At 41.0% G+C, this 72,089-nt stretch overlaps 1 long non-coding RNA gene across 1 annotated transcript; it reads left to right on the top strand.

Annotated features, from left to right (window-relative positions):
* The first annotated feature begins 3,891 nt into the window (after positions 1 to 3,891).
* LOC120406802 lies at positions 3,892 to 36,193 on the top strand. The gene is made up of 3 exons (XR_005599595.1): positions 3,892 to 4,029; positions 20,313 to 20,426; positions 35,744 to 36,193. It is a non-coding gene; the product is annotated as an uncharacterized LOC120406802 (long non-coding RNA).
* Positions 36,194 to 72,089: the final 35,896 nt, after the last annotated feature.

Raw genomic sequence — 72,089 nt, forward strand, 5'->3', positions numbered from 1 at the left:
ACCCTGAGACTAAATGGAACGTCTTTGAAAAGAAGCAAGTTTTAAAAGTAATAATGGGACAGATCCCGGCCCTTGATTCAGCTGCTTTGTGTTGCTCTGAAGGAGCTGTGAAACTGGAGAATCTGGCTCCCTGACTATTCCCTGTGTGTGTTCCTAAACCACTCCACTCCTTGTCCTAGAGATAGGGATAGGTGGGAGAAAGCCAATGGGGCCAAAGTGTTCCTGATTACTGATTGCTGTGCAATCGGGGCCAATGGGCATAAATCTGAGCATCCTTTTGAGGCTGCTTTAATTTTAGCCAGTGAGCAACCCAGTCTCCAGCCAGCAGGATCCAGAAGTAGTTGTCAAAATGCCCATTTGACTCTTGTCTGAGTAGGAGGGACTACAGTAACAGAACCTCTAATTTTGTACCTCATATTTTTCTGAAGGGTCTCAATATGCATTACTGGCTGAATATCTTGGTGTCAGTCAGCTACTGTATGCTACTATCACTGCAGTAGAACACAGCTACCATTCTGTACCATCAACTCTGTAGGCTTTTAGAGGAGAAAGTGACTAAAGACTAACAACCATGAATGAAAATACAGAGAGAATTTTAGGAAATAACAAAGATTGAAATTTATTCTAGGCTTCAGGATAAGTACATAGAATCATAGAAATGTAAGACTGGACCTCATTAGGTAATCTAGTCACTCAAAGCAGGACTACATAATAACTAGAATATCCCTGATGGGTGATTGTCTCACCTGTTCTTGAAAATCTCCAATGACTGAAATTCCACAACCTCTCTGTTCCAGTGCTGAACTACCTGACAGTAGTTAATTTTTTCCTAATGTCCAACCTAAAGCTCCCTTGCTTCAGTTTAAGCCCTTTGCTTCTTGTCCCATTCTCAAAGGTTAACAAGAATAATTTTTCACCCTCCTTGTAAAAGCCTTTCAGATAGTTGAAAACTGTTATGTCCTCCCTCAGTCTTCTCTTCTCCAGACAAAACAAACCCAGTGCTTTCTCTCTTTCCTCACAGGTTATGTTTTCTAAACCTTTAATCATTTTTGTTACTCTTCTCTGGACTTTTTGCAATTCCTCCACCTCTTTCCTGAAATGTGACACTCAGAACTGGACACAATACTCCAGTTGAGGCCTTATCAATGTGGAGTAGAGTAGAAGAATTGCTTTTCTCATGTCTTGCTTACAACACTCCTGTAGATACATTCCTGAATGATGTTCCCTTTTTTGCATCAGTGTTACACTGTTGACTCATATTTAGCTTGTGATCCACTGCAACCCACTCCCTTCCCCCTGATCCCCTTCCTAGGCAGTAGTTTTCCATTTTGTATGTGTGCAATTTATTGTTCTTTCCTAAGTGGAGTACTTTGCATTTATCCTTATAGAATTTCATCCTATTTACTTCAGACCATTCCTCCAGTTTGTCCAGATCATTTTGAATTTTAATCCTGACTTTAATCTTTTTTTATCATAAAGCTGCAGAGATGTGCCCCTACACAACACTGCACATTAATGGATCTTTGGAATCTTGGCTGTAATTACAGAACTCATAAAATAAAACAATATATACAATGTGTGTGATATATATATATATATATATATATATATATATATATATATTGTATCCATTGCTCACCTGTCAGATGTTGCTTCTCTTAGGTTGTAAATTATCTGGACAGAAGCTGAGTCCTTCTTTGTGCAGTGCCTCAAACAGTAGGGCCCCAATCCTGTTCCAATCTAACTGCTTAATCACAATGACTGATGTGTCTTAAAATGTTACATAATTTAGGTCTTAATGTTTTACTTTATTTCTTATTCCACTGTATAATTATCAACCATTTATAATTTGTAAAAACAAAACAAACAAATCATCACCCTGTTAAACTTTATCAAATTTTGCTCCTGGAAAAGACTCGCTATAATAAAGAAAAATAATTCTGTCCATCAGGAAATTGATTTTCTCAGATAATCTCTGAGATTTGAGAAGTATGTGTAGCCAGATGAGCTGAATTATTTAATGAAGACTGTCAAGCAACTACCACAATGATCACTAGTTGCTTTTTGGACTCCAAGCACATTCTTTGCTAGTGTCCAGAAATTCTGCAGATATTATCTTTAACATTAAATACTTTCCCCTTAAATCAAAGAAAATGTAATCAGTCTTATTCATCACACAATCTTCAGGACTGTTCTCTCCTCTGACAAATGGAACTGTAGAGCTAATTTGGTTTTGAGACCTACATAGGTGTAGTCACATAAAGGAACAAGACTGAGTAAACCTTGAAAATCTAGCTGTTAGAGTTGGTAAAAAAAAAAATCATGATTTAAAAAAGTAGACAAATTGCTTTTTTGGCCCTAAAATAAAATTATGAAAAATGGAAAACAAAAATTAGTCTTAGTTTGGTTCATTGTTCTTCCTGTTCCCCCCTTTTGCCCCTTCAATCTTCCACACCAATATTTTTCAAAATCAGTTTTTTTGACAAACATTTTTGTAGAAAATTCCAAATAAATAAAAAAATTATCCTTTTTCAAAACCTGGGAAATGAAAATGATTAAAATTTGACATGATTTCCTCTCCGTCCATTTTCAGCCAACTCTATTTATCCTATACTGTTGGGCCAAAAGCCTCTCCACAGGGGAGTCATGAATGCACGTTCTGTGAGGGCCTTAGAGCGCATCCCTCTTCCATCCACCAAAAGTAGAAGACTGGTCTTTGGTAAAGTAGAGATGATGCACCTAAGCAAACCAATGTAGGCATAGACTGGTTCATATCATTCTGATTGCCCAACAGAGGGCAAAATATTCCATCTTGAGATGCACATGTATACATTTCCATGCTGTGGGTGACTGAATTATTTTAGGAACCATGGTCCAAATTCGCTTCTCATTTCAATTGGTGCACCTCAGTTGGAATCAGTGGGGCTGCACTGGTGTAACTGAAAAAGGATAACTTGGATGTAGATGCATTTGGACATAGTTAACAAGTTACATTTATTTATACTTGAGTGTCTAGTATAAATGCTTATAGGATGTAAATTTAAAAATCACTTTCTATGCATATTTGAGCATACAAGCAAGTGTAAGGCTGACAGAAGGTGGGATTGAACCTGGGACCTCTGGAGCTTAGTAGATGAGCCGCTATGGCATGAGCTAAAAGACAACTGCCTGTTAGTTAAGGCTGTAGAACAGACTCATTAAAACCTCTCTTTCTCTTTCCCCACCCCACTGCTAGATGGGACAGAACACCACACCCAGAAGGTGTGTGGATTACACAAGCATTAATTAATTAATGCTAGTAAAATCCTGAGCCCATGAATATCTGTGAATATTATACATGAGGGGTGCAAATATGGTCTGAATGAATGAATGTATACTTTCAAATGAGAATTTGTGGTAAATCTATTGCAGTATTTTCCCCAGCTCTATTAAGAATGAATGTATTGTTCTTTTACTGTTTGCTGTTTTAGCCTGTGCTCATCATAATGAATTCTGTTGTAATTATGTTATGAGGAACAAGGGCCTGATCTTTCACCCACTGAAGACAATTGAATAGGTTATTGACTGTGCAACCTTAATTCAGCCCCCTTGTGCCTATGCATTATGATACAATCTTTAATTACATGAACAAATACTATTTTTTCCACCGGACCTCTGCTGCATTCACTGAATGAGTATTCATTTTTATATCCTCCTGTCTAGGGCTGGCTGGCCCTTTTAAGGGGACTTCGGGCTCAATCTATCCCTGACAGGCTTCTTTTAGGAAAATGATCCCATCTTTGCTTACCTGAAAGTAATTGACTGCATGGGTATTTGGTTTGGAAGCTAATTGGCTAACAAGCACCTAGACTTGCTAAAAAGGCTATCAGAGCTCAGCTGGAGCTGGCTGCTGAGGAAAGGAATGCAGGAACCATATAGGACTCTGCAATAGCCACAAACAGGCAGAAAGTGGTACTATTTGTCAAAAACTCCATTGGAAAAAGCACTGAAAGGAGTTGCTCTGTTAAAGGGGCCTGGAGGCAGATGAAGGTAGGGAGTAGCCTGGGGAAACAGTTGTGAGTCTGAATAAGTTGACTTTACTTGCTTGTTACAGGGTCCCTATCTGGAACCCAGAGTAGAGGGAGTGTCTGGTTTCCCTGACTGACTGTCAAGCACAAGAATGTAAAAGCTTCCTGATGAAAAAGGCGGGAGGAGACCTAGGATTATTAATTTAAGACCAGGGTGGTGAAGCCCTGGAATAAGGTCACTAGACTTCTGTTTTGGTAGACTCTTTATTACCCTAGAAGGGGTTGGGACTATAAAATGACCTGCCTGGAGGGCTGAGTTGTGAGAGGGAGGAAAACCACCCCAGGCTTAGAGCTAGAGTTGGAGAGGCAGCACCATGTCTAGCCATGAGGAGGTACACTGGTTGGTGAATGACCCCTCTACTTTCCCCATTCAATATGCAGCCATAGGTCTAATTTGCTGCCTACCAACAAAACCTTACCCTGAACACAAAATTATTCATTTTTTCTCCTGGAGTTTTCTGTGATGATCTCACCATAGTGGCTAAGTGCTTCACAAACATTAATGAGTTCTTTGTTAGAATGGGGGACATTATTATTTCCATTTCACAACTGGGGAATGGGCATAGAGATTAAGGCCAGACTTGTCAAGTGTTCACTAATTTTGGTTATCCAGTTGGAGACACCTAGGGCTAGTTTTTTCGGACTACTTGGCATATTTTATACCTCTTCATATATTCCAAGCCCAGCTCCAATCAGTTTCAGTTGCAGGTGATGATCTGGCCCTAGATGTCTCAGGCCAGGCATTCAGAAAATGAGGAACACATTATGATGCCTCTGCATTATTTTCCCTTTTAAGTGATGTGCTTGGCATCTTGTAGGAACTCTGTGGCAGAGGCAAGGATAGAGTCCAACTCTCCTAGGCAGTATTCAACTGCCTTAGCCATGAGAATGTCCTTTCTTTTCCTGTAGACCCCTGTCTCCTTCATTACATACCTTCCAACTTCTGCAACAAATGAGGCAGGAATCCTACAGATAATAATAGTCTCCTTTTCTAGACAAGATTGATTCAGTTCAAGAGCACTATGTAGCCTAACTTTAGAGTGCTTGACTTTGCAACCTTAATATTATTTTAATGTATTTTATGTAACTTCTATTTTTGTGTATTTAATAAAACCCCAAACTGTTCTGTGGCATCATAATGACCTCAAATTTGGGTCATCTGCAGGATTCACAGCACAGACCTCTACCTCTTGAGCACAGGGAGAAATTGGTAGCAGTAGTAGGGCCTGGTCCTCTAGGTCAGTGGTTCTCAAACTTAGTTGATCGTGCCCTACTTCTTTGTGTCTGTAGTAGTTTATACCCCCTCCTCTCCCTGCCACACAAGTACATATGCTGATATGAGGCAGCTGTGCTTCACTTGAATCAGTTTCGGCTTCTTTGTTTTTCACTTTTTTTTTCTGTTGCACAAATGAGGCAACGATCCATTGAAATAAGAACTAAAGCAAAACCGTGATTGTCGTCCATGCTTATAATTAAATATGCACACCATGTCATAGCAAACAGATTAATACACAGATTGCAACAACTTTGTATAACGCCATGCAAGCTTAACAGAAATCCATCAAAATGCACAGTGCCATCTGAGGACCTGATATATCTGTAGGAATCAGCTTTCCCCTTCAGTTATTCATTGCTGTGGATAAAATGTGCCCAGTAACCTACTTTTTTTTTTTCCTTACAGCATCTCATGTTCCCCTCTCCCTTCTCCCTGGAATACATTCTGTGCCCACCTCCCCCCACCTCCAGTTTGAGAACCTCTGCTCTAGATGGACCAGATGCTAGAAGGGAAATAGACATGCATATTGTTAATGGATTTCACTGCTTTTTGCTGACAATAGTGGAATATAGAAATATGGGACTCCTGGATTCAGTTCCAGGTTCTGTAGGACAGTGGTTCTCAACCAGGGGTATGTGTACCCCGGGGGATACTTAGAGATCTTCCAGGGGGCACATCAACTCATCTAGATAGTTGCCTAGTTTTACAACCAGTTGCATAAAAAGCACTAGCAAAGTCAGTACAAACTAAAATTTTGTACAGGCAATTACTTATTTATACTGCTCTGTAAAGTAGGTACTGAAATGTAAGTACAATATTTAAAATAAATCAATTGGAATATATAATTATATGGTAAACATGAGAACATAAGCAATTTTTTAGTAATACTGTGGCTTGCACGTTTGTATTTTTGTCTGATTTCGTAAGCAATTAGTTTTTAAATGTGGTGAAACTTTGGGTATGCAAGACAAATCACATTCTTGCAAGGGGTACAGTACTGGGGAAAAGTTGAGAACCATTGCTGTAGGAGAACATGTTCTAGTTGTTTATAGACCCAGCTGGTTCTGCCAGATCCTGACTCCAAACCCATCTTCTCCCATTCCTCACCTTCCTTCCTCTCTGCTCCTATATATGAATGACTTTTGCTGAGGCTTTCCAAAACAATTCAGTTTGAGCCAGAAACCCAACATGGGAAACTTCAGCCTGAATGGTTAAAGTTTGGCAAAGTTATAAGCAACTGAAAACAGGGTCTTATAACTGGAAATGTTGGGCAACCCTAACTCTAGGTGCTGCTCTCAGCTCCACTTATATCAGGGGTAGGCAACTAGGGGTGGCTCTAGGGATTTTGCCACCCCAAGCACGGGAGGTCCACCAAAGCCACGGGACCAGCGGACCCTCCTCAGGTAAGCCGTGGAAGGCAGCCTGCCTGCCGCCCTCGCGGCGCCGGCAGAGCGCCCCCCGTGGCTTGCTGCACCAAGCACGCGCTTGGTGTGCTGGGCCCTGGAGCCGCCCCTGTAGGCAACCTATGGCACGAGTGCCAAAGGCAGCACGTGAGCTGATTTTCAGTGGCACTCACACTGCCCGGGTCCTGGCCACCGGTCAGGGGGCTCTGCACTTTAATTTAATTTTATATGAAGCTTCTTAAACATTTTAAAAATCTTATTTACTTAACTAACCTATTGTTGTATGTAATGTATTATAGACTTCTAAAAATGTTAAAATGTATTACTGGCACATGAAACCTTAAATTAGAGTGAGTAAATGAAGACTCGGCACACCACTTCTGAAAGGTTGCCGACCCCTGACCTATATTATACATGAAGAACGTGAAGCTTTATTAATAAACTTGCAAGACAGAAATGACCAAATCTGACAGAAATTACAGAATCTTTGTGCAAAGCTTCATCTGGACTTCAGAATAACCGAGAGAGCAATGCAGTGTGTGTATATGTGATTTCCTCCCCTCCCTCCAAATTCTTGGAAGTAACTGCATTTATTTATGCTCAGGAAGTAACTTTTAACTGAAGTTCTTATTAAATAACATCACCTTCCTCAAAATGTGGCCATCTGTTCCCTGGGGTGGAATCCCAATTTGTGTGGTGTATTCATTCTGACACTGGAGATAGCAAAGTCCTCTGACTTCCCTACATACTGTTCTAAAACTGACAGAAAAGTAACATTTTTAGATAAAAGCTTCTAATGCTAACCTTGAAGACGTCTATTTTAAATGGAAGCATTGTCAATGTTTGCCTCTTTACATCTACAACTAACTTGATGGAACATCTGCAGTAGATCCTATGTGGTTATTGTCTCTGCAGTCTGCACAGGACTCTACAAAAAACGTATGGATTTTATACATCTCAGAGAATCAGGAGTGATTATTTTGTGATCACCAATATATTGGTAGAAACCAGTATATGATCAACTTTCAGAAGTATAAGACACCCCCACCCCCACCCCAATAGCCCTACTTAAAGTTTTAGAAGCTTAATCCCAGGTTCAGTTTTAAAATGTCTTTGTGTAGTATTCTGTGATACATGAGCTATATCCAAGCACAGTTTTTATGGCCATATATAAAACCTATAGCATCATATGCCTTCAGATAAATCCTTTTTTAAATTTTTATGGGGTGGTTTATCCTTACCATTGTAATGAATAAATAGACATTAGGTCAGACTCATGCTTACATGGCTCAGAAAAAAATAAAAATAAAAATAAAGCCCTGGATTTATATAGTGCGATGGGTGAACTGATTGATAAGTGATTCAATATGTTCGCTTTTTTGTTTTTACTCTGAAACATGAAAGGAAATGTTCAAGTCAGCCAAAGGCTCTAGAAGTCTTGTTGCAGTACTGCTTGCAATAGTTGTTCAGACAGACACACATCATTAAAACTATAAATTAATAAGGGATCATCATCATTATGTTCCCATTATGTCTGACGTTTAGGGCAGCAATGAAGCTCCTCCACTCCTGTCGGTTTCTGGCAAGTCTTTTAATGGTTCCCAGCTGTGCCCAAGGTTTTTTAGCTTGGCTTCCACAGCTCTTCGCCATGTTGTTTTCGGGTAGCCTCATTTTCGCTTGCCTTCAGGTGTCCATCTTCTTGCCACTCTGGTGTGAAAGTTCAAAATCCCAGAGACAGGAAAGATTTCTTCAGCTTTGCTTTTTTTTTTTTTAATTAAATGACATTTTGGCTGTGGCGATTGTAGGGGTAATTTTGCCCTTTGAGCTCCTTTTTAAAGACCCAAATAATAAACTTATTTATCATTATTCATGACCTAAAATGTACTCCCATTCATTCAAATTTCATAACTCCCAATTTTTAAAAATAAAAAGTAAATTTATTTTAACTTCCTAAAATGAAATAGGTAGAAGGCTAAACCCAAACAAAAACAAACCAAAAATTTTGAATCAGAACTCATTTTGTGCACTATTTAGCCTATGATACCATTCTTATTAGTGATACCTTTTGTCCTTTCTTTCTATTCTCTCTCCTATTGGGTTATTTATTTATTTACAAAAAAACCCACAATTTTTTGCATCTTATCATATAGGTAATTATACACTCTGAATGTACACTGTCTTTTAACCTACGCATATATAATGGCTAGCACAAGGTGACCCTAATTCAATTTGAGGCCTTTAATGGTGATTGTAATACTAGTAATAAATAATACTAGTATTCATAAAAAAATAGTTCTAGGTACTGAGAGAGATGATCACTTGATCAGTTCCAACAGTAATCTAGATTTAGAAATTGTGTCAAATTCTCTGCTAGTGTAACTGCATTGATTTCAAATGGCATTACTGCAGTAGAGAATTGGAACCTCCCTCCCCCAGATAATAGGCCAAACTCATGGTGGCAAAGTTTACAGATGATAAAAATAATATTTAAATCCAAAGCAGACTGTGAAGAGTTACAAAGGGATTTCACAAAACTGGGTGACTAGGCAACAAAATGGCAGATGAAATTCAATGTTGATAAAGGCAAAGTAATGTGTATTGGAAAACATAATCCCAAGTATACATACAAAATGATGGGGTCTAAATTAGCTGTTACCACTCTAGAAAGAGATCTTGGAGTCACTGTGGATAGTTCTCTGAAAACAGAGGCTCAGTGCGCAGCGACACTTAAAAATGCTAACTGTGTTAGGAACCATGAGAGAAAGTAGAGATAATAGGGCAGAAAATATCATAATGCCACTATATAAATCCATGGTATGCCCACACCTGGCATGCCGTTCTGGTCCTTCCCCACCCCCATATCAAAACAATATGCTAGAACTGGAAAAGATGCAAAGAAGGGCAATAAAACTGATTGGGGTATGGAACAGCTTCCATATGAGGATGGATTAAAAAGACTGGGACTGTTCAACTTGGCAAAGAGATAAATAAGGGGGAATCAGATAGTCCTCCTCCTCCTCCAGTCCAGTCTGTCTTGAAGCAGTTCCTCAGAAACTCCACAGCTAATCAAATCCTTCGGTATGCCATCCATCCATCCATCCAGTTGTGTGCCTTCAAACCTTTCTCCTACCCTCAAAACTTATTGTTTCCTATATATTCTTCTGCTCTTCATTTCACTTGGCCATACCGGTGCTTAATTTGTGCCGGGGCTTACCAGGGCTGAGCCCCAGTACCTCTAGGCTTGGCAGTTCATAGCTTCAGCACCTCTGGGCTTGCTGCGTCAGTTATGAAAGGTTTAAAAAATATTGCTCGAGCCCTGGCACCTCTTTCATTACAAATTAAGCAGTGGGCCAAACCAGCTAAGCTTGGATTCCCTCAGTTTTTCTATAATTATCACCTTCATGCTTCCCCTAATTCATTCATTCTGAACATGGTTCATCCTTGTAACTCTGATCATCTATCTTAACATTTTCATTTCCCCTCTATTCAAGTTCTGCTTCTATCTCTTTCTCAGTATCCAGCATTCAGAGCCATACAAAAGTGCAGGCCTAATTATCATCTTGTAGATCTTACTTTTCAATTTAATAGGCATTCTTCCCTCACAGATCACATTGCTCACTTCTCTCCATTTAGATAAGTGCCTCTTCTGTTCTGCTTATAAGTTTATCATTGAATTCACCATAACCCTGTTCTATTGAACCTAGGCACTTGAACATCTGTATCTTTAGTAGTGGCCAATTTTTTTCCCTCCTCCCCACAAGTTTAATCTCATTGTCGTCTTGTAAGGTATCATCAAATATACAGACCATATATTCTGTTTTATTTCTGCTGATTTTCATACCATTTCTTTCAAGTATCATCTCAATCTCTCTCTAAATCTTCTTCCACTTCCTTTTTTATTCTCCCCTTCATGCACTACATCATCTGCAAAAAGCATGTGATGTTTTCTGTAAATGCATTAAGCATCAATGTGAACACAAAGGGGCTTAGTGCTGAACCTTGATCGACTCCGACTCTTACTAGAAACTATTCCATTTCTCCACATGGCCTTTGAAGTGGTAACAGCACCCTTGTATGTGTCCAGGATGAGTCTGAGACTAGCCTTTAACTTCATTCTCATGCATCAGTGGATGTTTGTTTTAATACAAATTTTAAACAGAAAGTTCTATTTTTCTATCTATTGCATAGTCCTAAATATAGGATAAGCAATCAGGTGAGAAGCTAAATAGACCTTTATTGTAATGAACTGAAACTTACAGTAGTAGCTTCTCCTGCTGTCTCCTTAACTTTCCCAGGCATGGTGCTCCTTCCTTTACAGAGTTCTTCTGAATCTTCATTTGCACTGAACTCTGTTTCACTGGGCTTGTGATAGTCCCATAGTTAATTCATTTAAGGGGAAATGTTCCCCAGTCCATTGAAAGGCCAACTCACCTCTCCACACTCTCACAATGTCCTGTATCTCACTCATTCTTTTTTCCTCTCAGGTTTGTGTGCCCCATCGCGCTCGTACTTCGTAGAGTGCATTATTGGTCTGCCATAGGAGAGCCACCACGCCTGGCCATCCACAATGATCCAGTTTGGAATTATGCCTTCCATTTTAACTGTCCCTTTAAAAAAACATTAAATTTAATCCTTGATTTAAACTTGGCACTTTGCTATGAATGTCCCTATATTCTGCACTAAGGACCACCTCCTCAGTTGTATATTGCTGTAGCTCCATTGACTTTAATAGAGCTCTGATAGTTTACACCAGCTGGTGTAATGGACCTAAGACTCAAAATATGTCTTTATTCTTCTATGCTACCTGAATCATTAGATTTCACAAAACTGATATCTAGCTATATTTGGGCAGAAACTTCCCTCAACAGGATAGCATTGTGCAATCAAGAAAGGGTATTGTTTGAGAAGGAGGGAGATTTGATGGCCTTCCTTAGAAGCATCTGGCATCAGCCATTTTCAGAGCCAGAATATAAGACTATTGGTGTACCTCACTCCGGAGCACAATTATTGTCCTTGCCCTTTGCGTTCACAAGCCTGAAGGGACATGTAGAGATCCGGTGCTGTGGGAAGAGGGCCAGGTTACATTTGGTGATGAGTGCTCTAAGAATACCTCTTGATAGGTAGAAAGACTGAAGCACTCTTCTCCTCCCATTTACTCCAAATGGCCAATGGGGAAAACCAGTGGGAAGAGCAATTTTTTTTTTGCCTGTGGGAAGGGACAGGAACAGAAGGAGGTGGAATCCAGCACGATGGGACAAGGCAGGAGCACAGAGGAAGAAAGGGGCAAAGAAAGTTGCCAAATCTTCATAACCTCATTAAACAGTGCAACTGCTGCCCAGAAAATGGAGGATCCAGGAGGTTGCTCCTTCACATAAGCCTTCCCAGTTGCTGCCCCTTCCACACCCCTGTTCTTCTGCTCCTATTCCTACTTGTATAGCCAGCTGCTTGTCCTCTCCATTGTCTTTTCCTAGGAGCATCTATAGATCAGGGGAGCAGCTGCCACAAGGCCCATTTCCTTGGGCATGCTGCATCTCCAGGTAGCCACCAGAGTGCCAAGTAACTTTGAGGATGGAATAAGATCCCACAAGAATGGAGGTGAGGGAAAAGAAGGTTGTGTGGAGAAGGCTAAGGAACAATTAGCACCCCAAAAAGGAATTTGAAGAGATTTCTTCAGAGCCCAGTGTCTTCAGAGCCCCATCTACAATTTTTCCTAATACAATTATAGCAATGTAGTATCGCAGGACAAATATCCCGCCTGCTCTTCTATTGATTTTCATATTTATTTATTGTTTTGAATGCAGTAAGAGAAACAACCCGATAAAACAAAGTTGCTTTTACTACTGTGGTAATTACATTTAATACTGCACAGAAGGGAGAGGGTCACTCACCACTGAAATGCCACCACCTCTGGAGTGGCCTTTTTGTGCCAACACTGCTACACAACAATATAGTAGAAGAAATGGGAAGAATATCTTCTCCAGTTGCTCATCTAATCACATTAGACAGATTAGATAGACTTCATTTAAGACACATAACTGAATCTTTTGTGCAGCAAGACACAGTCCTATATTGGGAAGTGGTGCAAGTGGGTATGAGTGTGGAGATTTACAGCTAAAAACCGGAAGGCATTTTGTCTCAAGGAAGCTGAATGTTTCCATGAGTTTCTGCACATGTATAAAGAGCACACACACTGCTATGTGCCTTGTGGGTTGTAGCTTACTTTCTCAGGTAGGGAGACAGAGCCTATCTCCTCCCTGCTCCATGAGTTTAACTACAGTTGTTCCTTACCATAATATGTGACACATAATATAGAAAGCTCTTTATGCCCACACCTGCATTTCTGTTGAGGGCTAGCCACAGTCCAAAACAATGTGTATACAATTTATGGAAAGTGAAGCTATATTACTACTTATAAGAATCTAATCTTTCAGAAGGAACTAGCTTATTGCCAATTTCTTAATCCAGTGCTTGAGGCTCCTAAATAGACGGTGTTGCCTTCCTGCTAAAAAAAAAAAATAAAAAAAAAATTAAAGCAGTATAGTTCTATTTTCAGCTGGGAAAACCGATGTCAATTCATATTGCCAGTTCATCTAAAATATGTCACACTGCAGAAGTGAGACAAGGGTAAATGTCTGCACATGTTGTGGCCTGGGAAACTGTGATTCTGTATCATTATTTGTTTTTATGGTCAACTAAGTAGTCACTTTTACTTTTTTAAAACATAAATTTTAAGTGAGACAATGTTTTTAAAAAACCGAGAACCTATTAAATGAAACGAATGATAAAACTATAAGTGATAAACATGTACTAAGAATTTTAAATTAAGCTTATCCATGCAACAGTAGGCTAAAACTAAGCTAGCATATTTCAAACCATACAGAGAAACACAAATAATATACCAGTAATTTGGGCTAGCAAGAAAAATCAGTGATCTAATAGCAATCAAGACATTGGACATGATTCGTCTTTTAACTCCAATTTAACTCAATATACTAGAATTTACTTTACAGTTTACTACTTCTAATTTACACTGGTGTAAATGAGAGCAAAATCAGCCCCTAGTTTCTCTAGATTCATTTCTTCCTCAGTCAAAATCCACTGTGGTTCTGGGACCTATAAGACTGTACATTTTCATTAAACCATCCATGAAGTGTCAACGCAACCAAAAGAACTTGCAGTGTAAGGCTCTTACTTGGACAGAATACAGAAAAAGATTTAGGATGGGCAACAAACACATAAGGACTAAAATGTGGGGTTGGGGGGAGACGTAACTGACCTGCAGTCTTAAATAGAAAAAAACAAAACATGAATCTTGACCATACAGGAAGCAGAGTGTCTTCTTAGTAGTTGAGAAGAAGGAACTAGAGGTTAAAAGACTTGTTTTAGTCTTTAAAATAGAAAGGTGTAAAATTCCACCCTCTGAAGTAAATGGGAGTTTTGCCATTGATTTCAGTAGGGTAAGGATTTCACCTTCAATCTGTTGATACTGGGAGGTGTTGATAAGAAACCAGATGTCAAGAAAAACTGAAATAATGTGTTTGGGTTAGGAAGGAAGAAGATGTTAAAGGGTTTTGAATTTTGTAGTTTTTCTGTACTGAAATATTTACATAGTGCTTTTTTAATCAATTTTTTTTTCTGTGCTTAAGTCACACACAATGGCTAATTTGGGCATCATTTTATCAAGCTTTTTATTTAAAAGATGTTTTTGGGGAACCGCCATAGAGGAAAAGAGACAACACTAAAGTTCTTCCAGTGGGGAATTCTATAACCACACATTTTACAAATAGGACTGGATGCTGCTATGATAAATGGGACCCTGAGCACTGATATTGAATGCTAATATCATTGAACAAGTTCTTGGAGCCCTGTGTCTTGTGAGAGACTGAACATTAACTTCCATTGGCTCCCATGGAAATTGAGGGTATTCACTCCATGCCTCTTAGGAGGTCCTAGTGTCTTGCATGATAGGTCACAATGTGTTGCCAGTAACACTCAATTCTTAAAGGAGTTTTACAACAAACAAATAAGAATTCACTCCTATCTCTGCACCTTTTTTATGCTTCCCCTTAGGTATGTAACATCCTCCCTGCTGCCAAGCCATTATACGCTCCTCATTTGGGCCTTGATCCAGCAAAGCACTTCTGTCTATTTAGGTACTTGTATAGCCTTCACCACTGTAGTATGACATATCACAACTGTTGATGGATTTCAACATAACGATCAGCAACAGAGACATTCTGTATCTCCATTTTACAGGTGGGGAACTGAGACAAAGAGAGGCTAAGTGATTTGGCACATATTAAGCCTGTGACCAAACCAAATACTGAACTAGGTCTCCTGAGGACCGTCTAGTGCCCCAGCCCTTCAACCATCCTTTCTATGCCTGTGTAACTTGAAAGCAAATGACTAGTCCCATTTTATTCCTTAGTTAAATGAAGGGAGATGCAATTTACAGTTTTGCAGTGTTGTGCACCATATAACATTATGTGCATGGGATGTTATTTATTTCTTATTTAAATTTCTAAACTGCATGTTTTCTTAATGTTTTAAATCCCTTGAGCCTTCAGAGCACAAGCTTCTGCTTTTAGCCCCATGCCATATGCTGTGAGAGTGTATAAAAATGTTCCCTTATATTCCTTTGAGGAAATTAAAGACTTTTTTATTTGTACAAGTTGAATGGCCTGACTCACCTCTCAAGTTTTACCTGGTGTACCTCCGTTCATTTCAGTGGAGTTACTCCAAGTTTACACCAGTGTGAGATCAGATTCTTGCCCCAAATTCCTTAAATCTCTAAAATGTTTTGAAAATAAATATAGCATTTCATTTTGTTCTTTTTAAAGCTGCTGAGGAATTCCTTAAGCAAACTTTATTTATTTTTTTTAAACAAGCTTCCTCCACATACTTTATCTTAGACAGCCTGAAGTCTGTTAACATACAGTAGCTGCTATGTCAAGCAAAGTGCTGTAAATCAGTTATCATTTTACACAGTTTCCAGCACACTAAAGCCTGCCACATTAAGCCACACTTCCTACATCAATCATAGAATCATAGAATTCAAGATCAGAAGGGACCATTATGATCATCTAGTCTGACCTCCTGCAAGATGCAGGCCACATAAGCCGATCCACCCACTCCTGAACTAATTCTCTCCCTTGACTCTGCTGTTGAATGCTCCAAATCATGATTTAAAGACTTCAAGTAGCAGATAATTCACCAGCAAGCGACCCCTGCCCCATGCTTCGGAGGAAGGCGAAAAACCTCCAGGGCCACTGCCAATCTACCCTGGAGGAAAATTCCTTCCCGACCCCAAATATGGCGATCAGCTGAACCCCGAGCATGTGGGCAAGACTCTCCAGCCAGACCCTCTGGAAAAGGCTAATAATATCCCAACATTGACCCTTTGTACTAATTACCAATGTGGCATGTTATTGACCTATTGACTAAACCCATTTATCCTATCATACCATCCCCTCCATAAACTTATCCAGCTTAATCTTAAAGTCATGGAGGTCCTTCGCCTCCACCGTTTCCCTCGGTAGGCTGTTCCAGAATTGCTCTCCTCTGATGGTTAGAAACCTTCGTCTAATTTCAAGCCTAAATTTCCTGACTGACAATTTATATCCGTTTGTCCTCGTATCCACATTAGCACTGAGCTGAAATAATTCCTCTCCTTCCCTGGTATTTATCCCTCTGATATATTTAAAGAGTGCAATCATATCTCCTCTTATCCTTCTTTTGGTTAAGGAAAACAAACCGAGCTCCTCAAGTCTCCTTTCATACGACAGGCTTTCCATTCCTCGGATCATTCTAGTGGCCCTTCTTTGTACCCGTTCCAGTTTGAATTCATCCTTCTTAAACATGGGAGATCAAAACTGCACACAATACTCCAAATGAGGTCTCACCAACGCCTTATATAACGGGACTAGCACCTCCTTATCTCTACTAGAAATACCTCGCCTAATGCATCCCAAGACCGCATTAGCTTTTTTAACGGCCACATCACATTGCCTACTCATAGTCATCCTATGATCAACCAGGACTCCTAGGTCCTTCTCCTCCTCCGTTACTTCCAACTGGTGCATCCCCAGCTTATAACTAAAATTCTTGTTAGTCATCCCTAAATGCATAACCTTACACTTCTCATTATTGAATTTCATTCTGTTACTAATACTCCAGTTTACAAGGTCATCCAAATCTCCCTGGAGGATATCCCGATCCTTTTCCGAATTGGCAATACCTCCCAACTTGGTGTCATCCGCAAACTTTATCAGCCCACTCCTACTTTTGGTTCCGAGGTCAGCGATAAATAGATTAAATAAAATTGGACCCAAAACCGAACCTTGAGGAACTCCACTGGTAACCCCCCTCCAACCCGACAGATCACCCTTCAATACGACCCTCTGCAGTCTCCCCTTTAACCAGCTCCTTATCCACCTCTGGATTTTCATTTCGATCCCCATCTTTTCCAATTTAACCAGTAATTCCTCATGCGGTACCGTATCAAACACCTTACTGAAATCAAGATATATTAGATCCACCGCATTTCCCTTGTCTAAAAAATCTGTTCCTTTCTCAAAGTAGGAGATCAGGTTGGTTTGGCACGATCTACCTTTCGTAAAACCATGCTGTAATTTGTCCCAGTTGCCATCGGCCTCAAGGTCCGTAACCACTCTCTCCTTTAAAAATTTTTCCATGACTTTGCATACTACAGATGTTAAACTAACAGGCCTGTAGTTACCTGGGTCACTTTTTTTCCCCTTCTTGAATATAGGAACTATATTAGCTAATCTCCAGTCAAACGGTACAACCCCCGAGTTTAGAGATTTATTAAAAATCATCGCTAACGGGCTTGCAATTTCACTCGCCAATTCCCTTAATATTCTAGGATGAAGATTATCCGGGCCCCCTGATTTACTTCCGTTAAGCTGTTCAAGTTTGGCTTCTACCTCAGATACCGTAATGTCTACCCCCATATCTTCATTCCCGTCAGTCCCTCTACCACTATTCCTTAGCCCTTCATTAGCCTCATTAAAGACCGAGGCAAAATATTCGTTTAGATATTGTGCCATGCCAAGATTATCCCTAAATGCCATGCCAAGATTATCCCTAAAAGCCAAAAGCTCTTCTGTTTGGAAACAAAAACACAGTACTGTTCTCCTAGGCTTCAAGTGAACGACAATATTACCAGTGTAACACACATTCCATTTGAATTGATTGATATGGAAATATTATTATAAGGTAATTAGCAATCCTGGTGAGAAATATGAGAGGAATTAGACAAGGCAACCAGATGGCACCCACTACTGTCAGTTTACACTACGAAGCATATTTAATTTGCATTTTTCATATTACATCATAAAGTGCATCCTGTGGTACAAGGTGCCATTAGATCTTAGCCAGCATGTGTGTTAGCTGGAAATCTATTATCAGGATTGTCTGCCCTAAACAAACCTACATATAAAATTTGCAGTGTAGCAAACCCACTGAAATGCAAAGTAGAAGTGCTGAACTGCCACTGCTAAAGAAAAAAATAATAAAACAGAGCATTTCTAAGGAACTGAAGGGAATCAACAGACTCTTCTAAACGTATTGGCTTAAGATTCTCAGCTCTACCCATATTCACTGAGAACAAGGGAAGAAAGTGCTGTGGCTGCAAAGGAGCTGTCAGCGCAACAGCTCTGTTTTTCCATCAGTCCTGTGTCTCATATAGTTAAGCACTCTGTATATTTGTTGTTTCCTCTGTCCAGTATAACATTTTACAGGGCCGCCCAGAGGATTCAGGCGGCCTGGGGTCTTCGGCGGCGGGGGCCCCTGCTTTGGCGGCAGTTCGGCGGTGAGGGGTCCTTCCGCTCCGGGACCTGCCGCCGAAGTGCCCCGAAGACCCGCGGCGGGGCCCCCCCCGCCGCCGAATTACTGCCGAAGACCCGGCATTCAGTGGCGGGATCGGAGCGGAAGAAGCTCTGGGGGCCCGGGCCCCGTGAGAATTTTCCGGGGCCCCCGGAGCGAGTGAAGGACCCAGCTCCAGGGGCCCCGAAAAACTCTCGTGGGCCCCTGCAGGTCCCAGGGTCTGGGGCAAATTGCCCCCCTTGCCCCTCCCGGGCGGCCCTGATATTTTATACCCATATTCCTCAAGCTACTTCTGCTATAATGAGGATATAGTTTGAAATGCTTGTCCATAAGGTAAGCATTGTGTCCATTACAAATTGCATATTTTTCTTTGGAAGCATTTTCAGTTTGACCAGCACAACATAAGGCACACGGAGATATTGAGAAACTACATTCTCTATATTTCAATTAATGAAATGCTTCATTTCAAAAGGCGCTGTTACTCTTGTGGAGGTGTTTAAAAATTTCTTAATGCTAGAATCTGCCATCCTTATGTTATTTAGTGCTGATTTCCATGAGTAATCCTGTTGAAAACAATTATATTATTCAAGACAAGGTATTACCTCTATGTAAGAAAGATAGGCAGAAGCTGGCACATAGCAGAGCTCTGCTTGATGCAGAAGAAGGAGGGATTCTGAGAGCCAGCCCTGGCCTTGATGTCATTTAGAACTGCTGCCAGGGACTTTTAATTTATGCCACTGATTTATGCCACCCTAAACCAGTGGAGATTTGGTGTAGCTGAATTCTGAATCCCTCTTCCCATCCCACCATGCCCCTCCTTCCCCCTGTAGTCCATGGAGCTAGCTTGCTATATTATATTCAAGGATTCTTAATGTGGATTTCATGACCACCCAGTTTTTCCCTTAGTGCAAAATTGGTGGTAGTGGGTCCTGCGATTGTTCCACTATAGAAAAGAAGGTCTTGCTATGGAAAAGTTTGTGAAACAATGTTAATATGTTACTAGAAAATATGTATACAGGGGCATACTTGCTAGTTTTAATCATTTTTTAAAAGTTAGGAAATGCAATGATCACTAAACCAAAAGGAAATGCACAGGAAATTAGTTTAAATAAACAGCTTAAATTCAATGTTATCTACCAAGAGCACTATGCCATGTCACAGATAAGCCTGCATCTCATATTTGTAACGGGGATGCTGCTATGATTGCACCTAGCTAATAGGAAGGGACTATGGGTAAAATATAATAGAAAGGACGACCTACATTGTCTACAGAATTGAGCATGGTTTCTTTCTTTCTTTCCTTCTTTTCTCATACTGTATAATATGAAAAATTATCTTTGTCGTACTAAAAATTGAGCCTGATCCTGCTATCCTTACTCACTGAGTGGTACACTTTACTCCACAAATGGCCCTATTGAATTCTATTGGACTACTTGTGAAGCAATAGGCTATTTAACTTGAGTAAGGATGGCAAAACATTGCTGTGTTTCTGCATCTTATTATTATTTGACTAAAATTCCCTTGCAAGACAATAGCCAATTTTTAGCCCTCTGAAGCCAAGCAATCAAAGGGAGGGGGGAGAATAAGTATAACAAGTGATTACAAAAAAAACATTGCACATGATAGCAAGTGCATCCATCAGCTTGGAATATGAAATAACTTAAAAGCTGCTTGCTTACAAACATTTGTTTTTGAATTCCCCTCTTCTCTTTTGGCAAGACAAACCATGTGAAAGTTCTCCAAAAGAGCTTGGATTTATCTCCTCAAGAGTGACTCTGAAGTTTTATGTGAAGAATTGGAGCGGAGAAGATTTTCAAAACAGCGGCACAGAAGGTATACGCACAAATTCCCTTCCTTGTTAATGAGATTTGGCCCCATAATTACAGTGCACCACGGAAAGTGTTGCGATCAAGGCTGTGAGGTAAATCAAGTGAGGCTATAATTCCCGAAAGTAAAATAAATTAATAGAAGAGCTATTATATGAAATAAGTGTTATCAATCACAGTATAAATTTGAAGATTCCAGATTATGGAAACCAATTTACAGTACTTGAAAAGATTACTAATACAGTATTCCATTTTTTACCATCCATATATGATGACAATGTCTAGATCCAAATTTAAGATTTTGGAAAATACTATAGATTGTTTTCAGGTGACCTTCTAGTGTTTAAAAGTTACATTAATAAGCACTCATAACTTTGCAAGGAAGCTTTGTGAGCAAATTCATTTCTTCAGAAATCTTAGTCTCATTTCCATATAAATAAGATGGGAGATGTACTTTGACCAGCAATATAAAATTACTAGACATCACAATGTACCTGCCAAATCAAATGAGTTGTCAGAATGATGTATGAGTTCCACATGGATAACATTGTTGCATGGTGATAAATTCTCGGTTTCTTGTGGTTTTCAGGAGGAATCTATTAATTGCCATCAGGGCTGCATGACAATCCATTGTCCTTTTCATACTGTCCTACCGTTCGTCTGTGCAAGATCAGAAACTGGCACAGCAGGACACTTAAGTCAACCAACACTCAGAGTACAGAAGGTGTTGTAGACACCAACTACTGGTAGGAAAGCAAAGTTTTAATTAATAAGAATAAATTTATATTATAATAGTCCATGAGGCCACAACTGAGGTCTGGGTCCCAGGTGCTAGATGGTGTACATACACATAATGAGAGATCTAAAGTGTCTTGTCTAAATTAGAGCTGTGCAAATAACTGATTTATTTTTGGCTTGAACTCCAAATAAGTTTTTTTTTTAAAAAAAAACATTTAGGTTGACCTGAAATGAAATTTTTTCAAATTTCTTGGTAAACCAAAAAAAGTTGAGAAAAAAAATCATTTCTGGTTGAATGAAATGTTTGGTTCAATCTGAAATAAAACATTTCAATTTTTTTGAGGTTTTATTTTTACCCTTTTTTAAAAATAAGGTATACTGAGTACATCCAAGAAGCAGACTCTTGCATGGCAGACACGTACTTGTGCAGACTTGTTCTTATATCTCAGACATTTTACTGTGCTGTGTCAGTCCAACCACTTGTTGAGACACATGCACTATCAGTGTTGAAAGCAATATTTCAGACCAGTATAAACATAAATAAGATCACAATATGCTTTAAATAAATACAATGTTCACATTGATTAGTTTGGGACTTGTGGTTTTTTTTTTTTTTTTTTTTTTTTGCAGTTCAATACCTTATTGCAGATTTAACACTCATTGTCTGTTCCTTATATATGAGTTAAAAAACTTGGTCCACCTTTAAACTCCCTCCGGTAAGGTAATATGACTCATTAGCATGAGTCAAATAAGGGATTCAGTTTTTCTTCCAGTAAATTTCAGTTGGCATCTTCTTCATGGCAATCACTTATTGCTGACAGTGCTTATTCTTTTGGTAACCTGTTAGGTGACTTTTTAACTAATTTAAAATGTCCTCTTATTCTGGCACTTCAAACTAAATTGTAACAGATTACCCTGTTTCAAAAACAATCTGTTAAACTGATTGCAGTTATGGATTGTAATCAAACAGTATTGGAGATGAGCTTGTCTATTTATAAGCATTTCAAATACTGACTTTTTTTACTGTGTTTGCCAGTTTGATAATATGGTGCACACACTTTATCTTATCTAGTATATAATACACAGCATACCATAATTATGCTTTTTATGATCTCCTGTTGGGAAGAGTATGTTTCTGTTCTTCATATGCTGTGTGGGCCATGAATCTTCTTTCTCCTCTCAATAAAGCTAATGTTGCCAGTTATCTGGTTGATTTATGTGCTCACTCTGTAGATTAGGTGATAATACTAAGTGCTTTACTTTCATTGCATATGGCAGAATGTAGTTTATTTCCTAAATTCTTCTATTACTGTTGTAAAATTAATGTCCATAGGGGAATGTTCTCACATGAATTAGCAATGTCCATTTAAGCTTCTTTTTCTCTTAGTGTGGTCCTGGGAGACAGATTCCTATTCTAATTCTTTCTTAAATGGGATAATTAATTTAATTCCTGCTTGGTGTTTTTGTTACTTGTTTTACTTTATTACTCTCTCTGTGTTCTGGTAAGACGTGTGCATAGACCCTAATCCTTCTCACAGAGAAGTCAACAGCAAAACTCCAGTTCTCTCATAATCAATAAGCTGTAAGGCAAGGGGAAGCTAGAGAGGTTGTCTTCAGGTTTGGTTCAGATAAGCACCCAAAAAACTCCAGGGTGAAATCCTGACCCCACTGAAGTCAATGACAAAATTGCCAGTGACTTCAGCAGAGTTAAAATTTCACCCCAGATGTTTTTCCAAATAAAATGATCCTCTTGGATCTGCAAAATCTGTCTGGAAATCTCACAAGTTGTTTGTAGTAGTTACTATTTCTGGAATCCAGAAGGGTAGGGGCACCTAGAAATGAAAAGATGATGAAAGAAAATGTTAGCAAAATTTAACCCATAAGCTTTATACTACAGCATTTAACTTTAGCCCAAAGAAAGAGACAGAAGCAGTGGGGAGGGACATTATTATACCTGGAATATTCTATGTCTCTGCACAAGGGCAGAGAGTAGGGCAGGGTAGCTTGGCTAAAAGGGTCATCCAGAAATAGGGGGTGGTAGTTACCAGACATGTTTGGAAGCTATTTCTGAAGCAGTATAGGAAGTTTTCATTGTGGGCAATCGGCCTGACATCAAGTCATCCTCCCGAGTGCAGGCGAGGAGAGTGTGAAGTGGAAGGTTAAAAATAGGAGTTAGACAGCTCTGTGGATTCAGTGGCTGATTAACTCAGGACTAAGATGTGAGGGCTGGGTCCTAATATGTGTACTGCTTTGGATATAGGTGAGTGCAATTCCATCCTCACTTACTAGGGAGGCCCACTATTAGGATGTTGTTTGGCTCAGTGCAGTGTGTTTTATGGGCCTAGAGGGAAGGACGAGAGGGTGGATTTTGTTGCCCCTGGAGGCTACAGAGCCTATAGAACATACATTTTGCTACCAGCTACCACTTTTAAAAATGGGATTCTGTGTCAGTTAAAGAGAAGGGGCATCACTTAGTGAGGTGAAAGTTTGTAAATTCTTATCTGACTTGGCTGGTCTTATAGAGAAAAGACAGTGCTCTGTAGAGAGAGAGACTTGTAGAGATCCAGGGAATGCATATTTTATATGCTGATCTCCAATACCTATAACACTCTGGTTACAGCATCTGAGCAACTTGGGTTAAGCTATTAACCCAAGGGCTGCATGCATTAAATATTTGTTTAATTAAGAAACTTTGATAAGGTCTCTTTGAAGGTGACTGGGAACTGTTAACATCTATTTATCAGGGTTTTACATACAAGAGGCCTGAAATTTAACTGTGTGATTATTTCTGAAAAGTCCTGAGAAGACCGAATACTGGCCTGTGCTTCATCAAAGAGTGAAGCTGAGGTGCAGGGAGAATGGGAGTGTAATAGTCATACATAAGGCTTTCTCCTACTTGCCCATTTCAGAACCTTCTTTTCCTACTAAAGCATATTCAAAAGAGATTGTTGGCCCCTAATCAAGAAGTCAACTGTTGCTGAGGACAGTTTTGTTAAGTATTACACCCTTTTCAACTCTTTTTTGGAGACAGATAGTTGTGAAGTTTGTGATGAGATGGCTCTTGTGATTTCTGAAGTCCTCATTTCCTTGACCCATGTCAATCAGCTGCCTTTTTTACAAGTAACCATCAAATATTAACATTCCTGTGGGCCCTAGTCCTGGTGGATGGAGTTGCTTTTGAATGGCTACACTCCTTTCTTTTTGAGATGTCGCAGAAGGTATTTATTCTATTCAAGTCTACTTAGGTTCTCACCATGGAATATGAGGGTAGTATTTGGCAATGTGTTGATTATGCTGTTTGAGGAGTTAATAAGGCAGTCTGATCTGTGGTGCCTTAGACTTGTGATGACATCCAGCTCTATATCTCCATTTCATAGGACCTGGATAATGCAATTGAATAAGTTAACTAATGGTTAGCAGAGACTGGGGCTTGGGTGAAAGTTAGCTTTTTAAGAATTAGCCCAGAAAAGAATGAAATAATACTTATAGTCTGGGGAAGATAATGGAACAAATGGCAGAGATTACATTATCTCTCTCATTTGAGTGAGCAGGTCTGCCATTATTATATAATTTTCATGTTAGATTTAAGATTTGAATGTAAGTCTCTTGAATCCAGTAGAACGCAGTACCTCACAGCAAAGCTGAGCAGTCATGAGATTTTATATTGCATTAGGAATTCTGAGATTTTGAAAAAATATTAGTTCCAAAAAGGAATGGGTGTGGAGGAAAATCTGAGTTTTTAATCAAATGGCTGCCCAACTTCCTCTCTGTCTGGCCAGTGCTTGGGGAGTTCATGCAGCCTGGCCACCTGTCGGCCCTCCAGGAGGACACGTGGGGAATGATCCAGGCCGGGAGCTATCCTCTCAGCTACTTGTGGAGCTGGGGTCCTTGATAACCCCAATTCTACAGCATCCACCCAGGTGAACTTCCAAAGTGCCTGGGAGCTGGATCTTGCTGTAAGTGCTGCCTGAGAACTGGGGATGCCCTGGGAACCACAAGTCTCGGTGGTTTGGAGCTAGGCTTCCAGGCTTACAGTTCCCTATCACTTCTTCAGGCAGGCTGCTGAGGAATGGGGTGAACAAGCTGGCAGGAAACTAGAGAGATTTCCAAAATAAACCTGACTAGTAGGCAGGATTCTACATAGAATTTCACCTAGTAATTTTTCTATTAACCCCAATAATATCTAGTTGAACTAGAGCATATATTTTGGAAAGACATTCAGTCTTGATGCAAAGACTGCAAGTGATAAGAGAACCCACCACTACTTCCAATACTTAATTACCCTGAGTAGTAAAGATTTGTGCTGTATTTCCTGTTTGATTTTTTTCTAGCTTCAAGTACAAAAAATCATAAAAACTGAGGAATAGCATTTCCTAGCTGTTTCTGACACTTTGTTAATCAGTAGAGCAGTTAAAATAAACCACTAAGGGAATCATAATTATGTAGCTTGATAACTGGTGCACTGGGTTGGAAAGGGAGATTATAAATGATAATTAGCTTTCTGTACTTCCTTACAAGTGGTGTTTATTTTCTAAAAATATCTAGAACCTTTTCTCTATGTTAAAGTGTTGATTATGTCAATAAAGGGTTAATGATCCAGTCTGTAGCATTTGACCCATGAACCAGAACTAGAGCATAGTTCCTGTGTTCTGGATTTGAGCCTGTAGAAGGCTGCAGGTGTTTATTCTACACAGCTTTTGAGGGTGATTCTTCATATAAAGCAACAATACAATAAAGATTTGACCTTCACCCACTCTCTTTCCACTGAGGTGTTAGGTATTTGTTTTTGTTTTTCCAACTTAACATGAGTCTGCACTTTGATCCATTAGATTAGGCTGAAAAAAAGTATTTGAGCTTGTGTTATAAATAGAGCTGGTCAGGAATTTTCTGATGAAACACTTTTTTGTTGGAAAACACTGATTTGTCGAAACACAACAATTTTTAGTAATGGGTCAGTTTTGACCAATTTTTAACTAGAAAAAATTGGCTAGCATAGGTGAACATAAGAACAGTCATACTGGGTCTGACCAAAGATCCATCAAGCCCAGTATCCTGTCCTCTGACAGTGGCCAATGGCAGGTGCCCCAAAGGGAATGAACAGATAGGGCATGGATCACTTGATCATAACCTGTCACCCAATCCCAGCTTCTGGCAAACAGAGGCTAGGGACATCATTCCTGCACATCCTGGCTAATAGGTCCATCAATAGCTATCTTCCATGTGTGACTCGGTGTTGCCAACTCTTGTGATTTTAAGAACATAGGAATGTCCATGCTAGGTCAGATCAATGGTCCATCTAGCCCACTCATGTCTGCCAACAGTGAAAGACTATTTTATTGTGAGTCTTGTGATATCTTGTTTTTCTTAAAGCTCCAACTCCTGGAAACACTTGATTATAGGAGAATCTCATCTTCCATATAATTTTTTTTTCTAGCCCTCATGGATGCAGAGACAATTCTGAAAGTGTAAACAAAATACAGTCTAAAGGCTCAGAAACCAGAAGGCATTTAAAAATAACCCTATTTTGATTATTTTTAACCCAATGCTACGAAATTAATGAAATTAAAATTCAAAATGATCTAGACAAACTGGAGAAATGGTCTGAAGTAAATAGGATGACATTCAATAAGGACATATGCAAAGTACTCCACTTAGGAAGGAACAATCAGTTGCACACATGCAAAATGGGAAATGACTGCCTAGGAAGAAGTACTGCGGAAAGGGATTTGGGGGTCATAGTGGACCACAAACTAAATATGAGTCAACACTGTAATGCTGTCACAAAAAAAGTGAACATCATTCTGGGATGTATTAATAGGAGTGTTGTAAGCAAGACATGAGAAGTAATTCTTCTGCTCTACTCTGCGCTGATTAGGCCTCAACTGGAGTATTGTGTCTAGTTCTGGGTGCCACATTTCAAGAAAGATGTGGACAAATTGGGGAGAGTCCAGAGAAGAGCAACAGAAATGATTAAAGGTCTAGAAAACATGACCTATGAGGGAAGATTAAAAAAATGGATTTGTTTAGTCTGGAGAAGAGAAGACTGAGAGGGGACATGATGGTAGATTTCAAGTACATAAAAGATTGTTACAAGGAGGAGGGAGAAAAAATGTTCTATTTAATTTCTAAGGATAGGACAAGAATCCATGGTAGGCCCACATCTCAAATACTGTGTACAGATGTGGTCTCCTCACCTCAAAAAAAGATATTCTAGCACTAGAAAAGGTTCAGAAAAGGGCAACTAAAATGATTAGGGGTTTGGAGAGGGTCCCATACGAGGAAAGATTAAAGAGGCTAGGACTCTTCAGCTTGGAAAAGAGGAGACTAAGGGGGGATATGATAGAGGTATATAAAATCATGAGTGATGTTGAGAAAGTGGATAAGGAAAAGTTATTTACTTATTCCCATAATACAAGAACTAGGGGTCATAGTAATATTAAATGAAATATTAATAGGCAGCAGGTTTAAAACAAATAAAAGGAAGTTCTTCTTCACGTAGCGCACAGTCAACTTGTGGAACTCCTTACCTGAGGAGGTTGTGAAGGCTAGGACTATAACAATGTTTAAAAGGGGACTGGATAAATTCATGGTGGCTAAGTCCATAAATGGCTATTAGCCAGGATGGGTAAAGAATGGTGTCCCTCTGTTTGTCAGAGGATGGAGATGGATGGCAGGAGAGAGATCACTTGATCATTGCCTGTTAGGTTCACTCCCTCTGGGGCACCTGACATTGGCCACTGTCGGTAGACAGTTACTGGGCTAGATGGACCTTTGGTCTGACCCGGTACGGCCATTCTTATGTTCTAAGAAACCGTGGGCTTAAATTGCACCAAGGGAGGTTTAGGTTGGACATATTAGGAAAAACTTCCTAACTATCAGGATGGTTCAACATTGGAATAAATTTCCCAGGGAGGTTGTGAAATCTCCATCATTGGAAATTTTTAAGAGCAGTGGTGGTAAACATCTGTCAAGGATGGTCTAGATCATACTTAGTCCTGCCATGAGTGTTGAGGACTGGACTACACGACCTCTCGAGGTGCCTTCCTGTCCTACAATGCTATGATCTTGATCTCAGTTGGGGCCTTGTGGGGATTCTGTAACTCAGATAATAACCTGATTCCTGGGGATGAGCAGGAGTTGGGCAATATTTATGAAGGAATAATGCAGTCTTTGAGATGTAGTAGCATATACCATACTCTGACTCTCTTGGTTGCAATCTGTACTCCCTGTGATATTTTATGAAATACTGGTTTGTAAAAGCAGGCTGCAACCTTTTGGAATTTTGGGACTTTTTCATACCTGTCTGTGTTGATTTCTGTTGCAATGCACAGAATGGCCCTTATTCTGAAAAAGCAACACTAACCAGGGCATGGAATTTGAGATATTGTCAGAAATCCATAAAATATGGTGGTGTAGCCAAATCCAGTGCCATTGTGAATGTATAAGCTGGAGTTAACATAGGCAGTAAATGTAAGCATACCATTGGGAAATAGTAATCACTGCATAATTAGGTTTAATATCATAATAACAGAGTGACTCCTCTAGGAGTAACACAGTGACAATGAACTTTAAAAGGGCAGACGTCAAAACTCTGAGGAAAATATTAGCAGCAGGGAGAAGGGCAAAGTTAAAAAATTTAGAAAAACAGAGAGCCTCTAGGCTATTTGCTATAAAACATTGTATTAGAGGGGCAGATTTGTATGCACATAAGGGGGAAATAAATTTTTAAAATCTTCATGGTTATATGGAGAAGGACATAATTTTCTTTCTTCCAACAGTGTTTGCTAAAAACAGAGAACTTGCCTAACACCACAAATGGATTAGAACACAGACTACAGTGCAAATAAGAAATGTAAAGGGCAGAGAGGCAGTATGAAGATCAGACAGGAAAAATTAAAGAATTTAAATTAAAGAACTGATTAAGTGCAATATATGGAACATACAGTCAAGCAGTTATAATTCCATCCAGGTAGCAAGTAATGGCACACATGCATACTAGCCAATTCAGAACAGTACTGGATTCACAAGTGGTTTAGTATAAGATTTTTTGAGGGTGAAATTCCTTGTGCTGATTTAATTTCAGTGTATAAAAACGTATGGCTAACGGATGTCTAAAATTAATTTCTTAATCTGCACATAGGCACCTGACTGAAGGACACAATAACTTACAAACTATAAACTTCTTGATAGGATAGGTAACTTGCCTTTCCTCTTAACCATTCCAATGCAAAATTAATTCAGAGGCCCTGGGTATAGAATCCTTTCCAGGTGCATCCAGAGTATATGGGGTTTCCAAGCTCAACACTGATCAGGAAACCTTAAGTTTAGAAGCACGTGGACTGAGTGCTGAACTTCTTAAAAAAACATAATTGTCTTAGGCCTGGTCTACGCTAGGAGTTTATGTCGAATTTAGCAGCGTTAATTCGATTTAACCGTGCAACCGTCCACACCAGGAAGCTAATTAGTTCGACCTAGAGGGCTCTTCAGTTCGAATTCGGTACTCCACCCCGACGAGGGGAGTAGCGCTAAATTCGACATGGCTATGTCGAGTTAGCCTATGTGTGGACGGAAATTGACCTTAGTAGCTCCGGGAGCTATCCCACAGTGCACCACTGTGTTGACGCTCTGGACAGCAGTCCGAGCTCAGATGTTCTGACCAGCCATACAGGAAAAGCCCCGGGAAAATTTGAATTCCTTTTCCTGTCTGGCCAGTTTGAATCTCAATTCCTGGTTGGACATCGGGGCAAGCTCAGCAGCACCGGCAACGATGCAGAGCTCTCCAACAGAGGGGTCCATGCAATCTTAGAGTAGAAACAGGGCCCCAGCATGGACTGACCGGGAAGTCTTGGATCTGATCGCTGTGTGGGGCGATGAGTCTGTGCTTTCGGAGCTGCACTCCAAAAAACGGAATGCAAAGACCTACGAGAAGGTCTCCAAAGCCATGGCACTCAGAGGATAGAGCCGGGATGCAACACAGTGCCGCGTGAAAATCAAGGACCTGAGACAAGGCTACCAAAAAATCAAAGCGGCAAACGGACGCTCCGGAGCCCAGCCCCAGACATGCCACTTCTACGAGGCACTGCATGCCATTCTCGGTGGGTCTGCCACCACTGCCCCACCAGTGACCGTGGACTCTGAGGATGGGATAGTGTCGATGGGCAGTTTCTCGGTGATGTTCGCGGATGGGGAAGATGAGGAAGGGTTTGTGGAGGACGAGGCAGGCGACAGCGCTTACAATACTGATTTCCCCGACAGCCAGGATCTCTTCATCACCCTCACAGAGATCCCCTACCAACCCTCCCCGGCCGTTAACCCGGACTCTGAATCAGGGGAAGGATCAGTCGGTAAGTGCTATAAACATGTAAACATTTATTTTTTTAAAAAACAGGAATAAAAACTATATGAAAAGAAGGTCAATGCATATGGGGATAGAACAGAAATCCTCTTGGGAGAGTTCCACGAAGCTCTCAAAGAGGTGCTCGAAAAGCCTCCGCAGGAGGTTCCTGGGGAGAGGTGCCTTATTGGGTGCTCCGTGGAAGCACACTCTTCCGCGCCAGGCTATCCTCAGGTACTGTGGGAGCATTGCCTCCACGAGCATGGCAGCATAGGGCCCTAGTTTGTGCAGGGTTTCACGCAGCATGCGCTCTCTGTCTGTCTTAGTGACCCGCCTCAGGGTGATCTTGCTCGGCGACTGCTGCATCTAATTAGGGGAATTAGTGTAATGTTACTATTGGGAATGCTTCACTTTTCCTTTGCATAACAATAAGCATCGTTTAACAGCCACATGGTGGAGGCTGCAGAGGGGAAGCATACAGGGATCTTTCCCGGGGACAGCCGCGAGGGGGTGGAACAGGGTCAGAGTTTATGCTTTCCGGATTGCCTGCAGCAGGAGGGCACTGCTATACGTTAACTTTTAAGCAGCCTAAAGTTTACAGCTTACCATGCCTGGCTGCTACACGGATTCTGCTGTCCTGCCCCGCTTGTCTGATCTCCAGGGCAAGACCCCAGGCAATGAAAGCGAAGGCCGAAAATTTGAACTTGTTCTGAGAGCGCATGAGATAGGTGCCGTGTATGGTCTTGTTCACAGAGACAGACTAGACTGTGTTCAGTGTTCGCAAACATGTATCTTTGCAAGGAAATCACTTCCTTCTTCCCATCACACAGCTGCGGCTCTTTCCCGAACTGCCCCGGCATCCCCCTCACAGAGGCTGGTGCAGATTAGGCGGCGAAAGAAAAAGACTCGGGACGAGATGTTCACTGAACTGATGGCCTGCTCCAGAGCCGAGGCGGCCCCGCAGAGCCAGTGGAGGGAGACCCTCTCTCAGTACCAACGCTCACACAGCGAACGGGAGGACAGTTGGCTGCAGGAAGACCAGCAGGCGACTCAAACGCTGCTTGGACTAATGAGGGAGCAAACGGACACGCTCCGGCGCCTTGTGGATGTTCTGCAGGACCGCAGGCAGGAGCAGAGAGCCCCCCTGCACTGTATCTGCAACCGCCCTCCCCCGCCACAAAGTCCTGTCCCCCCCTCACCCAAACTCACAAGAAGGAGGGGCGCTAGGGGCCGTGAAAACTGTCACTCCACCCCAGCAGAGCGCTCATGTACCAAACAGCTCTCATTCCCTAAATTTTGAGAAGTGCTTCCCTTCCTGGCTCACCCAATCCCAAATCCCAGTTTCATCCCCAAACTGTGTAGTTGAGTATTAAAAATAGTTTGCTGTTCATTACTGTTTCCGTCATGTTTCTTTGCAGAAGACTTTGTGTGAAGGCGGGGGAGGGGTTTGTTAATTGCATAGGACAGCCACCATTACCGGGGTACAGACATGGGGGCAGGATCAACAGCAGGTCACACACAGAGTGCAGTCAGTAGGCACCCGGGTCACTCTGGGAGGTGTCTGCTGCCCCAGGTCAGTCTGGGAGGTGTATGCTGCCCCATGGTCCTAGCGCCTGCCATCCACAAATGGCAAGGCAGGCTGCCCTTACCATGCCCTTCCACCCTAGCCATGAGCCTCTCTGATGCCCTGAGCCACAGCCGGAGCCCTCATCCCCCTACACCTACTCACCCTTCCCACACACCCCTCACCCCTTCCTGCAAACCCACCCCTTCCTGCACACCCTCCTGTAACCGTCCTCCCCCCAGAGACCACTGTAGGAGCAGGAGCCTGTCATTCCTCGAGTGTAGAAACGGTCTGTACATCACTGCACACCGTACCCACCACAGTCTGCGTCCCTGTTTGAACCCTTTAACGCGAATTCATTAGTAAAGAAAACTTTGTTAATTAAAAATGTTCCATTAACTTTATTTTTAAACGTCTGTTGGAAGGGGGGAAACCTGGTGAACGGGGTATGTAACCGCAGAAAAAAGTCAACAGTAACTGAAACAGGGGCAGGTTCAGCTTCTCTGTAAAGAAACTGGACAGTCATAGGTTACCCTGCTCTCTGAGGAACCTAGCTTTCAAAGCCTCCCGGATGCACAGCGCTTCCCGCTGGGCTCTTCTAATCGCACGGGTGTCTGGCTGAGCGTAATCAGCAGCCAGGCGATTTGCCTCAACCTCCCATCCCGCCATAAAGGTCTCCCCCTTGCTTTCACAGAGATTGTGGAGCACACAGCAAGCTGCAATAACAATGGGGATATTGGTTTCGCTGAGATCCGAGCGAGTCAGTAAGCTCCTCCATCTCCCCTTGAGACGTCCGAAAGCACACTCCACCACCATTCTGCACTTGCTCAGTCGGTAGTTGAAGAGTTCTTTGTCACTGTCCAGGGCGCCTGTATAGGGCTTCATGAGCCAGGGCATTAGCGGGTAGGCTGGGTCCCCGAGGATCACCGTAGGCATCTCCACATCCCCAACAGTTATTTTGTGGTCCGGGAAGAAACTACCTTCCTGCAGGCATCTAAACAGACAAGAGTTCCTGAAAACATGCGCGTCATGAACCTTGCCCGGCCACCCGACGTAGATGTTGGTAAAACGTCCCCTATGGTGCACCAGTGCTTGCAGCACCATTGAAAAGTAGCCCTTTCTGTTAATATACTGGCTGGCCTGGTGGGCTGGTCCCAGGATAGGGATGTGAGTGCCATCTATAGCCCCACCGCAGTTTGGGAATCCCATCGCGGCGAAGCCATCTGTGACGACCTGGACGTTTCCCAGGGTCACTTACCTTTTGAGAGCAGTAGCTCAACGATTGCGTGGGCTACTTGCATCACAGCAACCCCCACGGTAGATTTGCCCACACCAAAGTGGTTCGCTACTGACCGGTAGCTGTCTGGCGTTGCAAGTTTCCAGAGGGCTATGGCCACTCGCTTCTGCACACGCAGGGCTGCTCGCATCCGGGTGTCCTGGCGCTTCAGGGCAGGGGACAGCAAGTCACAGAATTCAAGGAAAGTGCCCTTACGCATCCTGAAGTTTCGCAGCCACTGTGATTCATCCCAGACCTGCAGCACTATGCGGTCCCACCAGTCCGTGCTTGTTTCCCGGGCCCAGAATCGCCGTTCCACAGCATGAACTTGACCCATTGCCACCATAATCTCCGCGGCGCGGGATCCCATGCTTTGTGAGAGGTCTGTGCCACTCTGACACTTCATGTCCTCACCGTGCTGCCAGAGCCTCCTTGCCCGATTTCTCAGCAGCTGACTGTGGAAGAGGTGGACGATAAGGTGCGAGGAGTTGACAACGGCCATAAGTGCAGCGATGATCGCAGCGGGCTCCATGCTCGCAGTGCTGTGGCATCCGCGCTGTCACTGACCAGAAAAGTGCGCAAACAGATTTCCCGCCGGCGCTTTCAGGGAGGGAGGGCGGGAGTGACGGTTGAATGATGACAGTTACCCAAAACCACCCTCGACACATTTTTCCCCCAGCAGGCATTGGGGGCTCTACCCAGCATTCCAATGGGAAGCGGGGACTGCGGGATAGCTGCCCAGAATGCACCGCTTCCAATGTCGACGCTTGCCCCGTTAGTGTGACTCACAAAGTCGAATTAGTGTCCTTAGTGTGGATACACAAATTCGACTTCATAAGGTCGAATCCACAAATTCGACCTAAGTTAAATCGAACTATTCTTGTAGTGTAGACATACCCTTAGAAGCATCTCATGGACCGGGTTGCTGGCAGGGACTGCAAGACAAAGATCCCAGACTTGTTTTTGTCTAGCAGAGAGAAATGAGGATCACACACCAAATCAGATTTTCTGTGAAATGTTTGAATGAATCCACTTTTTTACATAAGGTTTTTTTAAACATAAATCCTCTCATGCAGAAAATTATCTGCAACAAGTTGCTCAGACAGATCATTTAAATAACACAGATATGACAAATAGCAGTGTAAACAAACAAAAACTTGTTCAAGCCTACTAAAAATAGTTTTCCCATCCCAATCTCTACTAAAATCCCCAGCACATACTTGCCAAAAAAAAAAAAAAACTACACTATTCAAACTGCCGGAGTTGCTGATATGTCAAGTCCTCCCCCCGCGCCCAGTTTATCTCACCTAAAAAGATAAAATGCTCAAATTCTGATCTCTGAAATTTTACACACCTGTAATTGTGAGGAGAGCCAAACATTCTGTAGTAAGTACCAACATTTAAAATGTTAATGCAAGCTGAGAAAAGCTTTTATTAAAAATCTGACATATATCCTGCTCATGTAGAAAGTTTGTCCGGCTAGAAGTTCTTACCTATAATTCCCCACTCCCCACCCCACCTTTCAACAGTGCTCACATCTAAATGTTTCAGTGCTAATTTTTTGGTCATAAAAATGTTTGCATCTGTAATTGGAGAACCATACATTGATGAATAAAAATGCTAAGTACTGTACGAAGCATGCAATTTTTATATTGCAGGGACACAACAACTCTTAAATTAGCTGAAATGTCTCAAAAGGGCTATTTTTAGAGTCCTATAACAATAATTAATAAAGTATGATTTAAACAACAAGAAAAAAATCTGCTATAGAGTACTAAAAAAAAAAAGGAGCAGAGCAAAGAACTTTTCTATCTCAAGCAGTTGGAAGTGAGTGAAAATCTGGTTTATAATGGAACCCTGAATGTAATTTAAACTATGGAGAGAGACTATCTTTCTATAATACTTTTATTTGATTTAGATTTAAAAATAATTAAAATGACACCTGCTCAGTGGGTGTCCTAATACATAATTAATAATTAAATAAAAACTCAGCAGCATTAAAGTAATCATTTCAATAGGAACTTAGCCAGACAGCCACCTACAGAAACTTCTTTCTGCTCCTTCATAACTCTGAAAAGCATACCCATTTACAATGCTAATGTGGACTCCCCTGTGGAGGGAGAAGAGGCATGGAAAGTTTGTGGGTTTTGTTGTTGTTTTTTCAAATACTAAACTGAGAAGAGCAGAATTTTTCAACTGGAGAATGCAGCAGCAGGTGACATCAGTCTGCTAAAGAGCTAATGAGAGAGCTGTAATGTGGCTGAGTCAGATGGGTTGCTTGCACGCTGGCATTTGGAAGGATAACCTCACCAAACCCAAGTGCTCAGAAATCACATTCCCTGTTTTTCAGTAGTATAGCAATACCTCAGTCCTGGCTTCCTCACAGGTGATCTATGTCCTCTGTTTTTGCAGGTTGAGTTTGTGACCCCATCTAAACAGCCAACACTGAGCTTTGGTTTTTGAGATGAGCATCACTGTTGCATTCTGGAATATCTTGAGTGAGCTAGGAAGAACCAAGGAAGGATTTTAATGAAGAAGGAAATTTTTCAAAAGTTTAATTAAAACATAATTCTACAATGAATAACTCCTCACAGACTATTTTGAATAGGCATTTTGAGTTTAACTTGATGTTCATTTTTGCTTTACAATTAATCTTTAAGGCTAGAATTTTACAATACTTATCCAAGTATAACAGAAGAAGGTTAAACTAACATATCCAATCCTACTTGTTGAAAATTAAAACAATATAAAACTGCACTATACAGGCTGTACTGTAATACCTAGTCAAATTTCTTTGTGTTAATCATCTGTTTTCTTTAAACATTTCTTGTGCTTATAACAGTAAAATCTCCTGCAATGGTACATCTTGTTTGTTTTCTATTTCCAATTTCTAGTATTAGAATTTTTCTCTTAATACTTTTCTCTCCCAAAGTCTGAATTCTGTGACAGGGCCAAAGCACTTACAAGTTCACTAATTTAAGACTGATTAACTTCAGCACAAACAGTGCTAGAGAAATAATTAATGCCTAAAAAGAATAATTAATGCCTTAAAGCACTTTGGGTCATCTACCTCTAGATGTTCATTAATACTCAGGAAATATCCTGTGCTTCAGTCCTTTTAGCTTTATGTTTACTGTGATTGGCATTTATTCTACTTATCAAATGTGAGTATTGTAGTCACCTTCTTGTTTAGAGGGATTTTTTTATCTCAAATCATTAGTATGTAAATGCTCATGGATATTATACACAGAATACCTGCATACTGAGATGAGAATACATAGTCCTACATTTCAATATACTCAAGGAGAGTAACTAAGGAAGGCAAGGCTGGAATTTAATTCTGTTTCACCCAACCATTTGTTTCAACCTGTGTTTAAGCATAACATACCTGCAGAGACCCTTTAATTCTGTGTCAAATGTAATCTAGTCACTTCCTAAAATAGTTGCTTCAAGGTGTATATCCTCTTATGAATTCCATAAGGCTGTAGAATCATTTGCTTGTCCAATTTAAAGAGGATTTCCCAGAGTGTAGTCTGTTTATAGAGATAAGGACTAAGCCAAAATATTTTGGACAGCATGTTATACATCTCTGTAGCATATAAAATTGTAGGAAGTGACATAATGAATTTGTGCAACCTGTATTTGTATTGGATAAGTGTATTGCTGCTACAAGACACTTCTCCCTGAATCCACACCAAACTTAAGTACAAATGAAGAAGCAGAAAGCATGAAACTGATATATTTTAAAATTTAATAACTAATTGGGAGTATGTCTCACTAACTAGTTAAGATCACCAGGCAAAATCTCCTTCATGGACTCAGTATCCTCAGAAATGAGGCATTTTGCTCACAATAACCTTTCCATGCAAGCTGCTAAAAGAGTAAGGCAGGTCTACACTATAAAGCTAGGTCATCCAGCTGTATGAAAAATCCCCAGTGTAGATACAGCTAGGCTGTTGGAACAATTCTTCTGTCAACCTAGTTACTGCTTCTCAAGGAGTGGGATTACCTAAAATGACAAGAGAACTCCTCCTGTTGGCCTAGATAGTGTCTACATTGCAGCTATGCTGCTGTAGTGTTCCAAGTGTAGACAAAGTCTAAGGACATTATTGAATAGTGAGCCTAATCCATTCCCAAAGCCATTAACTGCTTATTAATGCCAAACATAGGAGCTACCAAATCAAAATAACCTGTGGGAACAACGTTTCCAGGTCAAGAGAATGTCTGTCTGAAACCTTGGACACCACTTTTAAAATACCTCAGGCCATGTCTATACTACAAACTTTTGCCAATGCAAGATACATCAGCATAAAGCCACTACAGTTAGTACAGCACTTGTGTGTGTGCATGCTTGGCTCCTTGAGTCGGTGCTGTGTGTACTCACCAGGAGTGCTTGTGTCAATGAACAGTGCACTGCACCATGGGTAGATATCCTAGTATGCAATGCTCCTTCCCCTCCCCCCCACCCGTGCAGTGCACTGCTTTTGGGAAGTTTGGCAATGCATGGTGGGGTGGCAAAGAGTCACCCAGGGGTGAATGGGAGCAAGGGGTCACCTTCCTAGCATGCAACTGTCTCCATCCCATAATATCTATATCCCATAGTTTTTGTGCCTTTTAAAAAAAATCCCATAAACCCATGCAGCCCTCCTTGCTGTCTGCCATTTCTGACAGAAGCATGGAGCCTGCACAGTTCTGCACTGTTGTCAGGAGTATTGTAAGCATAGGATGCATGATCCGCTGGTATTTGCAGAGCCTCAAGAAAAAACAAATCAGTGGGGAATATGATGATTTTGTGGAGGACAGATTGCTATGGGACATAACGAATCAATTCAAGGTTGTTGGTGGTGTTGCTGGCACAGGGGCCCGAGGACAGCAACAGGGGTTCGTTGCCCGGTGTGCGTCGCACTAATTAACACACCAGGGTGGAGGAGCAAACCAAGTTTATTTGAGCCCAAATAAGGTGCAAGGGAGACATAGCAATCTCAAATCCTGCACACTGATACAAGCCGTTTTTCTCTTCTTATATATGATTTCAGCTAAGCATTTCCCATTACCCCCCACACTCTTCCCCCTTACCCTCCCTTCTTCCCCCTCCCGTCTATTCCCATGTAGCAAATACACTTTGCAATAGCAATTACATTAAGCAGTTAAGTCATACTTGGCAGTAAACAAATCATCTCGTTAGTGACTTTCTTTTGACCGGTTATTTTGTTTTCTTCCCTTTGATTTGTTATCCTGCCTTTCCTTCCTCCTCTTCAGCCAGGTGCAAGCAGGCCTTATAATTGCCTCCTGGTATCAGTGTTGCACTGATAACTAGCTGAGGTCGATTAAAGTTTAGCTTGGGGCCCTCTAGGCATGCGTAGAATAACTTTGGTTCATTCAGGCCTAATACAGATGCCTGATGCCACCAACAGTGGTGTTCTTGGAGCAGCAGCAAATGGTGGAGTGCTGCTTCCGGGCCTGAAAAATGAGCACTGATTTGTGGGATTGCATCATTATGCAGACTTGGGATGACTAGCAGTGGCTGCAGAACTTTTGGATGCGCAAGACCTCATTCCTGGATCGATGAGCTGAACTCACGTCAGCCCTCCAGTGCAGGAACACCAGAATGAGAGCTGTGCTGACAGTGAAGAAGGGATGGTGACCACACTGTGGAAACGTGCCATGCTGGAGTGCTATTGGTCAGTGGGGAATTATTTTGGAGTTGGAAAATCCACTAGTGGGGGCCTTTGTCATGCAAGCATCTCCTGTTACGCAGGACTGTGACTCTCAGCAATGTGCAGGACATAGTGGATGGAGTTGCAGCAATGGGGTTCCCAAACTGTGACAGAGTGATAGAAGCCACACACAGCCCCATTTGGCCCATGCCCAGCTTGCCACCGAGTACATCAACAGAAAGGGCTGCTCTTGTGTGGTTATGCAAATACTGGTAGATCACTGGGGATGCTTCACCAACATCAGTGTTAGCTGGTCAGAGAAGGTGCAAAACACTCACATCTTCAAGAACACAGGACTGTTCAGAAAGCTACAAGCAAGGACTTTCTTTCCTGACCAATAGATTACCATTGGCAATGTTGAAATGCCAGTAGTGATCCTGGGGGACCCAGCCTGCACTTTGCTCCCTGGCCCATACACTGGCCACCCCTACAGCACTAAAGAAAGATTCAGCTACTGGCTCAGTGTGGAATGACAGTTGAATGCGCTTTTGGTAGATTGAAGGGGTGGTGTCATAGTTTACTCACAAAATTGGACCTCAGTGGAAAAAAAAATCCGAATGGTTATAGCTGCCCGTTGTGTCCTTCAAAACGTCTGTGAAGCACAGGAGGAAAGTTGCTGCAGGTAGAAGGGAAAGGTAGAGCAGCTGTCTGCGGAGTTTGAGCAGCCATTCACAAAGGCGGGTAGAGCTCAACACAGAGCTATACAGCTCAGGGGAGCTTTGAAAGAGCACTTTAACAGTGAGCCACAGAGATGCATTGTGGTGTACTGTTCTCTCCCTGGCTTTTTAGGAATTTTGTGGAACTTGCTATACTTTTGATTATTACTCTGTTTGTCACTGCTCCTATGAGTTGTGTCACATTGTACAGTAACAAGTGAGTGTTTTCAGTACCTCTAGGCACTCTTGAGGATATTTTGTGAACTAATAAAGATGAATTAATTTCTAAATAATAGAATTTTGAGTAACTAAACCAGTTACTGCATGCTATCCACAACAGACCACTGTGCTCTCATCTGCACAGGGATAAAAAACCTGCAGCTGGCCCGGGTCAGCTGACTCAGGGTCATGGGGCTCAGGCTCTGGGGGTGAAAAATCACTGGGTAGACACTCTGCCTTGAGCCTGAGCTCTGGGACCCATGATTGTTGAACCTGTAAGTCCACATGAGTCTGCAGCATCTGTGTTTGCTGCCAGAGTACCCCATTATGTCCCGGTGCGTCTCCCTCTCCTTTTCCTGCTGGGACTTCTGGACCTTTCTTCTGTCCACTGTCTGCAATATTCTCCATCCAGGCCCTTTGCTTATGGTCTGATGCAGCACTGGCTTGCAAGATCTCATTGAACATGTGATGTGGAGTCCTCTTCTGTCTCCTCCTTATCTGACTCAAGCATTCCTCCAGTGTGGAGGGGGTGAGCCGCAAGGCCACAGTGGCATCAGCTACAAAAAAACACGCAGAGGTACCATTGCCACAACAGAAAGCAAAAGTTAAGGTTCAGAAATCCCTTTCCTTGTTCCCCTAAAGTTTTAAACAAAACATATTTCCTGACCGTTCTGCTTGGGAGTGCTTGCACATGCACCACTCGCAGCACCAGCCATCATGAGTATAGACTTCCAGAGGTGAGGGAATTGCTCAGTTGCATGAATCTATGAGTACAGGGCAATTGCACTGAATTACTGGCACCATTGATCACTTGTGGTGGTGATTTTTGCTGATATTCCACTCCTGTGGATAACAAAGGCACAGAGAAACCACCAAGGCCTATATGCTGTTAGCCTGTTCATTACAATGGTGCCTGCCAAAATTATCACTGTCTGGTGTGGGAAAGTGTCCTATCATGGAGGAAGAAATACGGCTGCCGTCCCTAGAAAATTTTGGAAGAGAACTGCAGAATACCTCCATGAAGGTACCACTCAGGACTGTTTCAAGGGACATCGCTGTGTATGTAACCCTTCTGCCCCTCTGAGTTGGCAGCAACAAGGGCCGGGTTCAGTATCCAGGGGTTCCGTTTCAATAACACAATGCAAAACCGGCTCGAGCCCCCACCCAGTGACCTGGGACAATTACCTACCACTCCCCTGGGCGCCTCTAGGTGGCAATACTTCCCCACTCGCAAGCACAGAGTCCGAGTGTAGCAAAATCCTTTTAATAAAAGAGGGAAACAATGCGGCATCACGTTGGAGAGACACCACAACCAGGACTATACACAAACCATAAGCAAAAAACCCACCTCCAAGTACATTTGGCACTGTCCTTTCCCCCTTAGGGTCTTAAGTCCAATCACCCCAAAGTCCAACAACCCAAGAGTCTCTGTCTCTGGTCAGTGCCACCCCAGAGTTCAAAAGGTTATCTGCCCAGTTTTACCCCCCCCAGCCTGGGTGGAAAGGGGGGGCACACACAGGGTGTTAAGGGACACCTTACGTGGGCCAGGGTCGACTGCCCCGCCTCTCCGTGGAGTTCTGCTGCAGCCTTCACCACGACTGGCTCCACTCCATCAGCTGTGCCGCTCCTCCTCCAGTGAGCAGTGTGGAGTGGTTCGCTCCTCGTCCCCACGAACCGCTCCACACTGCTCACTGTTCCACGGGCTGCGCCAACGTGCTGCAGACTGCTCCTCTCTGCCGGCTGCTTAGCGATCGATCTTCAGGCTCCCTCACTCAGTGATCTCAGCTCAGTAAGCTTAGCTTTTTTAGTGATTTCAGCTCTTAGTAGTTTCAACTTGTAGTAGAGGAGCCCCAGTGCCACCTTGGCCCAACGTGAATTCAGGTCAGCAGCCTCCAGATGGACTCCTAAAGGATTCAAAATTAGCTCTGCTCTTTAACAGTGGAGAGAGGAGGGTGTGCAATTGGTGTTCCAGGCCCTCAAAAGGGGCCCATACCATCAGGTACACACACCAGTCCCCAGCCTCTCTCCCTTCACTTTGGAACCCATGTCCCTTGTCTAGCAAGTACTATTTAATGTAGGTTGAGTCATTTCTGTCATAAAGCAGTCTCATAGTTCCTCATTCACATAATTAAGGTAACAGCACTTTTTTTTCCTTCCTGCCCCAATAACAAAGAAATTGGGGATTCCACAGTGTGAAAATAACCATCCCATGCTGCTGTGTGTTATGCTAAGTGGAGTGGGTTTACCAATGCAAATGCACATTCCTAAAATTCCTTTGCCCACTCCTCATAATGTACCACCAGATGTCAGGGTAGATCTCATCCTGACTCTGCTTACATGTATATAAACAAACTGCCTTGCATGGTCACCCCTACCTAACTGTACAGAGGAATAAAAAGCTACTACTTCTAGTACGAGTAAATTTAATAAAAAGTCGATAACTGTGTCCTGTTAAGCTGGGGGTATCATCCATACGTCATTGTAATGGGAAATACATTTATACACTTATTTGAGATTACTTCCCCCTTCATCAGGCTCACCTGTGTTCAACTGCCAGGATTGACTGAACTGCAGTGGAGTCTCAAACATGTCTTGCCTCGCAGCATAGCTGGATGCCCCAGTCACATGTCCCTCTTCCTCCATCTCTTCCTGTTCCTTGCTGTTCATGCCAGGGACCTATGTCCTGGGCTTCTCAGAGGTATCCCATAGTGGTCTGCTAGGGGTGGCTAGTCTCCGCCAAGTATGCCATGCAGTTCTTTGTAAAAGAGGCAGGTCTGCAGCTTAGCGCAGGATTGACTGTTGTCCTACTTGTCCTTCTGATACGCCTGCATAGTTTTCACTTTCACTGGGTACTGCTTCTAATCTCTGTCATACCCTTTTTTCTGCAACCCCTATGCAATCTTTTCATTGATGTCCACATTTCTGTGGCTGATCTATAGCTGTGCCTGCACAGCCTTTTCTCTCCACAGTCACAGGAGGTCCAATATTTCCTGACTACTCCCAGCTGGAGTGTGTAGTCAGCATGGTCAGCTGGGCAGTTGCACATAATAATGAAGAACTGCTAGGTGTGCTCACCAAGCTGGACAATCCAGAAAAGGCATTTCAAAATTTTGTGGGACTTTAAAGGGGAGCATAGTGGGTCTTCTATTATCCATGACCCCTGGACAGTGGAGTTTGCAACTTTGGCTAGAGCAGTCAGTATTGGACATTGTGGGACAGCTGCTGGAGGACTGTTAGGGTTGACATAGGTAATGCAGGGTATACACTCATGCTGCATCGGCTTTAGCATGTTGACCATGGTACAAGGCTGCTCGGGGATGTGGAGTTACCGTGTTGCTGTAGCAGGGCACTTACATGGGTGGGTGACAAATTTAAGTGTAGACACAAGCACAACTAGGTCTATACAAAGTCACTTATGCTAACCTAACATTGTCTAACTCAGTCTAACTTTATCCGACAGAGATAAACATTAAAAACTATGAGGAGAGGCTAAATCCAGAAGCATAATCTATTACTAACAATTCAAAGACTTAACTACCCTACCTCCTGGCTCGCAGGCAGCATGTCACAAGCTCAAAAGATGACTTTTTAGCATCCTCTGCCTATTGACTAAGTATTAGGAGAGTCTTACAAACCACTACAGGTAACCACTGGCAGCCAAGTTAAGGGCTCAGTCATGCAAATTCTGAACTCATATGTATGTGTAAGGATTAGTTGCATGAATAATGGTTTCTGGGTTTGGGCTCAAGGTGGCCAAAAAGGGGACACTGTCTCAGATTGCTAGGGTCCTTTCATTGAAATATTCTCAGCAGTAAAACAGAATATTAGCTGGATTTGAGGGATTTATTGGAAATACATTGGTCAAACAAAGTGTTATTTCTGTTTTGAGAGATATTGATGGCATTCCACATTTGTATTACAGGGAATGTTTCTCAAACTGGCACACTTTTAAAATGGATGAAACTTTTTCACTCTCAGCATAATATCCAGCATTGTTAGCTATCTGATTTACACAAACTAAAATCTTTCAGGATATCCTGCAGCACAGACTAGGTCAGTTTAAGACATGATAACTATTCAGGAATTCTCTCTGTGTTTCAAAGCACTGGTCTGAATAAGGTATTTCCAGGATGTTAAAATGTTTTGTTCGCTATATATGTACAAGACCCAACCAAGAGTAAAATCTAAAACTGCAGCCCCCCAAAACATACAAGACCAAACTGTGAATATGTGCAACCTTGACTTCTGTGTTCTGTATTCACAAATTATGCACATCATGTGCTCTGCCTTCTCAAATTATGCATACAACTTCTACTCATGGACTTCAAAAATTCAAACCACAATAATGGTCAAATAATAGAGGGTTAGTGTGAGACTTTATGTTGAGTCCTCTATAAGGGCTACCCAAGGATATTTTTAACCATCTGCAGTACCACCACCAGTTTTTAAAATATTATACATTAATTTACTAAAATTAATGTTGGCCTTTCTCAAGAAGGATTTGCTTTGTCGTAGATATGGTATTCTGATAAAACAGTTTGATATGATTCTGTCTGTCTGGGTTGTGTGGCTTTTTTTCTGGTTCTTCCTTTTATGTGCTATTCTTAGCTGCATATTCCTTTTAGTCATTTCATTTCCAGCAAGTCCAATCTGATCACGTGTGAAAAGGTCAGATTAGTGAGAAAGTGTGACTGAAATACGTCATAGTATCCTTTCTTGGATTTAATGTAAATCCTCTTGATGTCAATGGGAAGGAAAACTGCAGAGTATGACACAGCATGCAAAAAATACAGCACAACCATCAGCAGGACATGTACACTTATGAATATTCAGTTCAGGTGCTGCTCAAACCTAAATAGCTAGAGAAAGGGTGAGCTTCTAATTATCTAAAGAGCCTGAATCCTCGCTGTTGGAATTAGTAGACTTTAAAGTGTCAGCCACTTTAAGTTTTGATGCTGCTTTTATATCTCTATAAATAACATTCTTAGACTATTTGGGGGGAGGGGGTAGAGTGGTGATGTATGTAATTTCCTAGGATTTTTAAAAGAGAAAAAGGGGAAAAACAAATTATATTATGTGCATCTTTATGTCTACCCAGTCATGCATCACCAACAGCTGCAGGACTAACTAAATTAGCTGCTGGTAGAAGTCTGTTATCCCAGAGTGGAAGTGGGCTGCTGAGGACACAGGAGGAGCCCAAGGTGAAGATGACGGGAGGGAGCCTAACCCATTTCTATGTCCCTACCCAGGAGCTGAGAAAGCTTCTGCCACGTGTGGTATCACCTGTGGAGGTGCCATGTGGAGGTGCCACCTGGGGAGGAGCAGGGGAAATGTATCATTGGGACCATGTATAGACTCTGGAAGGGTTGAGGAGAAACCCATCCCCACTTCCTTTCTTCCTCCCTACTCCCCCTGTCATTTCTACAGCTGTCCTGACAGCTCCAGGCATTCCATGTGCACTGTGTGGTGGTGGTCATGGCGGTGCTGCTGAGGTACCAAGCTCTGCAAGGAGAGAGCATGAGGTAAGGGAGATGTGTGAGCATACTGCAGAAAGAAAATAATAGGGGTGGGTGTCTTAATTAGAAATAGGCCCAAACCTAAATCCATGAACTTTGAACACCCATGTATTTTGGGTGGTTAGGGATACAGAGCCCAAACATGGATTTAGGATCCTAATATCTGTTTTGGGGTCTTTAAGAGGCTGAAATAAAGCCCTTAATCTGGGGGTGGGGGAAGGGGAGAGTGAGGAGGAAGTAAAAGAGAGAGTTTTTTAAATGGCAACCTCAAAAGAATTTAAAGGGAACAGAGGAGTTTCAGGGAGCAGAGAATAGAACTTCAGTGAGAGACTGACCATCATCCCATTTGGCCATCCTGACTGTGTATACTGTATATATACAGTACATCTATTCCCTAGGGTATAGATTTCCAAATTACTATATCTACACCTTTTCAGGCAGCAAATAACTGGAATATTTTGGTGCAAGTGTTGTAATGGGAAAGTTTATCATATATAATATTCTATTTTGGCGTAATCCCAAAGGATGTGTAAAAATGCACAATATCTGCTGAAAAAAAAGTTTTTGTTTTGCTCCCATCTGAGTTTCTATCATGCTTTTTCTGCTAAAGTAAGCAAGCTGAGACTGTAAAAACATTTGCTTTATTTATTTGTCCTAAGAAGTCTGTCTGCCTTTCTTCTTTTTCGGATAATGCCTTTCATCTTTTTGCTGAGCTCTGTAAATTCTGGAGTGCCAGTCCAAGAACAGAGAGAAAAACACACACACACAAAACAAAATCAAAACACACTTGACATGAAGACAAAAACATGCCATTTTTGTTTTTTATTTTGTTAGATGGGCTCTGTCTTCTTTGAGGCATATCTCTTGGAGTTTATTTGTTTTTTGTTTTTGGTAGAATGTGCTCTCATAAAGGTTCCAGACTGACCTAGTCTGACTTGTAACAACCTCCAGCATTCATTTAAAACAACATTTTTTACATTTTTTGGCTTGAAGACATGGGGTTTTGTTCTTTTTGCTGCTTCAATATTACAGTAAATGAAAATGCTTAATATAAACCAATCCAGTTTTGGCAACAAAGTGTTTTGCAGGAAATATTCATTTTTTATTGTAACCTTACATTAACTTTAATGTTTGCTTTATGCATTGTAAAGTTCAGGGAAGCTTTTTTTGAAATGTCACGACTGTTAAATTACATGATTGCAAATGGAGGTTTTCATAAACTCTTTAGCCAGAGACCTTCAAGAATCAGGGATTTAAATTTATAAAACACAAGACTTCCTTCAGCAATGAGAACAATTGACTCAAAAAAGTCAAAACTCACCATTCATGTTTCATGAAATTAAAATATGAATGAAAAATCTGGTGACAGGTACAGTCATAATGTTTAGCCACTTAAATGTCAAAGCCTTGAAACTAATTGCCCCACAGGTTTTTCAGTCCTGACATACCTTTCACATTTGGTTACTTAAAAAAGAATGAACAGACATCACAGGTGTGAACTTTAAAAGGTTTTAGATTCTGAAAACATTGTAAAGGAAAATTAATGCTCAAGAGTTGCTGATTTCTTATTTGTTTTAGCATTATTTGGTATAAGACCCCGTTGGTTTTGTTCTTTTCCTATACAAAGTAATTTAAACATTATACAACTATATCCTGACTAGCCAACTTGCTCACGTAGGCAGGGCCGGCTCCAGGCACCAGCATTCCAAGCTGGCGCTTGGGGCGGCAATCTACAAGGGGTGGCAGTCCTTGTTGTTTTGCCCCCAAGCAGCGCACCGAATTGCCGCCGCAGACAGCGGGGGCAGTCCATGTGCCGTTAGGGCGGCACGCGCGTTTCTGCGATGGCGGCAATTCGCCAGCAGCTTCTATGTTTAGCTGTCCGCCGCGGCTTCAGCTAAACATAGAAGCTGCTGCCGAATTGTCGCCACCATGGAAACGCGCCTGCAGCCCTAAGGGCACACAGACTGCCCCCGCCGTCCGCGGCGGCAATTTGGTGCACTGCTTAGGGCGGCGAAAACTGTAGAGCCGGCCCTGCACATAGGCCCTGAGCCTTCACAGAGAGCAACATGGGTGGGCCATACAGAGTCACATTGAAGTCAACAGTAGTTAATGGGATTTCCACTTGGGCAGTTCTCTTTGCAGGATTTAAGCCTTAAGCAATAATAACTCACCCAGTGTCTTATTGCTATTATTTTATTTATTTAGATGCTACAGACTGTAATAAAACAATGCTCATCCAATGTACTGGGCACTCTTGATAATTTCTTTTAAAATGATCAAATAAAATTCTCCCTGATCAATTCAAATGAACAACGAAAACATAAATGCCCACAGGTGCCAACTCCATGGGTACTCTGGGGCTGGAGCACCCACGGAAAAAAAATAATGGGTGCTCGGTACCTACAGGCAGCCCCTCCAAATCACTTCTTCCCTCACTTCCCAACACCTCCCACCCATGAGCAGAACCATCAATCACCTCATCTCCCTCCCTCCTTCCCAGCACCTCCTGCCTGCCATGGATCAGGTGTTCAGTGGCATGCAGGAGGTGCTGGGGGGAGGGAGAGGAGTGAGGGAAGGGCGTGCTCAGGGAGCGGGTGGGAAGAGGTGGCGGGGCAGGAAGAGGCAGGGCAGGAGTGGGAATTTGGGGGATTGGGTAGAGTGGGGCGGAGAAGGACTTGAGCACCCTTCAGCAACTCATAAAGACTGTGCCTATGTAAATGACTGAATTAACTGGCATCCCACATGATCCCCTAGTGTTCCACACTCAGCTCTACTGAACATCCATTTCCTCACAAGCCAGGGAGAAACAGTGGGTCATGCATTGTGCCCTGAAAGCTAACAAACTTGAGCTATTATAGATCTGAGGAGGTGGGAATCAGAGGTGATAGGAAGTACATTCCAGGGGTCTTAATGGAGAATGCCCTGCCAATCACCCTCCTTCTCTTCAGCTTCAGCTCAGACAACTTTGCTGATCATACTGTGGCAGTATGTCAGGCAGGAGACAGTCTAAGATGGGTGAGTCCCAGACCACGTAGAGACATATACACTAGCACCTTTAGAAATGTCTCTGTGGAAAAAAAATCCATCCTCGTTTTTCGACTTTGAATTTCTAAATAATGATGATTCAAGCAGTACCATATTCAGCTTGGCTGAAACAGATTCTGGCTTTTTGTTTGTTGGCATTGGACAGCATTCCTACACCGGACAGAGGGAGTGCTATTGAGAAATATGTTTTATTTGTAATTTAATTGTTGATCTATGGAAAAAAATCTCAGTTTGGATGTGTATTTGAGGATGATTAACATATGCCTTTACACACGTACGTGTGTATGTGTGAGAGAGCGAGCGCGAATGAACTATACTATGCCCTGTCCCTCTTTGGTTCTGCAGAGGCATCAGAGGAAATAAGCATCTTATTGCACAAGGCAGGACAGAACTGTAGACCTTGGACTCAGGAGAGCATGAACAATGCACCCCAAATGCTTCCAATGACAGAAAATAAGGGGAGGGAGGGTGGAGAGTAGAAAGACCCACGTCTCCATATTTCCTGCCTACACCCATCATGCGCTGGTCAATAGAGCTGGCTGTGTTCACACAATGAGGAGTTATGCTCACCGTTTGAATGGGTGTATCCCTCTCCAGGAGCTACAGGTAGGGTGTGCTGAAGGCACTGTACATCTCTGAGGCAAAATTCCTTTTGGTGTCCTTCTTGGGGTGATGAAAATTTATGCAGTCCCCCTTACCGTGGGTTGCATGCTAAAAGCATAGAATCATAGGAATGTAGGACTGGAAGGAACCTCAAGAGGTCATCAAGTCCAGCCCTGTGTGATGAAGCAGGAACAAGTAAGCCTAGACCATCCTTGAGAGGTGTTTGTCCCATATTTCTTAAAACCCCTCTAGTGACAGGGATTCCGCAATCTCCCTTAAAGCCTAGTGAACCCACCTTAGAGTAATTTCAGCTAAAACACATTTGCCTAGTTTACTTATGAGAATGTCATGTGGTACTGTGTCAGAAGCCTTACTAAAATCAAGATACATCATGTCTACTGCTTTCTGCTCATCCACTAGGCCAGTAACCCTGTCAAGGAAGGAAATTAATTTGGTTTGGCACGATTTGTTCTTGACAAATCCATGCTGGCTATTACTCATAACCCCATTGTCCCCTAGGTCAGAGTTTCTCAACCTTTTAGATACCAGGGATCAGCTTGCTAAATTGTGTCAGGGAAATCTCAGGGACCGGATCAGTCACTGAGAGACACTGCTCTAGGGGCTTACAAATTGATTGTTTAATAATTTGTTCTAGTATATGTCAGGTATTGAAGTTAGGCTGACTAGATTATAATTTCATAGGTCCTCTGTTCTCCTTTTTAAAGATAGGTACAATGTTTGCCCTTCTCAAATCCTCTGGGACCTCACCCGTCCTCCATGAGTTCTTCTACGTAATTATTAACTGTTCCATGATTTCTTCAGCCAGTTCCTTGAGTACCCTAGGATGAATTTCATCAGGCTCTGTTAACTTCAATACATCTAATTTATATAAATATTCTTTAACCTGTTCTTTCCCTACTTTGGCTTGCAGTCCTTCCTTCTTGTGGTGCTGTGTTGTGTATCTGGTCATCATTAAGCTTTTAAAGTGAAGACTGATGCAAAATAAGTGTCAAACACCTCAGCCTTCCTGATGTAATCAGTTATTAGCTCTCCTTCCCTGCTAACTAGAAAACCAACACTTTATTTCATCTTTCTGTTACTTCTAATGTATTTAAACAACCTCTTCATATTAGCTTTTACGTCCCTTGCTTGTGCACTATTTGTAGGATTTCTTTTTTATTTTCAGACTGTGAAAGAGCTCCTGATGGAGCCATATTGGCCTCTTACTATTCTTCATACCTTTCCTTCGCACTGGGATAGTTTTTCAGTTGTGCCTCTAATATTGTTTCCTTGAGAAACTGCCAGCTTTCTTGTACTACTTTATCTCTTAAATTTTCTTCCCATGGGCCTTTACCTACCAGTTCTCTGACTTTGTTAAAGTCTGCTTTTTTGAAATCCATTGTCTGTATTCTGCATGAGCTATACCATAATTTTCAAATTACGTTTTTAAAGGGTGTTGTGTTATGTGTATATTTTGAGGTTTACTGTTGAATGTATGATATTTAATTTGGGGTCAGAAATAAGGTTGTGGTGGTGTAATGAAATGTTCATTTCCTGGTGGTTGGTAAAAAAAAAAATTTTTTTAGTACATAGAAAGTGTAAGATTAATCATGTCCTTCATTCATCTCCTGGATTTAAAGAATTTGATTTTGTGAGTTCATGAAACATTAATGTATAGTATCAGAGGGGTAGCCGTGTTAGTCTGGATCTGTAAAAGCAGCAAAGAATCCTGTGGCACCTTATAGACTAACAGATGTTTTGGAGCATGAGCTTTCGTGGGTGAATACCCACTTCATTGCATCTAGTCTATAAGGTGCCACAGGATTCTTTGCTGCTATTAATGTATAGTTGACACTTGGCAAACTTAACTGAATTTGAAAAAAAAATAATTTTGGTTTTGGAATTTCCTTGTTTTTCTTTTGATTTTTGTTTACATCGAACATTTTGTTTAGGCAAATGTATTTATTTAAACCCACAGCATCTTCATTATTGATGTAAGTGTCACGGGATTATTAAATTAACTGAGCAGTTCCAGCCTTGGTAGTAAAGCAGGAGATTTCTCTAGGAGCTTTGAAATTGTTGTAGAAAGAAGTTATGTGCAAAAATGCACAGACTACAAGCACAAATCAGCATTGTATTTGTAAAGGTCATGGGGGGAAGCATATGTTGATGAGAATGCATTGTATACTAACGATACATCTCCACCCTATCAGTATCTTTGGACTTGTCTTCACTACCGGGGTAAGTCGACCTAAGTTACGCTAGTAACTTAGCTGGAGTTGACGTAGCTTAGGTTGACTTATCCCAGTGTCTTCACTGTGCTGCGTCGACAGGAGATGCTCTCCCATCGACTTACCTTAATCTTCTCAGGGAGCTGGCATACCAGGGTCGACCGGAGAGTGCTCTGCAGTCGAGACCTACTAAATCGACCCCTGCTTGATTGCAGCAGTGTTGAACTCCTCGTAGTGAAGACCAGCCCTTTGTTTTGGACCCTGAAATTATAATATTGATGATGGGGGACATCATAGGATATATTCTCCATTAGTTCTCTTCCTCTCTTCCCACCCCACACCTTCATTACTTTCAATTAGATGAATCCTGGCTTGGTTTTGGATAGTGGCAATTTCTTAAACTTTTTATAGTTTCTTCTCTTAAGAACTGCGTCTTGCATGAAACATTGTCAAAATGTATCTGCTTTTGTGAAGTACATTTCACTGTAGTATGTAAATGCTATAAATGGATTAAGAACAACAATGAGATTGCTTTGGAGTAGTCAGAAATATGTATTAATATTTGGCATTTTGTGAAGTAATACAATATCTTTGGGCTGACAGAGGGAGACAAAAATGTTAGATACTTCCCAGCAGCTTCCTAAACAAGATAATTGGAAATATTTTAATCTCAGAGTATTTGCTCAATTTATTGACGTTTATCAGAGCAAATTCCTGGTATTGTTAAGACTTGAACCTCAGCATTTGAAGGAATGATGATTTTATTTTTCTTAGGCTTAAATATAGTTATAAAGGGATCACAATCAAGATTGGATCTTTGTCTGAAATTCAAGCACAGCTATTGAGGGACTACAGGAAAGTTCTCTGACCTGTGTTGTGCAAAAGCTCAGACTAGCCAATCACAATAGTTCCTAAAAATCTATGAATCTGATATGTAACAGGACAATTAATGATACTACCTTTCCACTATTAACCCTCTCCCCCACCCATATACATCCATACGAGGATGGGACTAGAACTGTGTTCCTACAACTCCAAAAACACAGGCCTCTACCACTTGATCTGAAATGAGGCTTCAGTTAGCTGCTGAATAGCCAACTCACAGGACAATACATGGAATAAAGTTCCCAACAGTGACAGAATTTTATTCCTGTTCTTTTTCTTTCATTAACAAGAGAGCTCAACATTAACTCAAAACAAATACTTCATAGGCTCCTTGATGCGATCTTGAATTCTGGAAACTGTTATCTGCCCTTTTTAAAGCCTCACTCCATTAAGTCTTCTACCCCGGCTCCCTGCATGTATCTCTACTACACTTCCACCCACCTGGTACAAAACCCCGCCCAGGTCCTGCTTCTGACTCAACAGCTTCCAAGTTCCCTTATATATAAAGTGCTGCCTCTAAGCTGTTACATGACCCTTGGTCATCTGACTTGACCAGTCAGCCAGAGCCTTGAAATAGCGTCATGTGTATGCACCTCAGAACCAGTTTCTTGTCATAAGAATATTTGCTGGCATCCTCTTTATAAGTTGCAGCTGACCGATAGAGGGTAATGTGCTCCTCTGTGCACAAAATGCCTGATCATGTTTGTGCTTTCACTGAAATAAATAAATAAAGCAACCAGTGACCATAATGAGAGCAGGACTGAGTCCAAGCTATCCACACACACACAAATCATTAATACCATTGCTTAATGGCAAGCTATTCCCTTCAAAAATGTGTTTTTACATGTATTTCTAAGGAGATTTAACAATATTAAATATTTAAAAGGTTAGTAACTGACAGTTTTTGTACATGAAATAGGTAAAAAAATAAATTCTACAAGTCAAAATTTTAGTTTAGTGTAACTGTGTAATAATCTGTAATTCGAAAACCATTTGTGAAATTTCCTCCAGGTTTGGTGTAAATGTTCCCTTTTGCCTTCAGAGTAAATCTGGCAGTTTTTAGGACAAACCATTTTTCCAAAAAGTTATACAGAAGTAAAACTAGGACTTTTAAACAAAAGCTGTTTGCAATTTTAGCTACAGAAAGGCTGCCGTTTCTCTAAAACAATAATAAAAATAGTGCTGCTTCTCTTGCCTCTGTCAATCAGATCTTGCTGTCTTGAAAATGAGAGGAAGGCACAATCTGTGAAAACAGAATAGATCAGAACTCTGGTGAGGCAGAAACATTATTTTACAGACACCAATCCTAACTTCACATTGAGAATCTTGAACCATGGAGAACCAGAATTGGGGCAGAGAATGTGGCTCAGTGTAATTAGTGGAGAAACACTGATAATGGTAGTCAGTGAGCCTTCAAAGCACTATGAGCAAGATGTGATCTGTCAGAAATCAATTGAACATCTATACATAGGAAGAATAGGTAAGAAATACTCATCAACAAAATTTCCACAAAACTGACCAACACCGGAAAGCATCAGAAAAACTTTAGGCAGCATTAAAATCTGTATAGAGAAGCCCCAACATCTGTATAGCGAGGGGACCCTTTGCAATAGCTCCCTATCCTGTGCAGAATTGGGGATGAGCTGTCTCCTTGGCACCATTCACCTAGTATCCATGGAGGCCTTTTTGTTGGTGTAATGATCCAGATGAAGGGGGCAGGGAGTGGGGAAAATGTTGATGGGCTAAGGGTGGGAGGGGATTTACATCACTTTCTTCTTTGGCTCTGCAGAACTTATCCAGAAATGGTAATACAGCCCGGGACTGTTATCTCCTCTGTAGCACCCTTCACATTTAGGGGAGGTCCCTGAGGCCACAGGGAATCCAGTGGCACAGAGCTGCAGCAGAGATGTGAAGCTTTGTTGTGGGTGGCCCTGGACTCCCATGGATTCCTAAGAATTATTAGGCTTTGGATTTGTTTTGACCTAGTCCATTCTCATTTAACTGTAACTGTAATACTATGGTGATTTGCGGTCTAAATGCTATGATAACTGTATCTAGTCTGACTGACTGCAAAATGTTGGAGGTCTCTAGAGAATCTGTAACATTAATAGGAAGATGCACTTACAAAAGTAATGTGCTAACATTTTTTAGAATACAAATAATGGTGATATTAGTTTATAGATATAAATTCTTCAATTTAAGAATTAGGCCAAAATTTGAAGGTGCCTCTGAAAATCAGGCCATTTTAGGTACCCAAGTGTGGATTAATATACATACCTCTATACACCACGTTTTAAAACATTGGACTGTCTATAATATAAATGAAGTTATGTTTCAAAGTTCTGTTGCAAAGAGTCAGAGGTAACCTTAAAAAGGGTTCCTAGAATAAAAAGGACTGATTTTTTTTATAGTCAATGGTAATTGTGTTTAGATACTTTAGTCTAACCCCCCCACCCACACACATTTTAGCCTACTTTTAAGTGTAAGTGTTAAAATACAACTAGAGGCATAAATCATACAAGGAGTATTGTGTTAAAGGCTTTATTCAATTCTCTAAATCACATTTGGCTGCTGCTGGTTAATAATAAAAAAAGACCACCGACCTTCACATTGAATATAATCCTCAGGACATCTTTCCAGTAAGTTGACTTGTATGCATCAGTACAAAGCCCCAGGAATCTGTGTCTTTCTAAGTAGGTAAGGATTAGAATTAGTAGAAAATTTACTGTATCAATATCAACTGCAAGGATCAGTAAGAATCTTGAACATTAACCAAATATATCATGCAGAGAAAAAGATTGTTTTTATAATCCTATTGCTTCTTTGCATTTCTTGTTCTAAAAGTTTTATGTACTTTCTAAGGGCACATGCACAATGTGTATCTTTTGTGATCCAGACTAAGACTAGGTATTGACTAAGGATCTGATTTAAAACCTGCTGAAGTCAATGGAAATCTGTCCATTGGGATTTGTATCACTCTCAAAAGTAATTCATTTTTCAGGGCTGAAAGAATGTTCAGTTTTAAACAAAGATTAATTTAAACAATTTTGACACATCCATTGTTCATTCCACATTTTCATTGCTACTTCATCATATGCAGTGGTCAGACATGTTAGTCTGAATTGCCTGTGAATTCCACTTGTATCTCTTGAGAAACGTTGAATGCCCTCAACTCTCATTGACTTCAGTGGAAAATGTGAACGCACAAAACTTTATGGAATCAAGCTCCTGTTCTGAAGGGCCACGCAGGTATCACACACTATGGGCGTATCCTGTTAGGTGCTGAGAACCCTTGCAATGAGTCATTGCAACTGATACTCAGCAACTCATAAACTCTGGCTATATGCTGTTTTAAAGCACCAGATACATTTAGAGTGCCAGTTAATTGTGAAGTGATTTTTTTAAAATAAAATTTACAGTACCCATTAATTTCACATGCTTTTTATCCCCACCCCACTGCCAGATAAATCACTAACATGTAATTACCAATAGAGATTATCACTCAGAGCCAAGCTAATGCTGACCTAGAACATCCCTAAAAGGTGTTTGTCCAACTTTTTCTTAACCCCCCAGTGATGGGGATTCCACGACATCTGGACAGTTATTATGGGATGCCTAGGGAACACAAAGATTGGGGGACTCGTGTTAGCCACTATACAAACACAGAGTAGCAGACAATCCCTACCCTAAAGAGTTAGAAAGGGAAATAACATACCTCTACCAATATAAAATGGAGCAGATAAGATCCTCAATCTTGCAGATATTTTAATATGGGCATAACTTTACTCATGCAAGTAATCTCAACTCACTGAAATCTGTGGGGTTTATCTTGCTACCATTGAAGTCAATGACAAAACTTCCTTTCATTTGAATGCAGGATCAGGCCCTATGAGATTAAGTGCCTAAGTAAAAAATGACAAAGATTCCTGTGGCACCTCATAGACTAACAGAAGTATTGGAGCATAAGCTTTTGTGGGTGAATGCCCACTTCGTCAGAAGTATGTCATGCCATGCCTCTGACGAAGTGGGCATTCACCCACAAAAGCTTATGCTCCAATACTTCTGTTAGTCTATGAGATGCCACAGGAATCTTTGTCACTTTTTACAGATTCAGACTAACACAGCTGCTCCTCTGATACTTGCCTGAGTAATGTTATTCATCCCCCACGTTCTCAAAATTGAGCTTTACAATAATTGGTGAGATTCTCGTATACCTGTTAATACTGGAAATTTTTAAACTGAGACCTTTTGAGAGACAAATCAAGGACAAACCTTTTAACTGTGGAGAAATACACTGCAGTTAGGAGAGCTTTTTGGAGACAGAATTGTAAAATGTGAACTCTAGTGCTAAAAAAAGTGTGTCCCTCTTAAATAAGGACAGTGTAAAAGAATTTTAGTAAGCATGCAGAGCTATATGTCACTGGAATTAACTTAAAAATAGATTAAAACAATCTTAAATGTTTTAAGCAAACTTATAAATAGATTAAAGCAAAGCAATCTACCACATACTTCTGAATGGCTAAATCCAAAAATGTGCATAGCTTTTTCTTTGACCTACCTTATCACAGAAACATTTTTTTGCATCCTATAGACATTTAAGAGTTCTTGTAGTTTCTTGTAGCACAGAAGTCTCGTGCATCGAAAGCATGATAGTTGCTTTGTTTCTTCTTCTTTTCACATGTAGGGTCATTCAGCCTATCATTATGAATACAAATTCTTCTTAGTTCTTTGAAAAGGACAGGAACTGAGGGGTATGCCAAAAATAATGAATTTCAAATGTGTCCTGTAGCTAAAATAATGCCTGGTTCCTCTGCAATTCAGAACTCCAGCTTGGCAGAAGTCATCCGGTTCGTAAACCTTTCCTTACTTTGAAAATCCATATCCTATCATGAAGATTTCTTTTAACTTTGCTCACAATTTATGGATAATACAGATTTGATATTATTGTAACTGCTAACATTAATTTGTCATAGGTTTAGGGTTTTATCATACCATACATTTTCTCCTTGTTAATAAAAGGAGCTATCTGCACACAATGCTGCACCTTTAATTTGTACTTTAAGAATTAGGAAAGACTTGAAAATCAAATAATCAGGTAGATAAAATGAGGGAATTCCAGTGCACATTTGCCAGGTAATGGCACAAAATATCAGTTCAGGCAGAATTCCAGTTCGACATATTTTACCATGGAATACAGTCTTGGGCAGCTATAATAAATTCTCCTATTTGACATATATACACTACCAACAGTTCCAATGTGAACCTTAGGAGATATTGGTTCTTGATTCCTGAAGCCCTCTCAAGGTGTAATCCTGAACTTGTTCCAAATTCCATCTTCTGAGGAATTCCCTTAGTTCCCTTTAGCAATGTGGGACAAATCCTGTTTATCTTACTCATGTAAGTAGTTCTCACTCTGTGTAGGTCTCTGGATTGCTATCTCCAGGGGCGGCTCCAGGCACCAGCATGCCAAACGCGTGCCTGAGGTGGCAAGCCACGGGGGGCGCTCTGCTGGTCGCCACGAGGGCGGCAGGCAGGTTGCCTTCGGCAGCATGCCTGCGGAGGGTCCGCTGGTCCTGCGGCTTTGGCAGACCTCCCACAGGCGTGCTGCCGAATCCGCGGGACCGAAGGCAGCCTTCCTGCCGTGCTTGGGGCATCAAAATACCTAGAGCTGCCCCTGACTGTCTCCTGGGGTGACCACCTGCCCTGTATATTAAGGAATGTTCCTTACTTAGTGCCTATTTCTCTGTAAATCATACCTGTTAAGTTGCTACCAGGAAACAATCAGTTAGGTAATATGTGTGTTTAGGCAATATGTATTCAAAGGTTTGTGTACTGCAATACAAATGAATTATATTGGGCTATGGTTGCGGGACAGTGCCTGCAAAGGGAAAAATAAAAAGGGGTTTGCTCTATAGCTTTCCTAGATTTGTTGTCTTTTTTTAATATGATTCAAGAACAAGAGTACATTCAGTCAAGCTGAAGGACATTACATTTAAAAAAGATAAAAGGAAATGTACAGTTAGCCTGTGGAGCTCAATGCCACAGGATATAATTGAGACCAAGAGCTTAGCAGGTTTCAGAAAGGATTTGAGCTTTATATGGATAATGAGAACATCTAGAATTGCAATGGTAAGGATTAAAACACTAAACCAGGGGGTCGGCAATCTGCAGCACGCGTGCCAAAGGGGTCCTGGCCGCCGGCTCCACTCAGCTGGCCCGCTGCCAGCCTGGATGGATGGAACCCCAGCCCGGCAGCGGGCTGAGCAGTGCTGGCGGACAGATCCAGCCTGGCAGGGGCCGGCAGATGGAACCCCAGACCGGCAGCGGGCTGAGCAGCTCTGTTCGCTGCTGGTCTGGGGTTCCGTCTGCTGCCCACGCTGCCAGTCTGGGGTTCCGTCCGCCGGCCCCGCTCAGCCTGCTGCCAGTCTGGGGTTCTGTCTGCTGGCCCCTGTAAATGTAAATTTTATTACTGGGACACAAAACCTTAAATTACTGAAGACTTGGCACATCACTTCTCAAAGGTTGCCGACCCCTGCATTAAACAAAGGAATAATAATTAATAAAGCTTGTCAGGGTTATGTCCTTATGATCTGATGCATAAGCCAACTTGTAATTGGGAGGTTAGGAAGAAACTTTTCCTGTAGGAAGTAGCATAACTACTTACTGCAGGGCTCCTTGTACTTTTTCTGAAGCCGCTGTTAGTGGCATAATCAGGATACTGGACTATGTGGACCACCATTCTGGGTAAGACATTTTCTACAATTCTGTGTTCCTATATTCTTGAAATATCAGTATTCTATCACTTACAGTCCACTTATGATCTTCCCTAGTTGGTTCTTATTGTAGCCACTCCCCAGGTAGCTCCTGCTCAGCCCCTTTGCAGCTATGTCCTCTTGTCCCACTACCACCAGCAGGTCATTTTCTACACCTTCCTTTTTCCCATGCACAAGCAGGTCAGCCTGCACCATGTCTACCTCCCAGATAAGTAGAAAAGGGCTCTTCCATAAATTTTAACTAAATCTGAGGCAGTTATTATCTGGGTCACCAAGATGGGATAATTTGGAAGGGGGAATTTCAAAAGGGGTGAGATTTTTAAATCTCATTGAAACATATATTAAAGCGAGAAAGAGCAAGCAGGGTTGAGCTGAAACATATAAGGAAGGTGGAGAGGTGGACTGAAGTATGCAGGGAAGCGGAGAATCAAAGGCAGACCCGAGTTTTTAAGGCAAGAAGGGGTTGCAGTTGATCTTCATCTTTACTCTTCTTGTCCTAGCTGCCAGGGCCCTGCACTGTGCTGCCACACTCTACTTATCCATCCTTCTTTTTGTGTCACCATTCCTCTCCACTTCTCCTCTGCTCAGTCAGTGTCTCCAGCCTCAGCACTCTGAACCAGCTCCTCAGCTGGTGTAAATCAGCATAGCTCCACTGCTTTCAGTGGAGCTATGCCAATTTGTACCAGCTAAAGATCCAACCAACTGTTTTTTCACCTCTCCAACAACCACTCTTACTTCTTCAGCAATGTCTGCACATGGAAAATCCATGCTGAACTGCTCTGGCAGGCCACCACCCTCTCAACTTTCAAATTCTGAGTCCTGACAACCTATTTCTGCCATTCCATAAACAGGAAGTTAACCAATTAGTAGAGCTCTCTAAAAAATCGGAATTCCATTCCATAGGAAAGTCCATCTTGTCAACATTTTTTTTCATCCCAAATCTAGACTAACGGTTGAAATATAGAAATTTGCCATTGAACAAAAAGTTCTGAAAAATATCAACTTAGAAATGGTGAATTTTTTCATAAACTATTTTCATCAAAATGAAGCATTTCAATATTCCTGAATGGAAATGTTTCATTTTCACTTGTTGAACTGAGCTAAAACATTTTGTTTTGAGTCAGTTCAGTATTAAACCACATCTTCCTAATGCCTTATGAAAGTGTCTGATCTCCTAATTGTCCCCTTTGGGCTGGGCTCCCTGACTACATCTCTCATGATGCAGCTGCAGTCATGTGACTCCCATGTTCCATCCTGCAGCTTGGTCTGTAGGGGGACCAAGTTGCATCATGAGAGGTGCAGTCCAGGCAGCAAGCCTGGCCCATAGGAGAGAATGGGTGCCTGAGACACCTGAACTACATTCCCAGAAGGCAATGCAGCCACATAGGGAAATGAGGTTTAATGATGAACTGAATCCATACAGAAGTTTTAGGTCAGTCAACAAACCGAAATAGTTTGATTTGGGCCAAGATGATCTGAAATTAAATATGTTATGTAGATTTTCATGACAGAAAATGTAAAAATTTCACCATAATTATGGACAATTTCAATATTGCAGAAATTGGATTTTCCAGTTGAAAAAATCATTTTAGTGGAAAATTCCCAATCAGCTCTACCAATTTGTAATGACAGGTTTGAGGAGCAATTGGGAATAAAGGAGTTGGGCCAGATTCTCTGCTGTATCTAGCTTCTGCTACTTAGAGCTTCTGATTATCTGTCCCAGACTTGGCTCCAGTGCAGTTTAAATAAACCTGGTGACAGCTGCAGTCTTTGCCAGCTATCTATGGTCCCCTCAGGACCATATGTCATGTGGGGATTGCAGGAACAAACCACTCATTGCTTCTCTTTTTACACCTCTTTCTGAGCTGATATCTCCCTCCTTTTTCACTTTACCGGAAATGACAAGTATGGCAATTTCCTGCAATATTCCTGAAAAACCTTATTGAATTAAATTTAAGTAACTCTGGGGTCTGTTGTACTAAATGCAAATTTTGTGTTATTATGGGCTTGCTCTAGGGGGCAATGTGATGTGAGGCCTGGTGATCAAAGGACTATACTGAACAAAGTGCCAAACAAAAATGGACTTTTGGGACCATATGTGCAAAATAAACTTCCTGGGAAATACATAAGGAGTGGTTAATGCAAATTCTCCACCTCTTGCTGTGCAAAAACCCTGCTCTGAGAAGAGTATCTTTGTTTGCTGATATCCTGTTCCTGGGAGACTGGAGATCAAAGGCCAGAGTTGTATAAAGTAACAGATAAATTGCCCAGCTGATTGTTCTGGTTCAGTATCTGAGACTGTTATGAACTTGTAATTACAGGAAAAACCCAGTTGTGGGTTTTGAAGGACTGACATCTACCAAGACTGGAGTTGGGTGACCCCTGGTAAGCTTTTCAGCATCCATGTATGTTCTTTTATTGTTTTTAACATGTTTTTGAAGTGCTTTCACCTTAAAATTAAATGTGCTTGCTTAGAAAAAGCTCTGTGGCAATGTATAACTGTGGGCCATTATACTATTCATAGCCTCTGTAGAGAGAAAGCAAAGTACAGGCACTGACCTGCTTAGGCAGTCTGGCTCACTAGGAATATCACTGTGTAGGCAGGGAACTGTGCAATCTGGAAAACCCTGGTCAGGAAGGATAGGGATGCAGGTCTGTATCCAAGAGAGATAATGCCGAGGAACTAGGAGCCTAGAGTGGATACCCTCGAGGGAAGGGGAATACACTAGGGTCTTTAGAGAAGGAGGCATAGGAGAAAGCTTAATTTGCTCTGTCTGCTGGAAACTTCCCCATGATGGGGCTATCCCTAGGAAAGGACTTCAGAGATTGCTTCTCCCCTTGAACCGTGTGAGCAATGCAAAGGAGCACAGTTGAGCCAAAAATCTGGCCGTGAGTGTGAGATACATATATAAACAATAATAACAAAACTTGGCGTTATAAAAAACCCCACTATTATGAAGATTTAGCCAATCACCACCTTAGCCCCATTTCCTTCTTCTAATTTTTTTTCTTTTAAATTGTGAGCTCTCTGGCCAAAGACCAGGCCTCCTGGTATATTTGTTATAGTGTCCTATTGGGGACTATATTGTAAACAATATCATCTGCAATATAAAATGAACAAAAGCTCCTCAATTTAAAAAAGAGATTTTTGTAAATATAAAAGTTAATAAATAAATCCACATGTTCATACTGAAACTTAACAGAAGTCATTCTGTTTTTACCACTGAGTTGTATGAGAATGAATTTATTCTTATTCTCCTCATATTCACTTTAAAATGAATCTTTCCATAAAATAACCTTTCTCTGGAATTAGTGAAGAGTCACCCAGTCACAGATCTATTGATGCTTTAACATGTGTTTCTTATATGATACTATTGTTATTTTTAGATACATATTTCTAAATATACATGTAATTAATCTATGCATAGCTAGCACATTTGGTACAATTTATTCTTTCTAGCTGAAATAAAATAATCCAGAAAATGTTGGGGGGATGTCACAAAACTACAACTTTTCCTAAATTTGCAGAGATATGTATTGGTACATGACTTTCTGGTTTTCTAACTAGATACATAACTTTATATGTATTTTTTTTATTTTGAAGAATGAAACACAGATAAAATAATTACCCATGTTTTCAGAACCTCTCCCATGGTTAGTTATATTTTTTTTCTGATGCCATTTAAATATAGTTTACTTCCTTTCCTCCTCCTCCTTTTCTAGGGTCATTTCTCTTTTTCTCATGCACAAACATACACTCCCACAGAAAATTTCTCCCACTATGTGAAAGTAAAACAATGCTTTGACTCATCTTGATTACTGGCCTTATGGGTATATCAAGTGAAAGAGCAGAAGAGCCTTGAACTTGAACTTAGTCTGGCAATAATGTTTCAATTTAAACTGAAATAAACTACTTAGGTAAAGTATTATCAAAAGCTGAAGAAACCACTTTGACAGCTCATTGTAGCAGGAGAAGGTTGGGCTTGGCTGTTTTGTTGTTGTTAATAATGTAAGAAGTTTGATCTAAACTCCAGAGATTTAGTCTGAAGGAAAGCGCTGCCTGCAACTGAAGGATGGATTAAAATGAGGCTAAAGAAATACGCAGGAATTTCTGAGGACTGTAAGATGAGTTAATGGCCTAATCCTGCACAGTGTCTATTTGAAGAACTCCTGATGAAATCCCATGACTTTTTCACTTGATGTTACCAGGAAGGTCACAGCAAACTTTCTACTTTCAGTAAGTGAAATAAGCTGTAAATGAAGGGGGGGGGGGTGAGGAAGAAGCAACTTCAGTGCGGATTTGCATGTGTGTAGGGCTTGCAGGCTTGGGTCTTGTTTTTAACTCAAGACTGTACAGCCTTTCTGGAACAGAAGGAAATAATATTTTAAAAAGCCTTTTCCTTATGAAGCAAACACCAATAATTTTGTTTTCTGACAAGAAAATGAAAAGTTTTTTGGTTATATGAACTGTAATGCAGATAAATTAATCATAACATGCTTCACCATAGGTTCTCCTTCACCCAAGGGCACTTCTCTGCAGTACGAATACTTTTGGTTCTTCTCACCCATGAAGCCTCCCTGTTAAAAGTAGGAAGTCTCTCTTTGGTATGAGGCTGCTTCTAAGGAGCAGTCTGTCATTTCACAAATCTCAATGCCCCAAGCAGAATTTTTAACAAATTTAGGAGCAAAAGCCCCCTTTCCATTCTTAATTGTGTATTTTTTTTATTCCAGTCCACAGGCTAGACCTGGAATCAAAGATCCACATTCTGATCTAAGTTGAAATGAAATTAGTTGAGTTACTCCAGGTTTACATTCAACTGAAGGCAGATTTTGACCCAGTAATTATTTTTCTATTTAGGTCTGTACAGAGGACGGGGAGAAAATTCTTAAGTAATAACAGAGATCCAGTACTCAGTGGGGGTGAAGTGTACAAATGTATGGATAGAAGCTGGAATGAACAGGTAGACAGCAAGGAATAGCACAGCATGGAAGGCAGAAACTCTGGTCTTCTGCCCTATTGCAGAGTTTTGCTTTCTTTTTCTCATTTTGATCTTCCACAGCAAGTCTGCATAAGTTGGTCTGCTTTGAAGCCATATTCATATCCTACTGGGACTCGTTCTGCATAGAAGGCTGTGGCTATTTCGGCTCAAGAGCGAAACATGATATTTCCATGTTCATAAATAGTCTTGGCTGATTTTTTGATGGTCTTCATAAAATGATATTAAAAATAGTAACAGGGACATTACAATTAGGGATGAGTGAATGAGTTTAGAGAACATAAGAATGAACCTGGACCTTTGCTCAAATCTAAAATGAATCAAAACTGAACCTTCCTTAAAGTTTAAGAACTTGTATTATTTCTCTCAGCCCATTTTTTAAAAATATTCTTGAAACCTTGTATTTCTAAGGGCTGTCAAGAAATGAAAATGCGGAACAGCATGAAAGAAACTTTTCTTATGGTACTTTCCAGCCTGACTAAAGGTAAAAGTTACTGGGAATCTCATTAAAATTCTGTTGTCAGATTTGGAGGTCCAAGAGTTTAGCATATTTCAGATGGAGCAAACAAAGCACAGAAACTAGAAATGGGCCAAAACCCAAAATAACAGCTCTGAATATCTCCCAATTTTGGATTCATGCCAAATCTGAACTTGGCCATATACTCCATAATGGGCTATACCAAAAGCCTGGATCAAAACAAACTTAGACTTTGGGACAGTTAAGATCTAGTTTGAATTTGAAATCTGTGGCTAGAAAAAATGTGTTCTTATCCAAATTGAACTGGACTGCTGTCTCCTTTGTGGGGGCAATGTCGCTAATTACACTTCCTGTGATAAAAATATCATCTCATGGTTCCCTGTTTAGTAATCTGTGTTCATATCCTACTAGACTGAATACAGGAATATGTTCCATTGTAATGACTCAGTGACTGTATAGTTGAAGTATTTGGGGATACATTTTCAGCATGCTGAGCTGAATTTTTCTCTAATTTACAATGATGTAAATCAGAGTAACTTTGCTGAAATCAACAGCATTACACATGTGTAAAATACATATGAGTCTGTTATGTAGAATGAAGTGGAGACCTTCAATAAAACTCCTATATGTACGTAATATTCCAGCCATAGTGAGGAAAAAATTGCCCTCTACTAGTTTGCCTTCTTTCTACACATTATTTAAAAAATATTTTTGCATTTTAATAGCACTTCATTTTGTCCTTTAGTCAACAATTTAGCAATAGTTAAACTCTTAAGTATTTTTATAAAGATGACCTGTCTGGTTTTAAGAACACAAGCATATGCTTTATTGTGAGAAGCTCACTTTAGATAATAGACTTGTTTTGAAAATTTTAAACGTATGTTATTAAAGAGAGACTTACTAGATCAGTAGATTATAGTTTTCCTTTCCTTCTGAGTCAGAATTGAACCAACACTAGTATAGGTTTAGGGGGCAATTTGTGCTTATGAAGATGCTGTCTCTCTAAATGAAACATAAAACTAATGACCTGAACACTTCTGGCATATTCCCATTATACTTTTTAAAAAAATAAGAGCACGTGTGATAGGATCCTGACCAAATTCTAATTTGAGTAGTACATACTGGCTACATAAATTTCCCAGCTGCTTTAACTGGATACAGTATTTTCACATAGTGTCATCAAATTGTATAGTGCTACTAGTGCTGTTATGACTTCTGTATGCAAACCCAGAAGTGACTGCATGTAATTAATGGAGTTTTTTTAGGCCTGCCAAGTGATTAAAAAAATTAATGGTGATTAATTGTGCTGTTAAACAATAATAGAATACTATTTATATAGATATTTTGGATGTTTTCCACATTTTCAAATATCTTGATTTCAATTAAAACACAGAATACAAAGTGTACAATGCTCACTTTATATTTATTTTATTGTAAATATTTGCACTGTAAAAATAAAATAAATAGTATTTTTAATTCACTTAATACAAGTACTGTAGTGCAATCTCTTTATCATCAAAGATGAACTTACAAATATACAATTATGTAAAAAAAACTGTTTTATTTTTGAATGCAATGTAAAACTTTAGAGTCTACAAGTCCACTTGGTCCTACTTCCTGTTCAGCCAATCGCTCAGACAAACAAGTTTGTTTACATTTGCAGGAGATAATGCTGCCCACTTCCTGTTTACAATGTCACCTGAAAAGTGAGAACAGGCATTTGCATGGCACAGTTGTAGCCGGTGTTGCAAGATATCATATGCCAGATGCCCTAAAGATTCATATGTCCCTTCATGCATCAACCACCATTCCCGAGGACATGCATCCATGCTGCTGATGGGTTCCTCTCAATAACGATCCAAAGCGGTGTGGACCGACACATGTTCATTTTCATCATTTGAGTCAGATGCCACCAGCAGAAGGCTGATTTTCTTTTTTGGTGGTTTGGGTTCTGTAGTTTCTGCATCAGAGTGTTGCTCTTCTAAAAAGCAAAAATGAGTCCTGTGGCACCTTAAAGACTAATAGATGTATTGGAGCATAAGCTTTCATGGGTGAATACCCACTTCGTCAGATGCATGTAATAGAAATTTCCAGAGGCAGGTATAGATATGCAGGCAAGAATCAGTCCTGAGATAATGAGGTTAGTTCAATCAGGGAGGGTGAGGCCCTCTTCTAGAAGTTGAGGTGTGAACACCAAGGGAGGAGAAGCTGCTTTTGTAGTTGGCTAGCCATTCACAGTCTTTCTTTATCCTGATCTGATGGTGTCAAATTTGCAAATGAACTGAAACTCAGCAGTTTCTCTTTGAAGTCTGGTCCTGAAGTTAGTAAAACCTATTGAAAATGAAAATAATGACTTTCATTCATTTTATTTCAATAGTGAAAATAGGAAATGGGAGTTTGAGAGGGAGATCCCCTGCTGAAGAAGGAGCAAGCACTAATTCATGAAGTGAGTTAGTGAGCTTCATTGTCTGCTTGGTTTTTCTGTTGGCATCCTTAAAGTTTACAGTGTAGTTGTTGGGAACTGTCTGTATGGGGACTATGTGGGAATGGGAGCCAGAGGCCTATTAGGTAGTAACTGACTGGGCACTAGCAAAGCTCTAGCCTCCTGTCCATTGATCCTTCACGCTTCCCCTGTGTGTTAATCAGGGGCAGGACTGACTTAGAAGAGAAGGGCTTAAAAGTCAGATGCTAAATGACATCTACACAGGGATAAAAGACCTGTGTCATGGCCGTAGCTGGCCTGGGTCAGCTGACTCGGGTTCATGGGACTCAGGCTCCGGGGCTGAAAAAGTGCTGTGTAGACATTCAGCTGCAGGTGCAGCCCAAGCTCTGAGACCCTCTATCTGGGACCTTGAGCTCCAGCCACAGCCTGAGTGTCTACACAGTGATTTTTTTCAGCCCTGGAGCCTGATCTCCATGAGCCCAAGTCAGCTCACCTGGACCAGCTGGTTTTTTTTTATCCCTATGTAGATGAGAGCAGAGTCATCTGTTGTAGATAGTGTGCAGAGACTCATCCAGCCTTTTGACTAATACCCCATACTGCTCATCCATGTGTGACCCTGAGCAGATCAGAAGTGACTACAGTGATCTGGGAGTGAGGGTGAATGAGTTGGGGCCCATTACACAGTGAGAAGGGAAAGACAATAATAGAAAACCCAACAGTGCCTGCAGTGTTAGATACCCTTTTGTATCAGTTTTCACCAAAAAAGGAATTGGACGACTAACATAGTGAACATCAGTGTAAATGGAGCATGGTCTGAGGCTAAAATAGGGAAGATTTCAAGTTAAGAATTACTTGGACAAGTTAGATGTCTTCAAGTTGGTAGGGCTTGATGAAATAAATCATGGAATGGGGATAATATACATCCTAGAATACTTAAGGAACTATCTGAAGAAGTCTCTAAGCCATTAGCAGTTTTCGTTGACAAGACATGGAGGACAGGGGAGATCCAAGAGGATTGGATAAGGGCAAATATAATAGTTCTTGATGAAAATGGAAATAAGGACAAACCAAGGAATTATAGACCAGTCTTCTTAACTTTGGTACTCGGAAAGATAATAGAGAAAATAATCAAACAAACAGTTTGTAAGCTCCTAAAAGAAAATAAGATGTGAAGTAACAATCAACATGGATTTGTCAAGAACAAATCGTGTCAAATGCACTTAATATCCTCCTTTGACAGGGTAACACACAGCAAGGATAGCAGGGAAGCCATAGATATGATATAGCTTGACTTTAGTAAGGCACTGAATACTGTCCCACATGACCTTTTTGTAAACAAACTAGAGAAATGTAACCTAGATGAACCTACTATAAGGTGGATGCACAAGTAGTTGGAAAAGTGTACTAAAAGTAGTTATCAATGTTTCACAATAAAGCTGAAAGGGCATATTGAGTGTGATCCCACAGGGATCTGATTCTATTAAACAACTTCATAAATGATTTGGATAATGACAGAGAGAGTACACTTATAAAGTTTGCAGATGACACCAAGCTGGGAGGGGATGCAAGCGCTTCTGAGGGCAAGATTAGAATTCGATGTGATCTTGATAAACTGGAGAAATGCTCTGAAATAAATAGGAAGAGATTCAGTAAGGACAAATGCAACTTACTACGCTTAGGAAGGAATAATCAATTACACAAATGCAAAATGAGAAATGACTGCCTAGGAAGGAGTACTACAGAAAAGAATCCGAGGATTATAGGGGATCTAAATATGAGTCAACAATCTAATACTGTTGTAATAAAACAAACATCATTCTGTGATATATTAGCAGGAGTGTTGTAAGCAACATATCAGAAGTTATTCTTCCACTCTACTCCTCACTGATAAGGCCTCAGCAGGAGTACTGTGTCCAGTTCTGGGCACCACACTTTGGGAAAGATGGAAAATGTTCAGAGGAGAGCAACAAAAATTATTAAAGGCCGTGACCTTTAAAGAAAACATGACCTTCAAGGAAATATTAAAAAAAACGGGTTTGTTTAGTCTGGAGAAGAGAAGACTGAGGCGGGGTGTGGGGGGGAGAACTTAACAATCTTCAAATACATAAAAGGTTGTCAGAAAGAGGAGGGTGATAAATTATTCTCCTTATCCATGGAGGACAGGACAAGAAGCAATGCGCTTAATTTGCAGCAAGGGAGATTTAGGTTAGACATTAAGTAAAACTTCCTAACTATGAGGGTAGTTAAGCACTGGAACAAATTACCTAGGGAGGTTGTGGAATCTCTCTCACAGGAGGTTTTTACTAACAGTTTAAACAAAAACCTACATTTCCATGATTCTATTTCATAATTAAGTTTCTCTACCTTGCCATCTTATCTATTCCTAAAATGGGGCAGTGAAATACCAGATTGTGTTCTTCATTTAATTGTCTTTAGTAGCACAGTCCTGAGTAAAATCCATACTCTGTGCAAAAAAAGTCACTGGACAGAGTTTATGCTTATTGATTTATGTTTACTTTGTAGGGATCGTAGTAGTATTTTATTGGTCTGAAGAAACAATATACTCTGTGTGCAGGAAACCAGATGTTTAGGAAATTCAGTCAAGAATTAGGTTGGAGCTGTAAGTTGTACTGTGCAGGTGGCAGTAGTGGAAGGAGAAATGGTGGTTTGCAATGAACTTGGTAAAACTGTTCAGGAAAACATAAGGGTGAATGTCTGTTTAATGTCTGTTTAAATACAAGTGAAAGAGTGCATGTTATTTGTTATTGGTATTTACCCCAGAAAAAGGTGGCCCTGAAGAAGAGGTCAGGTAGATCTTGTAGAACCTAGCAAATATAGCTGTAGCAGAGAAATTTTACTGCTCATTCTGGGAGATTTCAACACTCATATGGGCTCAAGTTGATCAGACTATGAACAGATGCTGGGATAGAATGCACTTTGGTATGGCATAACACAGAGTGTACTGCACTGCTCCACATGTGTTAAAGCAATTAGGGTGAGAGATTGCCAACACTCGGTTTGAGAAAACAGAAACTCATCTTTACACATATTGAAGTGGCACAGTAAGCATGCAAATAGATTTCTTACTAATCCACATGTACCAGAAGAAGATGCTTAAAGATTGTAATATTACCCCAAGTGAAATGGTCATACCCCAACACAAGCCATTGGTGGTAACCGTCAGAGGTGGCAAATGGACCTGAAGTGAACTCTGCTCCAATGAGACACTCAGCTAGGTGAGGAGACTGCGTGGCATCTCTGCAGACAAGTTTAGGGAGAAAGTTGCAAGGCTTGAGCCAAGAGACACACAAATTGGAATAGCAGAAGAGGAGTGGTGTATTTTCAAGAATGTATTAATCCCAGAAGCCGAGGCACTAGGTGACTGTGCTACACTGGTTAGACCATAAGCTCATGAAGAATGGTGGTGTAATGAGGAGATGCAGAAAATAGTAGGAATTGAGAGAGGCAGAAAAGTGATAGAAAATAAATCTTGAGAAGAGAAGCAAGCCATCAAAAAGGGGAGTAACCTAGCTTTAGATAAGCTGTACAATGAGTTGAACAAATGCTCTCAATTTGCCAAAAAGAAAAGATCCAACTACTTCATGGGAACAGAGAGATGTACAGGACACACCTGTGCATGGCAGTTTGGCCCAACCTTTAAGAAAATCAAGCTTGCCTGCAAAAAGTTCTCCAACTGTCCAAGGAAGACAGATAATCCTTTTGGGGATTCAATATTCAGAAAAAAACAAAAGAACATTCTGCAAGGGACAAGTGAACAACAGGATGATGTCCTGTCTTCCCAGAGCCAAGGCACAAGAACATCACTCTAAGACTGGATAGACTTCTGAAGTTGATGGGCAAGGATCCATTGGTGAGGATTCATATTGGGACTGATGACACTGCATTATGGGATATCTAATAGGTTACTGCAGAGAACTTAGAAGTGTTCTGAAGAAGAATGTCCAAGTGATCTTCTCTAAGGTTCTTCCTGTCCCATGTGAGAAGGATTACAGAAGGCAGAAGATTCTGAAAGTGAATCACTGACACTGAGGATATAGGGTTTGGGTCCACTTTCTATGGGGAAAGGCAGCTGTATAGTTTGGATGGCCTTCACCTCAGTAGACGAAGAAACAATTTCCTTGGGAAAAGGTTGTCTAGAGTAGGCAGGAAGACATTAAATTAATAATGAAATTGGGTTAAAAGAGGGAAGATATGTGCACTCAGTATAAAGTCAAGACATCAAGAACAAAGTTAATCCAGGAACCAAAAGCCATGAAGAAACAAAATTATTTAATTGCCTATCCCACAATGCTAGCAGCCTAGGTAACAAACAAGAGGAACAGGAATTGCTTATTTAAGAGCATAAATTCAATCTAGTTGGTATTACTGAAACCTGGTGGAATGACTCACATGACTGGAATGTTAAAATCAGTGGTTATAATCTATTTAGGAAGCATAGAGTGGGCAAAAAAGGAGGGGAAGTGGCACTGTCAAAAATGTCATTACCTGTTTCCAGATCACTGATAAATTGGAAGAAAATTATCTTGAATGCCTATGGATCAATATAATAAAAGATAAAGCAAAAGATCGGGTATTAGTTGGTGTCTGCTATAGACCAACATTTCACACTAAGGAACCGGATGACTGACCACTTAAGCACTTATCTATAATGTGTAGGAAAAAAGCTGTGTGATCATAGGGGCCTTCAATCCGAGTGACACATGTTGGAGGTCTCATGCTGCCAATACTAGAACATCCTTGGAATTTCTAAATATTATAGATGACAATTTCCTAACTCAAACAGTGTTGCAGCCAGCACTGGGGAATTCTATATTAGACTTCATCCTGACAGATCCAGAGGAACTGATCACAGAACTAAAAATTAATGGTATCTTAAGTACAGTGATAAGGACTTAATCCCATTTATAATGTGTAAACAAAATAAAGTCCAGACCAGTAATTTTTATATATATATAATATGTGTGTATATATTTGTGTGTATATATATATATACTCAATTTTTTTTAGCTGAGTTAAACTGGACCTATTCAAGCACCAAGACCAGTAATTTGATACATATATATATATGTATCAAATTACTGGTCTTGGTGCTTGAATAGGTCCAGTTTAACCCAGCTAAAAAAAATTGAGTCAAATCAGTTGAGAGGAGAATTTAATCTGAAAAGTGTGAATAA

The sequence above is a fragment of the Mauremys reevesii genome, linkage group 5 (genome assembly GCF_016161935.1).
Source record: "Mauremys reevesii isolate NIE-2019 linkage group 5, ASM1616193v1, whole genome shotgun sequence".
In the NCBI taxonomy this organism is placed as follows: Eukaryota; Metazoa; Chordata; order Testudines; family Geoemydidae; genus Mauremys; species Mauremys reevesii.